The sequence below is a fragment of the Tiliqua scincoides genome, chromosome 2 (genome assembly GCF_035046505.1).
Source record: "Tiliqua scincoides isolate rTilSci1 chromosome 2, rTilSci1.hap2, whole genome shotgun sequence".
NCBI lineage: Eukaryota > Metazoa > Chordata > Lepidosauria > Squamata > Scincidae > Tiliqua > Tiliqua scincoides.
The window spans coordinates 249376574-249448440 of NC_089822.1; the positions used below are offsets into that span (position 1 = coordinate 249376574).

At 45.2% G+C, this 71867-nt stretch overlaps 2 protein-coding genes and 1 non-coding gene across 3 annotated transcripts; 1 reads left to right on the forward strand and 2 right to left on the reverse strand.

Moving 5' to 3' along the window:
- Positions 1 to 2393: 2393 nt before the first annotated feature.
- TRNAE-CUC (transfer RNA glutamic acid (anticodon CUC)) lies at positions 2394 to 2465 on the forward strand. Its single transcript has one exon. It is a non-coding gene; the product is annotated as a tRNA-Glu (tRNA).
- Positions 2466 to 8554: 6089 nt separating this feature from the next.
- LOC136638998 (L-amino-acid oxidase-like) lies at positions 8555 to 28177 on the reverse strand. The gene is given in 7 exon segments (XM_066613023.1): positions 8555 to 9365; positions 10453 to 10589; positions 15309 to 15377; positions 21440 to 21641; positions 24198 to 24310; positions 27519 to 27678; positions 28056 to 28177. Coding segments are annotated over 7 exon segments (1614 nt in total).
- Positions 28178 to 48416: 20239 nt separating this feature from the next.
- Positions 48417 to 66845, reverse strand: LOC136638999 (L-amino-acid oxidase-like). Its single transcript, XM_066613024.1, has 7 exons — positions 66745 to 66845; positions 66207 to 66366; positions 65890 to 66002; positions 63202 to 63403; positions 58110 to 58178; positions 54082 to 54218; positions 48417 to 49227 (listed from the first exon to the last, which is right to left on the reverse strand). The coding sequence occupies exons 1-7, from the start codon at positions 66843 to 66845 to the stop codon at positions 48417 to 48419; spliced, it is 1593 nt and encodes a 530-aa protein (XP_066469121.1).
- Positions 66846 to 71867: the final 5022 nt, after the last annotated feature.

The following is a 71867-nucleotide window of genomic DNA, read 5'->3' on the forward strand; positions in this document are numbered from 1 at the left end:
AACCTGATCCACTGACATGGTTCAACGTGGACTGAGAGTTCAAGAAATAGGATTTATTGATGCCATCTACCCGGTGAGACCTACATGATTCTAGAAATGTGAGCAGAAGCCAGACTGCTGTGAAAACTCTAAAGTAAAACATGTTTTAAGTCTGTGTTTCAATTGTTGCCCAGTTTTACAGTGTAAGGTGCTTTCATTGCAAAGTGGTGTATAAATATTCTAGATAAATGAACTGGATGATGGCCAAGAGTAGGTCATAGTCACATTCAGTGTCACAATGGCTCCTTGGCGCTCTGCAGACTGGTGCTGCCCAATCAGCAGCCTCCAAGCTGCCTCTTCATTTGCATGCCATTGCCTATAACTGACCACCCCTGGCAGGAGTCTGGTGACATTTGAAGGCAAGAGCACAGAAGGATGGCTGCCAAACAGCAAGGCAAGAAGAAAGGCAAGGCTGGGAAGAGAAAGCAAGCCCAGAAGAACCATCGGCAGGCCAGACAAAAGCAGAGAAAGCTTCAGTCTCCCAAACAGAAGAAGCCTTTGTCCCGCCAAGAGCACAAAGCCAAGGCAGTGAGCGCTGGTCGGCTGAAGACTTGCTCATCTAAGCAATTTGCGTCCAAGATGTTGCGGCAGATGCCCAAGGTGCGCATGGAGGCCAAGGCCAGGCATCTGGTGAAGACCATGTTGATACGCTTGTACAAGCAGGTGGTGGCTGAGGTCAAGAGCTTGGAACAGAAGAGCGGGTCCTCTGACGTCAGCTGCACTGATATAAAAACTGCCCTGAATGATGCAATTGCAAAGTTGCTGGGCAAGCACACAGCCAAATCCACCGAAGCCACCGCTGGTACCACCACTGCTGCCACTGCCACTGCCACTGCTGCCAGCAGCCAGTGTGCTTAGAGAAACACCGCTCCCCTCCTCCCGGGGTGCACTCCGACAGGGAGAGTAACACGCCTTGCCCCAAAACAAATCCGGAAACCTGAGAGCCTAAAATAGTTTGCTGCCTTAATGTGTCAAGACAATCCTGTAGATCTACCACTTTCGAAGACATCAGTTTCTCCTCTACTGCTTTTCATTCCCAAACGATCATGGCATTTATGGGACGCCTGGAAGGACCATTGCTCTTCTTCTGAGCTGATGAAAGATCCTCTGGCGGCAGACGAGAAGAGACTCTGGACTGTATATGTGAGAGATTTCCCATCATCATTCACCTGGAGCAGCAGAAGCTGCATGAAGAGATCGGCCGTGATATTTGGGGGAAGAACAAATATGCAAGCATGCTTATGAGGTGCTTTCTGGAAAGAAAACATGTGCCATATTTTATCTTTGTCCAATAAAACAGGATTTTAGCAGCTTTATTCAAATTCATGTGTTTTGTTTTGTTTTTGAACTAAACTGTGATTGGACTGTTAAGTGACTATGAATTTAATTATAAAACATGGTGATTATCTGTAGATAATTTTAAGTAGAAATCAGATAATTGAATGTTTAGCTGTGCCTCATGGGTGATTCCAAGGGGTAGCAAGAGGTAGCAGATGCCCCCCCCCAACACTTCCTGCTCCATTAAAAAAATAGCAAAAATAAAATACCATAACAAACAAACAAATATTTTCTGTGACTTAGGCTGTATACGCACTTTCCTGGGAGTAAGCCCCATTGTATATGGTGGGATTTACTTCTGAGTAGACATACACAGGCTTGCACTCTTAGCATAGATCAGTGTTTCTCAACTAGTGGTATGGGTACCACCAGTGGTACTTGAGATGGTGTCTGGTGATACTTGTGGGGCATCTCTTGTCCGGCAGCGAGACCAGGAACACAACACAACAAACAGTGGTAGGAGGCCCCAAAGCATGCATCTCCTCACTTGAGAAAGCCCTCCTGTCCGACACGAGTCTCTTATTGGTGTTTGTCATGTCGTATCTGATCTCCCAAATCAGAAGTAACTGGAAATGATGTCATTCCCAGTTACTTCTGGTGAGATTCTGAATAGGTGGACCATGTGAAGTGGACAAACATTGAGAGGACAAACATTGAGAAACACTGGGAGGTTTCATATTCTTGGAAGGAACTTTCAAAGTTTTTTGATATGTTTGTGCTTGTGATTCCTTTGAAGCCTCCCTATTTCACCTCTACTTTCCTGATAGTAGTTCATGTTTGAACCTGCCATTGTGTCAAGATTTCTTGCACAGTTTTGCCCAGCTAAGAAAGGGAACATCAAATATAAAATTTAAAATATAAAATGTAACCGTTGATCTGCATAATCTTGTTGGGACCTGTGGGAAGGTTTTATAAATATATTTTTAGCTGTTGTTCAGACTACGTGATGAACAACAAAAATTTGTTTTGGATCTGACACTGATAACTCCTAAGAAAGAGACACTGTTTTTATATCTTCCCTGGTGGTCTAGTGGTTAGGATTCGGCGCTCTCACCGCCGCGGCCCGGGTTCGATTCCCGGTCAGGGAATTACTTTTGAAAGAACTTGACTAACAGAGGGCAGCAAAGAGCAACTTTGGTTACGCTTTAAGATTGAAAATATTTAATAGCTAACTGTTTGCTTTTAGGAAACCTGCATCTTGACTTATTTAATTTTTTTTAGATGTCTAAACATCTAAACAAACAAAATAAAATAAAACATCCAAACAAAATTTCTAATGTTTTGATCTTCAATCTCCCCCCCCCCCAAAAAAAAAAATTAATGAAACAAAAGCCTAATCTTTAAATGGTAAATATGGTAAATATGAAGTTACCATAAAAATATTCTCAACATTCCAGAATCATTGCAATTTGACATCTGGTTTTCGAGTATGTGGATTTTCAGTTGCATACATGAGAAAGATAAGTTTTGAGAATTTTAAATTAAAAGTCACATTTTGAGAGTCTCTTGCTGTCAATCTCTGCGAGTTTTTCAGACTAATGGTATCATTTTCTCTAGAAAGGAGAATAGCAGCGGACACTGTCATGATTAAGCTGGAATATTTTCAACTGAACCCTCTGGGAACCCCCTACCACTAACATAGGGTTAACCCCTGCTAACTAAGAGGCCCTTTTTCAAGTGGGTGCTCCTCTTTAATTTAGCAGGGGGAGAGTAACTGGCCCTCCTCACCCCAGCAGTGTCTTTTCTAGTGGCTGCTTGCTGGTGTTCTTTGGCATCTTTTTAGATTGTGAACCCTTTGGGGACAGGGAGCCATTAGTTATTTGATTTTTTCTCTGTAAACCGCTTTGTGAACTTTTTGTTGAAAAGCAGTATATAAACACTGTTGTTAATAATAATAATAATAATAATAATAATAATAGTAGTAGTAGTAGTAGTAGTAGTAGTAGTCTTTAACAGTCTTTGCCAACAGTCTGAGGCTAAGAGGCAAAGAAGGAAGGCCCACAGCCAGGGAGACAGACCAGGGTCAGACTGCACTTGCTCCTGGTGTGGAAGGGATTGTCACTCCCGGATTGGCCTTTTCAGCCACACTAGACGCTGTGCCAGAACCACCTTTCAGAGCGCGATACCATAGTCTTTCGAGACTGAAGGTTGCCAATACAAAGTAGTAGTAGTAGTAGTAGTAGTAGTAGTAGTAAATAATGTATGCCTGACCTCCTCCCCCCGGTTGTACTAAAGATGTGACTGTTTCAGCAGGGCGTTCATGGTTGCTCTTAATGTAGTTGTTGCCTCCTCTGGTTAGTTTAAAGTGCTTTGCTGCTGTTCTTTATTTTTATTTTATTGTATGGTTGGCAACCTTCAGTCTCGAAAGACTATGGTATAAGCCTACAGCACCCGGTATTCCCAGGCGGTCTCCCATCCAAGTACTAACCAGGCTTGACCCTGCTTAGCTTCCGAGATGAGACAAGATCGGGAGATAGTGTTCATTTGAACTTTGTTGTAAGATGCTTTGAATTCCCTAGTAGGAATTTTAAAAATATTATTACTATTATTTTGCATTTTTAAAATTATTCCTTTGCTGCTTTTGAAAATGTGGGTGCTTAAAACAGACATGTTATACATTTTGAGTTCTTCTAACACTCCAATATGTCTATTCTTGATCATGCATGTTATTATAAATGGAATGTATTCTTGTTGCCCTTGAAGACCGTTTTCAAAATGCATCAGACATATCATGATAGCGGAAGCTATTGTTTCTGAACAGTGACAGGAGTGTTCTTCAGGGATTTTATTTCTATATTTTCAAATTTTTATACCACTCTTCCTCCAAGGAGTTCAGGGTGGTGTACATGGCTCCTTTGTCCTCAGAACAACCCTGTGAAGTAGGCAGGCTGAGAGATAGTGACTGGTCCAAGATCACCCAGGAAGCATCGTGGCTGAGGATGGAGTTGAATCTGGACTTTTATGCTGCTCTTCTCTTTCCCCCGCTTTACATTATTAAGACCCAAACCCTAACCAACTTTCCAATGCTGGCATAGCAGTGCCAATAGGATGTGTGCTGCATCCTGCAGTTGGGTGGCACACACGGAGGTCTCCTTAAAGTAAGGGAATGCTTGTTCCCTTACTTTGGAGCGGCATTAACCTTATGTTGGTGCTGGAAAGTGGGTTCGGATTGTGCCCTAAGGCCCTAAGGCTGTGATTTTCAAACTCCCGGAGAGTTTGAAAACCACAGTAAGTCCTTGCAGGGGAGAAGAGGGAGACGGTGGGGGCGGGGGAAGGCAGCTAAGGGGGGCTGCAGGGAGCAATTGCGCTCCACTTCCGGTTTTGTGGAGGTGGAACGCGATCCCTGCAGGGGAAGGCTGCTGCAGGGACTGGTGAGTACATCCCAGTCCCTGCAGCCCCCTGAGCGATTACGCAGTCCTGGAGATTGTGCAGCTGCCTTCCCCCCGCCCCTGTCCCTTAAGGGGGCAGAGGCCAATACCACTGCCCTAGGCATAGCTAGGGATGTTTGAAAATTGTGTTATTTACCTTACTCAGAATTAAGCCTATTGTGTTCAGTAAGACTTAAGATGTAAAGCTATCTTACTCACCAGAAACAAACATAGCTAGGCATAGCTCTTCGGAGGGAGATCTTGCCCAGGACCCCATACAAACATAGTTTAACTACTTGAGAAAAGGATTAGCCAAATTAAAGAAGCTGAGAAAGATAAAAGAAAAAATGCTCTTTGTCAAGCCCCATGTATATTTGAAGAAACCTCCCCACTGACAATACTTTATTATGTATTATTAGTTATTTATTATGTATTATTAGACCCTTCTGTTTAAACAAGCCTTCTGAGTTCATGGCCTTCTTAACATCTTTTCTACATCTTTTAGTATTTTTTGCAGGCCTGATTCCTTTATGATCTGCTGCTCTATGCTCTTTTTACCTGACTTGTTATCTGACTACTGTTTTTATGATATCTGTCAATGTGTTAATATGCTTTTATCTGTTTTTTAAATGATGTTTTAATCTGTTTTTAACCTGTTGTAAGCCGCCTTGGGTCCCTTTGGGGAGAAGGGCAGGGTATAAATAAAATTATTATTATTATTATTATTATTATTATTATTATTATTATTATTATTAGTTTCCGATAAGTAAGATCGACTTAGGCTGTAAACCTTACTGAACACAATGAGTTTCCCTGTGAATAACACCATTTTCAAACACTTCTACATATTATTTACTGCTTTTCAATAAAAGTATACAAAAAGTACACATTTCCTGATTTCTTTATTAATTAGGAGGAAAGGCAAAGAGTAGGGTCATTATGCTGGAAGCTTGAGTGGGATTCACCAGAGGAACTCCAGGAGACAAGGTGAATGGTACAAAGAATTTTTATTAACCAGTGTAATGGAACGGGATAGCCTTTATCAGACTCTTATTATCTGTCCTAATACCCTCTGTTCCTTTGCTCTAGGGCTCTGCAGATGGAATGAGGTCTCGGATGAAGAGCAGCAAGAATCAAGGAGCCAAAAATCTTTTAACAGCAAGGCAGCTAGGCAGGCACCTTCAGGTACATGAGCCTTCAGTGAGCTTTCAGCAAGGAACCATAGACCCTCAACCAACCTCCCAGCAGAATCCGCCTCCTTGTACAGGCTTCAGTTTGCACATGGCCCTCTATAGGTTTCTTGCTGGTCCTCATTCCACTAAGTTTTCCCTCAGGTCCAACAACACTTTAACCGAAACCGTGCTTCTAACAGGGTTGTCAACAGACCAGAAAAATAATTCAAAAATTAAACGTTTATCAAAACAGTCAGCTGACAGGAGAGATTGAAAGGCTCTGAAGACCCAAGCCTTGCTTAAGATGAATAGTCTATGCATGACAGACAAGACAGTAAGGTTGGGTGAGGAATTCTACTACTAGGGTACAGCCATGGAAGGCCTCCTCTGACATCGCTACCAAATGCAAATCAAATGCTGGTGAGTGGCAAAGAATGGCCTCTACTGATGATATTGATTTAGAAAAGAAATGACCTCTGGCAAACTGACAAGGTTATTGTGATTTTATGATGTAATTGGTAGCAGATAATGGCCAATTGGCTTCATGTAAAAGTGGTGGCAAGGACTGATAGTACAGTACAAAGTTATGTACTGTATAGTCTGTTTGGGGGGGGGGGTTTCTGTTAGAACGTCACTGTTGCTTGTTCTGCTGTGCGCGGCTGAAGGTGTTGTCTGAGTGACTCTGTGGTTGGATGACAAACCTGGGACCCCTTTGAGGCCTACCTCTAGGGAACGGGGTTTGCCATATGCATGTCAATATCAGTAGATGGGTCAGTTCATATGAGATCAGTAGGTCTTTCAAATCATGTAGACCAGTGTTTCTCAAACTGTGGGTCGGGACAGTTGGGGACCATTTCAGGTGTGTCCTAATTCTTTTCAATATTTTTTAATTTTTAATATATTAGAATTGATGCTACCAGGGTATGTGACTGCATCTGGGGAAATATTATTATTATTATTATTATTATTATTATTATTATTTTATTTATATCCCACCTTTATGCCCAAAGGGCACACAAGGCGGCTTACAGCATTTAAAAATACAACATTAAAAACAATAATTAAAACAATTTACAAATAATTAAAAAATCTAAAAAAGAAACCCCGTGGATTCTCATATAAAAAAGCAAGAAAGCCAGCCAGCCTGTCAACAATTAAAAGCTTTTTGAAATAAAAAGGTCTTCAGTCCACGCCGAAATGTTAGCAAAGAGGGAGCAGTTCTCAATTCTAAGGGGAGGGTATTCCAAAGTTCGGGGGCCACCACCGAGAAGGCCCTCTTCCTGGTTGCCGCCTCTCTCACATCTCTTAGTGGCGGCACAGTCAAAAGGGCCCCCCCAGATGATCTAAGAGCCTGGGCAGGATTGTAAGGAAGGAGGTGGTCCCTCAAATAGCCCGGACCCAAACCGTAAAGGGCTTTAAAAGTCAAAACTAGCACCTTGAATTGGGCCCAGAACAGAACCGGCAGCCAGTGTAGCCGCTGAAGCAATGGCTCGACAGAGTCAAACTGACGTGCTCCAGCCACCACATGAGCAGCCGCGTTCTGTACTAATTGTAATTTCCGGACCGTCTTCAAAGGCAGCCCCACGTAGAGCACATTGCAATAATCTAATCTAGATGTCACTAGGGCATGGGTTACTGTGGCCAGGTCCACGCAGCTCAGGTACGGTCGCAGCTGGCGAATCAGCCGAAGCTGAGCAAAGGCTCCCCTGGCTACTGCCGCCACCTGGGACTCCAGGTGCAGCTGTAGATCCAGGAGAACCCCCAAGCTGCGGACCTGCTCCTTCAGAGGGAGTGCAACCCCATTCAGAGCAGGACGATAGTCCAGTACCCGAGCTGTGGATTTCTGAACCAAGAGCACCTCTGTCTTATCCGGATTTAATTTCAGCTTGTTTGCCCACATCCAGCCCCTAACCGCCTCCAGACAGCGATCCAGGACCCCAACCGCCTCCTCAGAATCAGGGGGAAAGGAGAGATAAAGCTGGGTGTCATCAGCATACTGATGGCAACCCACTCCAAACCCCCGGATGACCTCTCCCCGCGGCTTCATGTAGATGTTAAAAAGCATGGGGGATAAGATGGAACCTTGCAGCACCCCAAACCTAAGAGGTCGGGGTGCCGAACAGGCGTCTCCCAGCACCACCTTCTGGGAACTGTCAGCCAGGAAGGAGCGGAACCACTTCAAAACAGTGCCTCCAAGCCCCAACCCGGCCAGCCAACACAGAAGGACACCATGGTTGATGGTGTCGAAGGCTGCCGAGAGGTCCAGCAGGACTAACAGGGACGCACTCCCCCTGTCCATTCCCTTGCGAAGGTCATCCACCAATCTGTACTTTTAACAGGCCACTCTGTATATGCTTTTAACAATGATAGTCAATGGGGCTTACTCCTGGGTATGTGTGGGTAGGATTGCAGCCTAGGATTGTTAAAAATTTTCCTGCTTGATGTTGTCACTTCTGGTCATGACAACACTTTTGTCAGGTGGGTCCTGACAGATTCTCATTCTAAAAAGTGGTCCCGGTGCGAAAAGTTTGAGAATCACTGATGGTTAGATTTGGTTAGATTTTCTGACTTGTCCTAGGGATGAAGCTCCTGTGTGTAGATGTGCCTTTACTTGAAAATTCTTTTGCAGAACTCCACTTAAAGTTCATTTTTAGCACTCAGTTTGATATCTTGCTGCTGCCCCTTCTCAGAATTATGGTTTATAGCCCGGGCTGCCCTCAGACCTGTCATTATTGCAAAGTCAATCCAACCATGCTGAGTGGCAGTGTGTTCCCCTGCAAAATGGATTCTGCCTTCTGGCACTCTGAGGGGTATGCTGAAATCTACAAACTGATATGGGGTGAAGGAAGCCCAGCCAGACATAGAGTAAGGATCCAGACTCCATTGCTTTATCACAGACGTCCTGCATATAGACTGTATCTCTTCTTTGGGCAGTTGGTGGATGGCTGATAGGTCATCCATGGTGATGCTAATGATCTCATCTGGGCTGAGGGACAAAAAGAAACTGGAATCATCGCTGATAACATAGGAAGCCAAGATAACCCCTACGCTACTGGAGAAGTTATGGGAAGGATAGTAAATGAATCGGGATGGCAGATCAGTGATGGATTTCCCACCACGAATACCATCAAGTTGCCAGAAGTTCTTGGTGCAAGCAAGGAAGACTTTGGTGGCACTCCTGTAGTGGATGGCTCTCAAGGCACGTGCTTTGATACGTGAGAGGGATGGTTCAAAATAGATACGCCGCGTGGCCTTTGCTGTAGGGGTGACAATGGCATAATCGGCTTTCACTCTGCCCCATGATTTGTCTGGTGTTTGGTAAATGGCAGTGACGGTGTCACCCTTCTGCTCCATCCTGACCACTCTGGCACTGAGATGCACTGAGTCTTGAATGGTTCTGGAAAAGGCTCTTGGCAACAGATCAGAGCCTCCGATGATTTCATCAAAGCTGCAGATAGGAAGCAAATTCAGATAAAAAGTAGAAAATAGTGAGATGGGGCATCTGGAAGGGGGGGAATTACTGTAAAAAATGTGCACATCTGTAGTATAAATGGCATAAAATAAGAAAAAAAAGACACAAATCAGTGGGGCTGTATGAATGAATAAACATTACCAATTGCTAGGTATATAATACATATATACAGTTATTGCAATACAAAATTAGCAGCACAATCCTATCTTGCGCTGGAACAGGCAGGCCAGGAGGCCTGTGCTGTATCCAGCGCAATATAGGGGCCAGACATAGCTCAACCAGAGGAAAGGGGAAACTCTTCCCCTTACTCCCGGTAAGCTACCACGCCCCAATGGGTCTCCTCGAACTTGCGCCACCTCAGGAGGTGGCATAAGTCAGAGGAGAATGGACCAGCTGCAAGTAGCCCACCAAATGCCCCAGGGAGCACACCAGATACGGGGTTGGGATCCGGCATAACTTCCAGGTCCCAGCCCTGCCTCCCATTCCCCGCCCACCCCGGGACCGCCCTCCCCCTGCCCGGAACTTCTCCCTCCCGCCTCCTCCCCGCCCTGAACCAGACCCCTTCATCAGCTGAGCTCAGCCAATACAACCTACCTGGTACAAGCCGCCACAGAGGCTGGATGCAGCCTCCATGCTCCAGCACACCTCCATGCGCTGGCACGGCTTGCTTCCAAGGGGGCGCAGACGTGCTTTACGGCCTAACGCACTAATCCTAATTTAGGATTGTGCCATAAAATACATACTAATGTGATCGTGCATGTTTTATGGCATTATGCATGTTTTTATATGCAACAATTGGTATTGGTCCTGTTATTTATTCATATAATCACTATTCAGTGTAGCTCCATGCAGATAATAAACTGACATGGGACTCTGGTTTTCTTCCCACATGTTTGAACATTGTGGTTTGTTTTGTTTGTGGTTCCGTCGGACACCTTCTCCTTTTTGGTTGATGTCCAGCAATCATAGACTCAGAAAGGGACACCATGCCCAAAGGATAAGAGATGTTGTTGCAGCAAGGACCAATCCTCTCCACTTTCCACGGCTGTGCAATTTCTCTTACCCTCTTGTATTAGAGAAGATGGTTTCCCCTCCCATGCTCTCAACGAAGGACAGGTAATAGCCCGCCTCTTCATTGAGCAAGTCCCCAATCATCTCGACAGCTCCACGACTCAGGTTGGCTACCTTGACTAAATATTCCTGTTAGGAGGAAAAGAGTCAGAGACCTCATGATCAAAACTGTGATGAAATATGAAACGTGAAGTAAATATGATGCCACGTCAAGCAGCATTGATTATGCTTAAGATATTTCAGAACTTCAGAATACCAGGAATTTGTCTATATTTTGCACCCATTTTATCATACATTCTTTTATTGTTTCTTCATGCATCTCAAAATTCAATAGGAACATATACATTCTTCTGATATATTTTTCTTTTGTTTCTAAGAGTATTCTATCAAATGGCTGCTGTTCTGAATAGAATCCTTCTTGTTTATCTTTCCCAAATTTTGAATCAGGTTGCAAGCGACTCCACCAATCCATCTCCATACCCTGTCTTAACAGTTCTTCTTTTGTCTTTAATTGCCCATCTTTCTTCAATAAACATTCATATCTAAGCATTTTTGTTGTCTCTAATAAATTTGGCCATGCTTCTAGTGGCGCCACCCATCGGGGGATTTTGGTCTTTGTATTTTAGCCCAGATCCATAATAAAGGTTTCCTTAATATATGATTATTGAATCGCTTATATTAGTTTGCTTTTCCATACCAAACAAATGCATGTCATCCCCATTCAAGATCATGTCCCTCCAGTTTAAGTATTCTTTGATCTTTTAATATAATCCACTATTTAATCCATTGTAGCGCTGTGGCCTTATAATATAAAAACCAATCAGGAAGCCCCATGCCTATTCTTAGTTTCACATCTTGCAAGGCCTTCATTTTAATTCTTGGTTTCTTTCCCTGCCAGATGAATTTCGAGATAATTTGATTAGTTTCTTTAAATATATCTTGCTTCAAAATTACAGGGATTGTTTGGAAAATAAAGTTTATTTTAGGCAAAACATTTTCACTGCAGCAACTCTTCACATCAATAAAAGTTGTAATTCTTTCCATTTTGTTAAATCTCTTTTTAATTCTTCAATCAATTTCAAATAATTATCTTTCACTAATGTGCTTGTTTTCTTCGTTAATTGAATCCCTAAATATTTAATTTTTCTTCTTCTTTGAAATGTGTTAATTCCACCAATTCCTGTACTTTCTTTATTTGCATATTCTTTGTTAAGATTTTTATTTTCTTGACATTTATTTTTAGTCCTGTCACTTCAGTATATTTTCGCAACTCATCTAATAAATTTTTGGCAGATTCTAATGGTTCTTCTATAATCGCCATAAGGTCATCTGCGGATGCCTGGATTTTAAATTCTTCACCTCTTATTTTTAATCCTTTAATCTCTTCTGTCTTTCTCACTTGATTCAAAAGTATTTCCATAATCACTATAAATGATAATGGAGAAAGTGGACATCCCTGTCTCGTTCCTTTTTCAATTTTTATCTCCTCTGAAAGCTCTCCATTTATTCTAATTCTAGCAGTTTGATTCGTATATATAGCTTTAATCATAGCAAGAAATGGAGTTCCTACATCCATCATTTCAGATGGTAAAAACATCAAATTCCAGTTCACATTATCAAATGCTTTTTGAAAATCTATAAAAAACATCGCCATTTGCTTATATTTCATAATATTCTAAAAAGTTCAATATCATAATAACTAAATACACATCATTTTCTCTATCTATGATATCTAAGATATTATAATATAATATCTAAGATAAGCAAAAATAACTCTGATTTCAGCGGTTTTGTAAATCCAACAATCTCTTGTATTAGATTCCTTACCATTTTCCAGTATACTTGCATTTTTTATATGTCCACCACATATGATAAAACGTCCCTTCTTCACATTTACACTTCCAACAATTTTTTGATATGTTCTGATTCATTTTTACCAGTTTTACTGGTGTCATGTACCATCTATAAGACATTTTATATACATTTTCTTTAAAATTTGTTGCTCTAGTAAATTTTTTTATTATATTTCCTAATCTGTTCCCAGGTACTTGCAGAGAGGCTCCAGGTACTTGCAGAGAGCGTTTATCCAGAATCACATGCGGATTCCGAGCCAACAGGTCCACCACTGATATGGTATTCTCCCTTAGACAACTGCAGGAGAAATGCAGGGAACAACGACAGCCACTCTTTATAGCCTTCATAGATCTCACGAAGGCTTTCGACCTGGTCAGCAGGGATGGCCTCTTCAAGATTCTTCCCAAGATTGGATGTCCACCCAGGCTCCTCAGCATCATCAGATCCTTCCACAAGGACATGAAGGGCACTGTTGTCTTTGATGGCTCCACATCACACCCCTTTGACATCCGAAGTGGCGTGAAGCAGGGCTGTGTTCTTGCACCAACCTTGTTTGGGATCTTCTTCGCTGTCCTGCTGAAGCAGGCCTTTGGAACTACAACAGAAGGCATCTATCTCCGGACCAGATCAGATGGAAAGCTCTTCAACCTCTCCAGACTGAGAGCAAAGTCCAAAGTCCAGCTGAAATGTCTGCGTGACTTCCTCTTTGCCGACGATGCAGCTATCACTACCCACTCTGCCAAAGATCTCCAGCAGCTCATGGATCGTTTTAGCAAGGCCTGCCAAGATTTTGAACTGACAATCAGCCTGAAGAAAACACAGGTCATGGTTCAGGATGTGGACTCACCTCCCTGCATTACAATCTCTGCACTTGAACTGGAGGTTGTCCATGACTTTGTGTACCTTGGCTCAACGATCTCCGACACTCTTTCTCTCGATACCGAGCTAAACAAACGCATCGGTAAAGCAGCTACCACGTTTTCCAGACTCACAAAGAGAGTCTGGTCCAACAAGAAGCTGACGGAACATACCAAGATCCAGGTCTACAGAGCTTGCGTCCTGAGTACACTTCTGTACTGCAGCGAGTCATGGACTCTTCACTCACAACAGGAGAGGAAACTGAATGCTTTCCACATGCGCTGCCTCCGACATATTCTCGGCATCACCTGGCAGGACAAAGTTTCAAACAACACAGTCCTGGAACGTGCTGGAATCCCTAGCATGTATGCACTACTGAAACAGAGACGCCTGCGTTGGCTCGGTCATGTCGTGAGAATGGATGATGGCCGGATCCCAAAGGATCTCCTCTATGGAGAACTCGTGCAAGGAAAGCGCCCTACAGGTAGACCACAGTTGCGATACAAGGACATCTGCAAGAGGGATCTGAAGGCCTTAGGAGTGGACCTCAACAAGTGGGAAACCCTGGCCTCTGAGCGGCCCGCTTGGAGGCAGGCTGTGCAACATGGCCTTTCCCAGTTTGAAGAGACACTTGGCCAACAGTCTGAGGCTAAGAGGCAAAGAAGGAAGGCCCATAGCCAGGGAGACAGGCCAGGGACAGACTGCACTTGCTCCCAGTGTGGAAGGGATTGTCACTCCCGAATCGGCCTTTTCAGCCACACTAGACGCTGTTCCAGAACCACCTTTCAGAGCGCGATACCATAGTCTTTCGAAACTGAAGGTTGCCAACTAACTGTAAATGTGAAGAAGGGACATTTTATCATATGTGGTGGACATGTAAAAAAATGCAAGTATACTGGGAAATGGTAAGAAATCTAATACAAGAGATTGCTGGATTTACAATACCGCTGAAACCAGAGTTATTTTTGCTTAATATCACCTTACACATTGTAGATAAAGAAAATGATGTGTATTTAGTTATGATATTAACTGCTGCAAGGATTTTATATGCTAGATACTGGAAAGATATTAAAATTCCAACGAAAGATGAATTAATAGAGAAAATAATGAATGTGGTGGAAATGGATAGGCTTACAGAGATTTTGGATCAACAGCATAAACCGACAGATCGAGCAATGGAGACCATTTTATGCTTGGTTGAAAATGAAGTTGTAGATGTATAAGATAGGACATTTAGATGAATATATTGTATACATGATATATTATACAGGATATGATAGATAAATGATATTAAGAGGTTAAACTGGAAGAGGAACAATATTAGAAGATACGTATTGATTGATTAGATATATTGATATATGATTGCCCACACCCTTCAACGGTTTGTTTTTGTGTGTTTTTTGTGTTGTATATTGAGTTTGTGTTTGTTATGTGTTTGTTTATATTTGTTGTTTGTTTTTATTTTGGAAAATAATTTAAAAATTAATTTAAAAAAAAGAATACCAGGAATTTGTCAAGTGAATTTGATATCTAGGAGACAGTATGGTCTCCCAACATCTAGGAGACCTGAGATGTTTCAGCTTTTAGGATTCTGATTTGAAAAGCAAGTTGCTGGTCTTTATGGTTTTTGAGAACCATAGACAGTGCCTGTGTAGACAGTGTAGACAGTGCCTGGTGAAATCTCAGCCAAAAAAGGGCTAAGCAGATTTTTGGGTGAGTTCTCATAGCCAGGGTTCTTTTACCCCCATAGTGTGAAGCACGGGGCGTTGAGACCTGCTGTAGTGGAGCAGTTTTGATCTTATCTCTGCTTATGGATTCATCAGGTAGCCTTGGGTAAGCTGCTCCCTCTCAGAGGCAATATGGAGCTATTAATAACTTCATGGGGTTCTTACATAAAAACAAGCTCTTTGCCCATTCAGAAAGTGCTATACACATCCCACGTATCATTATTAACCAGACTTTGCAACTTGCTTTACCCATCTTGATATTTGTACCAGTCTGTCTTTGCCCTTAATAAACCAGACAGTTTGAATCAGATAAGGAGCTCTGGCATTAGATCATCTTGCTGGTCCCCCAACAGAATTCTTCGTTGCAACCCCAAATAGGAATCACTGCTTTAGGGAACATTCCTCTTACCTTGGTTGAGAAGCTGTCATATTTATCTAGTACGTGACTACAGTTTGTCCTCCTCACTTCTTCTACAACCTGGCACGGATCAAGAAAAGGTCAGAATTTAAATTTTTTTTAAAAAGTTAATATTCAAGAAAAATGGAGAAGGCAGCATCTAGTTAAAACACATACCATCAAAAAAGAAAAGGAGAAGATTAAAAAAACCCAAAAAGTAAAATTGGGGAAAGATGAACACTGAACCATTATTTTGTTGCTGTTCATTTTGTCCCTAGGAGACAATTCTGGACTGTGGTTTTTTTTTTTTAATAACTCTAAAACAAGGGAGGTACAACAGCCAAACCACACACATTACATGAATCATGACATTGGCTTCAAATCCAGATAGTGTATGTAGCTCCTCACCTGGATCTGGTTGGAGTAGTGGACAGGATGTGGCCAAGACAACCTTTGCTGTATTAACAAGGCTAAAACAGCCAAGCTTGAGCTGTTCCTTAATGTATATGTGAGCCCTCTTTTGCTATGTAAACCACTTTGAACTCTTGGTTGATCAAAAGCATTATATAAATCTATTAAATAAATAAGGGCACTGGTAGCGAAGTGGTTATTGAAAGTTGCGGGTTTCTTAATTTCTGTTTATCTGTTTTGGGACCCATTTATCACCAATATTTCTCAGGTCATTTTAAAAGGTGTTGCAGTGTAGCAAAGAAGTTTAAATGAATCTGATCTTTTCTGCAACCTTCAGTCTCGAAAGACTATGGTATCGCGCTCTGAAAGGTGGTTCTGGAACAGCGTCTAGTGTGGCTGAAAAGGCCGATTCGGGAGTGACAATCCCTTCCACACTGGGAGCAAGTGCAGTCTGTCCCTGGTCTGTCTCCCTGGCTGTGGGCCTTCCTTCTTTGCCTCTTAGCCTCAGACTGTTGGCCAAGTGTCTCTTCCAATTGGGAGAGGCCATGCTGCACAGCCTGCCTCCAAGCGGGCTGCTCAGAGGCCAGGGTTTCCCACCTGTTGAGGTCCACTCCTAAGGCCTTCAGATCCCTCTTGCAGATCTATGGTTTAAATAAATCTTGCTTCTGCTTAGATAACTTAGGGCAAGTTCATCTTTCATACATGCCTTTCATCTGCAAAAGGGACATGTGTAATAAAACTGGCCTAAATTAGGGGTTTTTTAAACTTATTATGAAACAAAAATATTCCTGAATTAAAACTGTATATGAAAAAAAAATGTTGCTACTTAAGGGCCAAATCCTATCAAACTTTTTAGCCCTGATGTAGTTGTGCCAAAGGGGTATGCACTGCATCTTATGGTGGGAGGGTAGTTATGGAGGTCTCCACAAGGTAAGGGAACATTGGTTCCCTTTTCTCGGGGCTGCATTGCAGCTGCACCGGTGCTGGAAAGTTGGATAGGATTGGACCCTAATTTGAGTTCTTTATGAAATACGATATAACTTTATAATAAAAATAATAATTAAAATAATTTATTTTATTACATTTTTACTTACTATTATTAAAAAGTTATCATATGGTTTTTCATACAGAACATCAAGAACCCAAATGAAATAACACTTTCTTATGGGTTCCCCCCCCCCCCATGTTTCAACACTTTCAAAGCCAGAAAAAGCCAAAAAATTCAGGATCACAGAAATTCATACTACAATACTGCCAATATCTGGTCATTCAAATATTCCTGAGCATAATTAACTTTCTTGTAGGCAATACATTTAATTCAACTCCTTAAAAATATTAATATTTGCACTCAGTTTTCCATTTCTAACTTGTTTTACCCTAGTTCATCATCTGTTTGGACACTGTTTTTCTGTAGCTGAGACTGAATTTGTTTTTTAGTAAATTACAGGGTTGTTGTAAAGATTGCATCAGAGTGCTGTAGTAACTGGAAAAGTCTTGAATTTGAGTTGGGAACTTAGGATCCAAATCCTCTTTCAGCCTCAAAGCTTATTGGGTAGTAGTAGTTTTGTGCCTGCCAATCACAATCTCTAAGCCAATGTTACCTCTCACACTTTTTTTAAGGACAATAATCAGTGAGACAAAACTCTGATAATATGTGAAACTTTGACCACTTGAAAACACTGCATACGTGGTAAATACTGATATTGGTAAGGGCTACTAGTGGTTAACACATGGAAGTGTTTGAGTTAGGAGCCAACAAATCTGGGTTCACACAAAATGCCATATATGCTGCCATGAAGTTCTCGAAGAAAGGGTGGACACAAATGTGTTTCTTTTTTAATAAAAATGAAGATAAACATAACAGTTGATCCTCATTATACACACTCATTATGCTTATTGTACGTCATCTAGGAACAAGAACTGGGCTTCCTGTGGAGGCCTTTATTGTTGCCTTTTGTGTGCACCTGATTTTTGGACATGAGATGATGTAGTTTCCTAAATGACACCTGGACTACGAAGAAAGAATTAGCAAATTATACCCACTTCCTAAATGTACTGCTGCACAGCCGTAGGTTACATCCTTCATTTCTTAGAAAGGATTGTTTTGCAACTTGCTTGGTTTTTAGAAACACAGTCAACATGCTTCCAGAGAAGGTCTGTGTGTCACCTTAACATCAAACAAACTTAGTTTTGTTTGATGCATGCATGCCATCCGTCACACAAAACAGTCCACAAAAGCTTGTGCTACAATAAATCTTTGTTTGGCAAAACAGCCTGGTACTGTACTGTGAGGCAGGGGGTAAGGAAAGAGGAGGAGGCCAGTGAGAGGTAGATGCTGAGCAGCCAGACTCTGTCCTAGAGCAGGGGTGCTCAAACCCTGGCCCAGGGGCCATTTGTGGCCCTCAGGGATTTCCAATCCAGCCCTCCGGGAGCCCCCAGTCTCCAATGAGCCCCTGGCCCTTTGGAGACTTGCTGGAGTGCATGCTGGCCCGATGCAACTGCTCTCAGTGTGAGGGTAACTATTCGACCTCTCGTGTGAGCTGTGGGATGAGGGCTCCCTCCACTACTCGCTGTTTCACGTCTGTGATGCAGCAGCAGCAGCAAAGGAAAGACCAGCCTTGCTTTGTGCAAGGCTTTTTATAGGCCTTGAGCTATTGCATGACCTTCATTCGTTCATATAGGTTCCATCTTTAATATATTCATTTATGTAAATTTATTCAAATTTGAAATGTAAATTAATTCTTTTTTTCCCCGTCCCCCAACACAGTGTCAGAGAAATGATGTGGCCCTCCTGCCAAAATGTTTGGACACCCCTTTCCTAGAGGAAAGCAAGCTTGATGCCCTATGCATAGCTTTCCATTTCTTCAGGAGGTTCTGGAGCAGATGCTACAGAGTCTGTTTCCTTGTAAGGAGCCTTCAAGTCATGCTGTTCTTGCAATATCTGTTTGCTAACAATGTATAGGTCGTGTCTCGTTATCCGCTAGGGGTCCGTTCCAGAAACCCTAGTGGATAAAAAAAATCAGTGGATAAACAATCAGTGGAAAAATAGATTTAAAGACCCACTTCCGTGTTTCTTACCCCTCCATTGCTCCTAATAAGGTTGTGTCTTGACATTCACAGGGGTTTGATTCTGGGACTCCCTGCTGATACCATAAAATGTGTTAAATAAAAGCAATTTTAAAAAAATTAAAAAGTGTGTCCCTTTTTACAAAACAACTTTTCTTACTGTTGCAGCGAGGCAGTCAGCAATTAGAAATGCAAAGCACCCCTTGCCTTTGCCTGGCTCAGCTGAAGAATGGAATGATCACTTGCATGACCTGCTCTCTACAACAGTAAGAAAAGCACTTTTTTAAAAAAAAACAGTGATTTTAAAGAGATGCATTTTTCCCATCTCCAGGGATCAGCACATTCCTTCTCATTTGCAGTGGCCATTCGTGTTGAGTCAAATCTGTGTATAAAAAATCCGTGTGTAACAAGGTTGGACCTGTTTGTGCTGAGCATGGGAGACAGCAGGTGATGAATCAGAGAGACAATGCTAATTGTTCAAGTATCATCCGTTTCATCCAAACCAAACAGTGCTGTGGCAGAAATACATAGTGGTTAGGCACTTTGCCCTGCAGCTGCCCTGCCACTACCTTGCCCCTGTGTCTTCCTTGAAGTGGGCTTAAACTGGGCTGTTAGTTAATGCTACCATAACCCAAGACTAGGCAAGGTTCAGAGATAACCTCTGCTACCATTGTGTCTGCTGACAGCCATCCAGCAGAGCTGTTCCGTGTGGTACGGGGCCTCCTTCATCAGGCCCCTCCAGTAGACCAGGACGAATACACGGTCAGCCACTGTGACGTGTTTGCACAACATTTTGCAGATAAAATCGATCGAATTCGTCACAACTTGGATGCCACATTGACAATGCCTGACGATGTCCCCTTGGCAACTGCTTGTCCAGTGTTGTGGGATTCTTTTCAGCTTGTACAGCCTGAGGATGTGGACAGACTCCTTTGGAGTGTGAGGCCATCTGCCTGCCTGTTTGACCCTTGCCCGGCTTGGCTGATAAGAGCTGCCCAGGGTGGACTGGCTGAGTGGACAGGGAGGGTGGTCAACTCTTCCTTGATGGTGGGGATGTTGCCACTCGCTTTGAAACGGGCAGTGGTTCGCCCCCTCCTGAAAAAGCCCTCCCTGGATTCCACTGTGTTGAACAACTACAGGCCAGTCTCTAACATCCCGTTTCTGGGCAAGGTAATTGAGCGGGTGGTGGCGTCCCAACTCCAGAGGGTCTTGGATGAAGCGGATTATCTGGATCCTTTTCAATCTGGTTTCAGGCCAGGCTTTGGGACGGAAACTGCCTTGGTCACCTTGGTGGATGACCTACGCCGGGGACTGGACGGGGAGTGCGTCACTGTTGGTCCTGCTGGACCTCTTAGTGGCTTTCAATACCATTGACCATGGTATCCTTCTGGGTCGATTGGACGAGTTGGGAGTTGGAGGCACGGTTTTGCGGTGGTTCCGCTCCTACTTGGAGGGTGGGTCCCAGATGGTGGTGCTGGGGGATGCCTGCCCAACACCCTGGCCTTTAAGGTGCGGGGTGCCGCAGGGTTCAATTCTGTCCCCCATTCTATTTATCATCTACTTTGAAAATCACTGATCTACATGAAACCGCTGGGAGAGGTCATCCAGGGGTTTGGAGTGGGGTGTCATCAATATGCTGATGACACCCAGCTCTATCTCTCCTTTCCTCCAGACTCCAGGGTGGCGGTTGAGGGCCTGGAGCGCTGTCTGGAAGCAGTGAGGATCTGGATGAAGGCGAACAAGCTGAAATTAAATCCGGATAAGACAGAGGCTCTCCTGGTTCGGAAATCCTCGATGCAGGTGCTGGACTATCGGCTTGCCCTGAATGGGGTTGCACTCCCCCTGAAGGAGCAGGTCCGCAGCTTGGGGGTCCGCCTGAACTCGCAGCTGCTCCTGGATTCCCAGGTGGCGGCTGTGGCTAGGAGGGCCTTCGCTCAGCTTCGGCTGGTGTGCCAGCTGCGGCCGTACTTGGATCGTGCAGACCTGGCCACGGTGATCCATGCCATGGTGACATCGAGGTTAGATTATTGTAATGCGCTTTATGTGGGGCTGCCCCTGAAGACGGTTCAGAAACTGCAATTAGTGCAGAATGCGACAGCCCGTGTGGTTACTGGAGGTAGGCGGTTTGACTCTGTCAGTTCGCTTCTCCAGGGGCTACATTGGCTGTCCATTCATTTCTGGGCCCAATTCAAGGTGCTGGTTTTGACCTTTAAAGCCCTATACTGCTCTGGGCCAGGGTATCTTAGAGATCGCCTACTTCCGTACAATCCGGCTTGTCCTCTTAGGTCATCAGAGAAGGCATTTTTACAAGTGCTGCTACCTAGGGAGGTACGTGGGGCGGCGGCAAGAAATAGGGCCTTCTCAGTAGTGGCACCAACATTATGGAACTCCCTTCCCCTTGACTTAAGAATGGCTCCCTCTCTTGAGACTTTTCGGCGGGGCCTGAAGACCCTTCTGCTTAAACAAGCCTTCTGAGTTCATGGCCTTTTAAACATCTTTTTAACATCTTTTCTACATCTCTTAGTATTTTTTACAGGCCTGATGCCTATGATCTGCTGCTCTATGCTCCTTTTACCTGATTTTTTATCTGATTACTGTTTTTATGATATTTGTTAATATGTTAATGTTTTTATCTGTTTTTTAATATTATGTTAATAAATCTGAACCTGAAGGAGAGCCTCTTGATAGAGTTGTTCAGCTGTTTTGCCTTGCTCTGAGGGCTTCACAGGGTACTTCAAGAGGCCAGGGTCCTTCTCAACGTCTTTGACTTGCTCTCTGATGTTGTGAATCAAATACCAGGCATTCCCGTCGTTCTGAATGAATTTTCCCAGCCTCAGACCAAACTTTTTCACATATTCACGAACAATCCTGGGGAAAGAGGGGAAGAAGCCACATAACTAATAAAAAGAGGAGGGTGGTGCAAATCCCTACACAACTGTTACCACATGGAAAAGGCTGCATTGGTGTGAAAGGTCTGTGGTGCGGATTGGGGGAAGTGACACTCTGGTGCAGATGAAAATTGCCTAGTAGTGGCCATTCAAGGGCCAAATGGGTTTAATCCAGTGGTTTTCAAACTCTCAGGGAGTTTGAAAACTGCTGTAAGTCCTTGTAGGGGCAGGGAGGGAGGCAGCGGCGCGATCCCCAGGATCACGTCACTCAGGGGGCTGCAGGGGCTTGGCTGCACTTACCAGAGCCTCCTGTAGCTTCCCGGGTGTGTGGGGAGCCCTGCGCAAGCGTCTGCAGGGCTCCCTGATACTTCAAAAGTGAAAGTGGAGTGATCGCACTCCACTTTCGGTTTAGCAGAGGTACTTGGGGAAGAAAATTTAAAGCTGCAGTCCTACGGAAACTTATCTGGGAATGAACCCCACCCAACAGAGTGGGACTTACTGCCAAGTAAGTATGCATGAACTTGGACTGCATAAATCAGCCCTGTGCTGCAGGCTGGGGCTGAAGCTGGTCCCATCTAGTTTGAACAGGTTGAAGGCTACTACCTTGGAGAAACATGGGGCTGCAAATGAGATGGATGATTCATGGAAATTTATTGAAAATACTATTATAAAATACAGTGATGTCAGCATCATTTGCTGCGAAAGCTGCTTCTGAGCCGGATCATTTTTCGAAATTCAAAGCTAGCAACTGGTTCTGGTTTACACAATTAGCAACTCCACTTAGTGGATTAGCAACTCCACTTTGAGTCAAACTAGGTGTTACTCGAATGGCCCAATCCTATTCCACCAACAACAACAACACCCCCCCCCCCGCGGCTGGAACTAGTGGTCCAGCAGCAGGGTATGCCTTACGAGTGCAGAACAGGGCAGGGGAGGGTGAAATGGGGCAGAAGTGGGGAGGACTGGCGTTGGGATGGAGGTGGAAGTGGGTTGCACCCAGCACAGTTAGCTTGCGCAGGATGCTGTCCGCTCCAATAGCAGCCAGCATGTCCCCTTTCCCTCCTTGGAAATAATAATAATAATAATAACAACAGGCATTTATATACCGCATTTCTTGGTCTTTATTCAAGACTTTATTCAAGGCGGTTTACATAGGCAGGCTTTATTAAATCCCTATTAAATAGGAATTTTTACAATTTCTTTCAAGAACGACTACATTCAAGGTGTTTCATTCCGATCTGGCTTCACATTCTGGCCTCCATCCTCCCACGCTCCGAGCAGATGGAATAGCTCGGCTTCAGCTTGTCAGCTGCTTCAAGGTCGCATGGTGCCAGTGGCCTCGAACTGGTGACCTTGTGGATGTTATCTTCAGGCAGACGGAGGCTCTACCCTCTAGACCAGACCTCCTGCCCAGACCAGACCTCCTGCCCTGGTTAAATGAGCCTGTTAAAGAGCTGGCCCAGGTCTGAAGAGACCCACTGGTGACTGGGAGGCTCAGGTAAGGGAAAACTCTATTTTCTTTTCTCCCAAGCCCCTTGATTGCCCTCCTTCCCCATATAGCATGCAGCGCAGCCTGTTTTGGTATGCCTGCATGCTACGGCAGGGAAAAGGAGAGGATTGGGCTGTGAGTGCCTGACTGAAGCTACACTGCTTGTTCTTACAGTGCACTATGAGCTTATTCAGAGGTCAATCCCAGTTTGTTCAATGGAACTTACTCCCAGGTAAGTGTGCACAGGATTGCAACCTCATTCAGTAAATAGCAACTGGATTGGGTCTCCTGTGGATTTGACCATGTGATGTGTGTGGGGTGCTGGCGACAGCCAGCGTGAAGCAGTTTTGTGTGTTTTGGCCCCAGGAAATTCTGATTAAGATGCCTGCTCAGGTACAAAGCCTTCTGGATAACCTTGTACCTGGCACCATCACGCAGTCTAACCAATCTTGGAGATTACTGTCAGAGCTAAAGGAGAAACTGTGCTGCCAACCCATCCTCCAAACTTCTTTGAGGAAAGGTGATATCTAAGGGCCTGATCCTATCCAACTTTCCAATGCCGGTGCAGCCCCGAGGAAAGGGAACAAACATTCTCTTACCCTGGGAATGCCTCCATGGCTGCTGCCCTACTGCAGGATGCAGTGCATGCCCAATTGGCATGGCTGCGCCAGAACTGGAAAATTGGATAGGATTTGGCCCAAAGTATATTAGAATACTCCATGAGCAGGCCCTGCCTTGTCTTCCCAACATTGTCCTGTTCCTTGCATAAACTGGCATCGCAAGTTTTTAATTGGCCAATGGATCACGCATGTCCCAAATCTCACAGGCAACCTATCTTGGCCTGTACATTTGTACTATTGAGGACGTGCTCCAGGTGACCAGAAAGATATCAAAATCTCTTGTTTTCATGCAATACTCAGGCATGCCAACTCTGACGGTTGCATGGCATGCAATGAAGCAATAAGGAACAGTAAAAGCCAAGCAGAAATGAAACATGCAAAGCCGGAGATCAGATAAGCAAAGCAATGACTGTACACTGTGTCTTACCTGTGCTCCTGAGGCAAGCGCATTGCTCCCAGATCTGCATACCAACCTTCTTCTTCATTCCGATAAGTCTCTACTCGCCCTCCCAAACGTTCACTGGCTTCGAGAACGGTCACCTGGAAACAAATAAGACCACTGCTGCCTCACTAGCCAAACCAATTTCTGTGCTGATCAACTTCAGATGGAGGCAGGTGGACAGACTGTCTGCTTCTTAAAGTGATTCACGTGGCTTCTGGCCGATCGTGTTATATGACTATGTATTTCTCAGGACATCCTTACAACAGACTGCTGTGCTTGTATCTGCTGTTCTCATCCCCCACCCTTCCTGTCTTCTTAAGCCTAGTTCTCCCAAGCAGCAGCTGAGTCCATCAATCTGTGCCTCAACCGTACTATCTCAGACTGTGGGATGTACCTGATGGAATGTTTCTCCATGCAAAAATGTTCCCTTCATACAGAAAAATAAATACAGGAAAATACAGAAAAATACAGAAAAATAGATTTTGGGGAGAAAGGTTCTATCCTAGAATTATACTGAGTTCCTATGTTTAGGAAACGTTTTTGTATGGAGGAATCAGAGTCAGCTGTACGTTTGGGGGGCGGGCTCCTCCTTAGGGTGGCCCCCTGAGAGAGTTACTCACCACTCCCACACACAAGCACAGAGTTGGTTGCAGGGATCACTCCTGAAGGCCCTAGGTCCTCAGCAGTTGCCTAATGGTGTTGATTCCTGATACAAGCCCTGCGTGGAATGTTGTACTCTCCCTCTTGCAGCCTGGAATGGTGCAGCCCAGATGCGGGCTTACCATCTTGTTTGTTGCTTGAGAAAATTAAGCTGTATTCCTCCAAGCCTTCTTTCATTTATTCATTGGGTGGTGATCTCTGACAGGGCCTTTCTTGCTTTGGTGCCTAGCCTATGGAACTCATTTTGCAATAATTCATTCCTAGATGATTCCCTGTGTTGCTTGCTTATGTGTATGGAGTCCTTGGGAGTTTCATTCTGGCTCAGTTCCCCTGCTCATCCTCCTGGCCGTGATCAGCATTTTATCCCCACCATGGCCAAAGGTCTCTTTATCAAACCACTTCCAAGCCTTTGAAAAATATGTTGACTGCCTGCAGCCAGGTATTCAGGGCCAGCCCATCCATGAAGTCCACTGAAGCAGCCAGTTTGGGTGGCAAGCTGCGGAAGGTGGTGAATTGCCTGCCTGTGGGTTCCTCCGGCCTACTGCCCATCCACCTTCTTCATGTTGCGCTGAGAGCAAGTGAAGGAATTGGAACATGACCCACCTTCTCATCCATGTAGCTGCTGCAAGAAAGTGGCTGTGGGGTTTGAAGAAAAAGCAGGGGGCTGCTGAGATCCTGTTTTGATCACTCCCCTTTTAGGACAACTACTGAAGGACTGCTGCACTGTACCACCTCCTCCTGGCTAATGTGGTAAGGTAAGGAAATTGGTGGTAAGAGGAATTCCTCCTTTGTTCCCAGCATGTTCTTCCCAGCCTACAGTCAAGGACAGGGGTCGGCAACCTTAAACATTCAAAGAGCCATTTGGACCCATTTTCCAGAGAAAAGAAAACCTTGGGAGCCACAAAACCCTTTTGACATCTAAAATGAAGATAACACTACATATATAGTTTTGTTTTTTTTTTACCTTTATGCTATGTATAAAAAAAACACTATAGTGTGTTGCATTTTTTTAATCCCACCAGACACCCCTCAAGCACCACTGGTGGTACCACTGGGTATACTGGTGGAGAAACCCAGGAAGGCTGCATGTGCTGATCACAACTTGGTGCCTCAGAAAGCACAGCCTTTGGGCCACCCAGGCACACAGACACCCCTGCCAAGGGCACTCACATGCAGTGGCGTAGCTGGAGGAGGGCGCAGCACTCAGCCTGGAGGGGAGGTGGGCAAGCTGTTGCAGGCAGACCTCCAACGTCCCTTCGAGGATCCCACCCGAAGGGGCTTGAGCGCTCAGCGGGTGCCGGGCTGGAAGGAGAGGAGAGGAGAGGCTCTTCTCGCCCTCGTCCCCGCCTCTCTCCTGCTGCCTCTGGCTGCAACCCGGGTGGGGCAGCATCCCTTGGCCAGTGAAGGGGGCAGCTCTGCTGGACGCGCATCTCTGGTCTGCAGCCCGGTGGAGCGGAGGATGGGGGTCCCAGAGGGAGTCCTACCGCTGCCCCTCTGCCTCCTGGCGCTCCTCGCACTGCCCGGCGCCGCCCCCGTCACAGGTGATGTAAGTTCCATTGATTACAATGGGACTTACTTCTGAGTAGACAGGCACGGGACTGGGCTCTCACAGCCCAATCCTATACGCACTTTCCTGGGAGTAAGCCCCATTGACTCCAATGGAACTTACTTCTGTGTAGACAGTCATGGGGCTGGGCGCTCGGTTGCTAGCAAACCCACCAGCAGGGGACAGCGATGTCGCAGCCCCCCCCGCAGAAGAGGCTCCCCTGCCCCCGCACCCTTGCGTGTGCAGGGGGAGATGATCTGAGCAAGGACCCACAGTGCCTGCCCAAGCCCCCCCCTTTAGGCTGCCCCACACAGCTCCAACCTGCTGCCCCCCCAACCCTCCGCCACAGCGATCCGCCTGAGGAGGAGAGGCTGGCCGCGATCCGGGCTGCTGGGGTTGGAATCCTATCTGCATTTTCCTGGGAGTAAGTTCAATTGATTACAATGGGACTTACTTCTGAGTAGACAGGCACGGGACTGGGAGTCAGAAGTAGGTCCCATTGTAATCAATGGAACTTACTCCCAGGAAAATGCAGATAGGATTGCAACCTCAGCAGCCCGGATCTCGGCCAGCCTCTCCGCCTCAGGCTGCGATCCTGCACTTTCCTGGGAGTAGGCCCTTTGGAACACAGTGGGACTTCCTTCTGAGTAGACCCGCACAGGCTTGTACCCTCCTTCTCCTGAGAGAGGAGTTCTGCTGGGCTGGGCAAGTCCTGGAGGCTCCGTGGCAATCAGTGGAGGGAGGGGGGCTGCCATGGCTGGGGCGGGGAGTGATGAGCCACCCTCCAGCTGGGCTCTCCGCCCGTCCCTCCCCACCTGCAGTCTCTCTTCCGTTGCTCTCCTTCGCTGCACGGGCTCTCCGCCTCCACCAAACGGCTGAGCTCCAGGAACAGCGAGTGCCGCCACTTTCACCCAGACTCTAGAGCCGCAGCAGATGGCTGAAAGAGCCGCTTGCGGCTCTAGAGCCGCAGGTTGCCGACCCCAGGTCAAGGAGGAGGCACCTGTGACTGGGGCAGGAAGTAGTCCAGGTGCACATGCACTCACATGAAGAGTGAAAAGGGGGTGGGAAAGTTGAATGCAGCTGCTAAACCACAGGCTTACCGTGTGCCCAGCGCTTTGGAGGGCATAGGCTGCGCTCAGCCCTGCCACGCCTGCGCCCACAATCACCACATGTTGTGGGTTCGTTGTCCTCTCCAATCCGTTCCTGGCAATCTCTAGGTAGGTGTCATACTAGGGATCCTTGAAGCATTTTTCCAGTGGGCTAGAGCTGCCCCTGCAGCTGTGCAGTGTGACACTCAGCAGCAGTGACGAGAGCACTGGGAAGGAAACAAAGTACAAACCCAGGTCTGCATGTTTGATTCTTCAGATTGTGTGGATCCTACTACCCATGACACACACACACACACAGAGGTAATTCCCAACTTATGGCTATCCCAACTGACGGACAGCTGTGTTGGCCCTTTTGTGCAGGTGCAGTTAGTCCAGACTTGTCCTTTCACGCAGGAGATTAATGCTGCTGTGGCTTATATTGGTTCCAATTTTGGGACAAACTTACATAACAAAACTAGGATGGAAATCAGGGATTACCTGTATATCCATTGACTAAAAACACAAACAAACTCACACAAAATAACCAACGACTGTTGTTCATCTTGCTTTGCCCCCAGACAGAAGAGAAAAACTATGGCTAGCCATAGTACAGTCGTTTCCAACTTTTCAGTGCCGTGACCCACCTCATCCTCTGTGGTGAGTGACAACATGGTGCTCTTTCTGGTGCCTCAAGGCCTTCTTTGGAGGCCCCAGAGGCCACTTCCAGGTCTCAAAGGGCCAGTGACCACGGTCTTGGCCTCCAGAGGCCTTAGAATGGTCTGCAGAAGCGACCAGAAGTGACTTCTGATCTTCCCTACCATTTGTGGCCTGATAACCTTTGTAATTATTTTAATTCGATGCATGATGAGCAATATGTTTCTATACAGGTGAACATGGCACTGACTGCCTGCCAAGGAAGACATGACCCAGGCCTGTAACATGATTTACGGCTCAGTCCTATGCTGGCTGGGCACTGGCATACCATGTGTTGTGGAGGCTGCTTTATGGCAGTTGCAAAGCATCCTTCACTGATACAGGTGGTGGGAAGACCAGACACCCCCTGAGAGTTGGCTGATAACCAAAGCCCCAGTGGAGCAGATAAGGCCATGCAGGGGGCAAAATAGGGTGGGAGGGAGGGCAGAGTGGGGGGAGGTGGTGTAATGGAAGATCAGAAGATCATCAGGTGGATGATGTGGTGTTGACAGCGATTCCCCATTTTGACAGCTGGTTGACAGCTCTGGGAAGGGCAGGGCTGGCTTCACAGCTGTAATCAATCAAGGCCAATGGAGACCTGGTTGGACACCTGAGCTTCATTTGACCTTGATGGGACCCAAGCTAATGAGGTAGCTCACAGCTGAGCTGCATTTGGACTTAACAATGGGCTACAGGATAAAAGGCAGCTTCAGAAGGAGCAAAGGGCTGACCAGAGCAGGACCCTGACCCGGAGGGACACCTGGACGGACTCACACTGGGAGAAGGGGACTGCCAGAACTCTGCTGGAGGAGACACAGAGAGGACTGCCAGGACCCTGCTGGAGGAGACACTCCTCTGGAGAAGATAGAGGAAGGGACTGCTGAGACTCTGCTGGACACACACTCTGCTGCATTGGTCTGCTACTGGGAAGAATGGACTGGGAATACTGGACTGGGAAGATTGGACTGCTTTGGAGATTGAACTGTGGGCTTGGACTGGAGGCGTCAAACCTTCACCCACTGAGTTAAGTGGAGTTTTGGGGGAGGGAAAGCCTCTGGACAAGAGGACTTGCAGGGAGTGTCTGTGTTTGTAGCAATAAATTCTTGTTAATTGCTATAGATAAGGAGTTCTGTGTTCATTCCTTTGCACACCACAGCTGTTGTTTCTTGGAAAAGGAGGGTGTTAATTAGCCAAAAAGCGGGCATTAGAAGGGAGTTGGGATATTTGGACAGGACAAATTGGCATAGTCGGCAAGATAGGACAAATTGGGACAAGACAGGTGGCCTGATTGCTAATCAGTCTCTTTGGGAATAAAGAACAGGGTGGTTCCTGGGCTGGAGAAAGGTGGATCAGGTCTGAAAGGGGCTGTGTTTGGTGGTGCACGCCAAATCCTGACCCCCCTCCATGGACCTGATTTGCCTTCTTGGGTCAACATGGACATGCACAAGTATTCATGCTGGCACAGGTCAGGATTGACCCACAGCAGCTGCTGGGAGTTACCCCACGGCAAGGGAATTAATGTTCCCTTACCCCAAGCCGCACTGCCGTGGCTGCACTGATGCACAGAGTTAGAGTTCTGCTATTAGAAGCTGGTTGGATGGCAAGAAGCCTCAGATTCCACAGACTAGGAGGAAATCCACACTTTTAATTTGTCAGAGCAATCAGATCCACATTACAGCAAACTGGTTTGGAAAAAGCTTTGCTTGGCTGCTTCTTGGAAAGATTCATAAACAGGCACACCCTGCCTGCACAGCACATTTGAACTGGTGAACCAAAGCTACATCCTGGGAGCTTCCTGACTTGGAGTAAACAAAGTCATTAGTGACTCAAGAGAGGAGTCCCCAAACCCTTGCTGCCCACACCAGCTTCATGGCAAAACTCAACCAAGTGTTGGAGGAACTAATCAAAGAAAACCAGGCTGGAGACAGAAAATTGTTCAGGGTTTATTAAAACAGTGCTGTGGTGAGTACCTAGTGCATCCTACCATGAGCGTAATATTCAAACCATTCTTGTAGCACTAAGGAAACAAAGAGATAGCTACCCAAAAGCATCCTTGTCCGTCAGTCATCCTAAAACAATCTAGCACAGTGCTTCCCAAGTTTTTTAGCGCCAAATTCTTTGGCAATTTTTAACCCAACAATCTGTTGCAACTCATACATCGCAGCCGGCATGGGTCCCAGCTGCCGCTCTCATCACCGGAACTGGTGTTGAAATAAGGCACGTCAGTGATGTTCTACAGAGCTGAGGTAAAATTAGACACATACTGTCTGTTCTAGTGGCTGCCTGCTGGTATTCATTTGCATCTTTTTAGATTGTGAGCCCTTTTGGGACAGGGAGCCATTTAGTTATTTGATTTTTTCTGTAAACCGCTTTGTGAAGTTTTAGTTGAAAAGTGGTATATAAATACTGTTATTATTATTATTATTATTATACCCTTAGAAGGAGGTCGCTTAAAGGATTTATGGCAACAGTAGTTCCTGCTGAGATGAGTGTCTGTAGAGATTGGAAGCTCTCGTCAGCAAGAGTGGCAGCCAGTGGTGAGTTATGGGCCTCACGCTGGCCGGAAGGATGAAAACATGATCCGACAAGGCCCAGAGTGGGCCAAAGACAGCTGAGCAGAAACTAGGGTAGTGGCAAGAGTGGCAGCTGACAGTGATTCCTTGGTGTTCACGACCCACCAAAAATTGCTTCATGACCCACTGGTGGATCACAACCCAGTTTGGGAACCATGAGCTAGAGGGACATGACTCCAAAACAGTCTGTTACTTGCCACCATAAAAGTGAAAACTCTTACGGCAAGGGTAAGATCTCAGGAAGAAAAAGTTGGCACCAAGGTTTTGCTGAGAGTTGGGAGAGGTAAGAGTGGTGAGATAATATTTTCTGGTTCTCAGAGTAATTTCCAAGGCCATCTTACATGCCTTCCTTAGACAAGATGGATTTTTACACACTGGGTCTTCGTTATCCTCGGGGGATCCATTCCAGGATCCCTGTGGATACCAAAATCTGCAGATGCTAAAATTCACGAGAAGGCCGGTGTGGGCCCATAATTTCTCACTTCAGGGCTCACCCCGTGGACTACCCCCCTCATCAAAAGCACCTCTCCAACATGACCAGAAGCCATTTCTTGTTCACGGACACAACTTCTGGTTGTGTTCCAGGGGGGTCCTGAGGTGTGGGAGAGGCTGCAGCCCACTCCACAGGCCTTCGCTGGCCTCAGAACACCTCCCAGAAGCAATCAGGAGTTGTATCTGTGAACTGGAAGTGGCTTCCGGTTGTGTTGGAAAGATGTTTTGAGGAGACCAGGGAAGGCCCATGGAGTGGGCTGCAGACCTCTCCACACCTTACAACACCATGACCTCCAGTCATGTCCTGGAGGCCTCTCATGTACAGGCTTGGCATCTGTGGATGCTGAGCCTGTGGATTCCAAGTCTACACTGTACGTTCTAACTCTGGAAAAGGGCCTAAATATAGGGCAAATATAACTTATAGCGCAATCCTCTTTCTGTTTGTTCAGAAGTAAGCCCTATTATGTTAAAAACAACTTAACTCCCCGGTGTTTATAGGACTGCAACCTTAATTAAAGCAAAAATCCATTTTTCTCCATCACAAGTAGTCCATGCTAACTGAGCCGCTGGTCCCTAGCCAACTGCTGTGCCTTGATAGGGTACAAAACAATAGAAGCACTCATTTAGGGTCAGGGGTGAGCCACCAAGGGCCAACAAGTCATAAAAGAAGGCTCCTTGGTGAGCTGACCCCTCGAAGGACCCCATAGGGTTCCATGGGAAGAATGGGTATAAACCTCTGGGTCACATGTGTAATCATGCATCTGACTAGCTGGTGCTGTTGCTCTTCCCAGCAATTGCATTATTAACCCCATAATAATGTGTGAAGGCCTGGCTTCTTTCTCATTCCACTTCTCAACTTGTGGAACTTGATGGGTTGCTGTCAAAATCAGCTATGATGATCAAACAGCAAAATTTAATCTTGCATGTTTTGCGATGTATGCTTCTGTTGTGTCCCATGTTATTTTATAATTTCTTTCCTTTTTCCTTGTCATATCCTCTTTGAGTGCACTGCCAAAATCAGCACTGCCAATCCTAAGCATGTCTACTCACAAGTAATACTATTATAATCAAGGGGGCTCACTCCCAGGTAAGTGTGGATAGGATTGCAGCCTCAGAAGTATTAGTACATAATTCAAGAAGTAGGGGTTCAGCCTTGGTAACATGGATATTGGTTGTTATCTGTTCCATATGGCAAGCATAAAGTTTCAATACAGTATCAAAAAACACACAAATTGCCCTGGCTGCCAGCTGCAAAAATACTAATGTGATAATGTGGTTTGTTACAATGTAGCTGGGTTTGTGGTTGTGGGTTCAAATCCTGCCTACGCTGGGACAAGCAGGATCCTACAGGGAAGTCTCCATAGCTTATGACAGAGTAATACTTTGCATGAAGTCCCTGGATCAGTCTTAGCATCTCACGTAGCTAAATGGTTAAGAGCAAGTGCCGGTCAAAGCCAGTTAAATGAAATGGTCTGCTCCTGTAGCTTTATCTGAGATTTTTAAAGGTGCTTTTTAACTGCAAAATAGGCAAAATTGTGATGTGCAATGAAAGTAATAAAAACAGTTAAAAATAAACAATAGCAGGATGAGCCACAGCAGGTTAAAACGGCACAGAACCGATGACCAAAACAGCACTCAAATCCATTATTTTAGCAACTTTGTATCTAAAGACTTGGGAAAATAAAGTGTTTCACCAGGAATCTGAAGGGCAGTAAGTTTGGTGCTAGGCAAGTCTCCCTGGGGATGGAATTTCACAAGTGAGAATTCACAAGTGGAATTCTTCTCTCTGGTTGCCAATAACCTCACCTCTGAAGGCCAGGAGGGGGGGAAGGGGTGTCCAGAGGACAGTCTATTGAGATGGGGGAGGAAATTATGCAAAAGCTCAAGTGATCTATTCAAGTTCCTAATTTCAAGTTTCTAGTCAAGTCTCTACCAAGTCCAGGGGTGTCAAACTCGCTTCACACAGAGGGCTAAACTTAGCATTCACAGTGCCCTCTAAGGGCCAAAAGTGACATCATTAAGCAGAATGTGACATCATTAAGTACATGATGGCCAGAAAGAAGCACTTCGTTCTCACATTAAACTCATTAGCTGCAAATGACAAAAGAGAAAATGTGCAAATCTTGTTCATATTGTATGAGACAGCCCAATTATCATGATGGGAGAGCTCAATTATAATGGGGATGGTGGATAAATTGCTTGAGGGGGAGGAGCACATTTGGCCCACAGTCCTTATTTTTAAACATCCCTGCTCAATTCTTTGCTCTAATTCTTGAGTCAAGTCTTGAGTCTCAACTCAGGACTCAAGTCTCTGAGTCAAATTTAACCCAAAAAAAAAGGGAGGGGTGGAAGAGTGTGTGGGGGGGGGCAGCACTTGATGGCAGGCACTTCCAGGTGCCTGCTGCCCGCCACCTAGCTCATCAGAGGTGATCAAAGTGCCACAGGCAGCCTGAAGCCACTGGCTGCAGCATCATCCAAGCAAAACGGACAGATACTTCCCACCTGGCCCAGGTGATAGTGCTTGCTTCCATATCACCCAGGAGGTCTTGCAGCACTAAGCACAAGCGCTGGTAAGATAAGTTAGCAAAAACACACACAGATCGACTTGGACATGAAAATGGCTTTGAGTCCTGAGCTGAGTCCCAAGTCACTGCCTCTTGGTCCCAAGTCAAGTCTGAGTCAGTGATTGATGGGACTGAAGTCCAACTTGGGAACCAGACTTGAGTCTAAATTACTGCAAAAGCTCTTGTCATAAACTGTCTTCTGAAGAAGTAGGCTACAGCTTTTTTTACAGTTTGGTTCTTGGTTCAACAGGTTCATGATCTGGCTTCTTTATTGTTGTTGTTGGCAACCTTCAGTCTCAAAAGACTATGGTATCGCGCTCTGAATGGTGGTTCTGGCACAGATCCTGGGTCTTGCTGGTATCAATGCAAGGTCTTCCTTCCTTTTTCATGTGATACAGTCACTTTGTTCGCAGTTTCACTCTGCTGCACACCAGGGAGTGGTCAGTGTCGCAGGCAGCACCCTGATAACTGCATGTGATCTTGATGCTGGGAAGGCTGGAGCGTCTGGTGAGAATCAGGTTGAGCTGGTGCTTTGATCTTGGGTGTCTCCAAGAGACTCTATGTTGGGCCTTCGTGTTGAAGAATATGTTGCTGATGCAGAGACTGTGATGACAGCAAAGTTCTAGCAGGCGGCCATTTTTGTTCATCCTCCCAGTGCTGACCTGGCCTAAGCAAGTGGGCCACGAACTGTGATCAGCACCAACTCTAGCATTGAAATCGTCGAGGATGAACAATGGCTCTTTTGGGGGGATTTTCTTGATAGTGGTGGCCAGGTCATCATAGAATTTGTCTTTAGCTTCTGCTGAAGATGACAGAGTCGGTGCATATGCATTGATGAGAGTGACAAGTCCTGCTGATGAGTGGAGCTGTAGGGACAAAATTCTTTCACTTCCTGCAGAAGGTGGGATGATGGATTTCAGCAGGGTATTTCTGACCGCAAAGCCAACGCCATGTTCCCTGGTCTCGTTTGGTGGTTTTCCCTGCCAGAAAAATGAGAAATTTCTCTCCTTGACAGATCCGGAATCTGGCAGCCTCATCTCTTGAAGGGCAACATTGTCCATCTGCAGTCTGATCCACTGCTGAACTGCCCTTACCATCAGGAATTTTTTCCTGATATCCAAACAGAGTCTCTTCTCTTGCAGTTCGTACCCGTTGGATCTAGGTCTACTTTCAGAGGCAGTTGAGAACAAATTTGTCCCTTTGGCCATATGACAGCCCTTCAGGTATTTGAAGAGAGTTATCATATCCCCTCTGAGCCTTCTCTTCTCCAGGCCGAACATACCAAGCTCCCTCGTAGGGCTTGTTCTCCAGTCCTCTGATCATCCTTGTCGCCCTCCTCCGAACCTGCTCCACTTTGGCTACATCTTTCTTAAAGTGAGGTGCCCAGAAATGGAACCCAGTACTCCAGGTGAGGTCTAACCTTTTGTATTGTATTGGCAACCTTCAGTCTCGAAAGACTATGGTATTGCGCTCTGAAAGGTGGTTCTGGCACAACGTCTAGTGTGGCTGAAAAGCCCAATCCAGGAATGACAATCCCTTCCACACTGGGAGCAAGTGCAGTCTGTCCCTGGTGTGTCTCCCTGGCTATGGGCCTTCCTTCTTTGCCTCAGGCTGTTGGCAAAGTGTCTCTTCAAACTGGGAAAGGCCATGCTGCACAGCCTGTCTCCAAGCAGGCCGCTCAGAGGCCAGGGTTTCCCACTTGTTGAGGTCCACTCCTAAGGCCTTCAGATCCCTCTTGCAGATATCCTTGTATCGCAGCTGTGGTCTACCTGTAGGGTGCTTTCCTTGCACGAGTTCTCCATAGAGGAGATCCTTTGGGTCTAACCAATGCAGAGTAAAGCAGAACCATGACTTTTTGCGACTTGGAACTAATGCAGGCTAAACTTGCATTCGCCTTCTTTGCAGCCACGTCACACTGCTGACTCACATTGATCCACTGCAACTCCAAGATCCCTCTCACATGTTGTGCTACCAAGTCAGCTATCTCCCATTTTATACCAAACCAAGCAAGTGAAGCAAGCATTTGCTCTTAGATGAGAATTTCCATGTTTAATCTTTGTTGCTTTATTACTACTTACAGTAAACATGCTGGGATCAAACTCACCTCAAAAACAAACCCAGTGACCCTCAGTCCCACTAATCAAAATTTTCTGTCATTGTTAAAATCGACTTTCAGCAATTAATTATCTCAAACTTTATGCCTATTGGAGTTCAGATTCCCCACTTTCGTTAAAAAATGCTATAACTGCTCGATAGTCATTCAAGAACCAGAAATGGATCAGCAGTTCAAAGAGGCGCCTTTTCACACCTGAGAGGCATTGCCATCTTTAAATGTTTCACATGCATGTGTTTGAAAAGAAATAAGCACCCAAGTAGCAGTGATTTTGAAGAGCACGTACAGTGAAATCTAATGTTGGAGACATATATGGGCAGCCCAATCTTAAGCTACCCCAGCATCCAGAGAAGCAGCAGTGCCAGAAGGGCTGCCGTGGCATCCTATGAATAGAGGTGACTAAAATAGGATTACGGCCTAAGTTTTACTGAACACAATTTACTTCTGAATAATGTAAGTAAAACAATTTGCAAACACCTCTACCTATGAGGCTGGGATAGGTGCTGGACTCTCCTCAGAATAAGGGAACACATTTATTCTGGGTAAAAGCACTGCAGCCCCAGTGGATCTCCGAGGAGCTGTACCAGCTATTTTGCTGGTGCAGAACCAAGAAGGCTCATGTCAGACTTTCCACCCCAGGAGCAGAGTCTGCTGCCATCCCTGCCCCGCTCCTGGGCCCGATTCTCCTTCCTGCCCAGCCTCTCACACCCAGTTCTTCCCTCTCCCCACTTCTCCCTACCCGAAAAAGCCTCACTGTCGGCCAGTGGGAAGATTTACCACCAGAGCCGCTCCAGCGCCACCTTCTTGGCACTGAGGCCCAGAGCTGACTGGTGCTGGTGTCAGCACCAGCCCACTGCAGAAGTGCTTTATGGCTCTTTTGCAAAGGCAGTTGCTGGGGCCACCACCACCCAGCATAGGATTGGGCCCCTCGTAAGGTCAAAACACAAGTGACACTCTATCCGGGCGATACTGACTTTGACCAAATGGTACTTACGGAAGATGCTCATATCTTCATCCTGTGGAAGCTGGACAGGAGAGTCTGGAGGAACACAATGTGCCCCAAGAGCTTTTTGAAAATTACTTATATACATAGAGGCCAGGAAAAAAAGAGGGGTGAGTTATGCCTTACGCTTCCTTCTTCTCCTCCCATCCTAATTATAAATTAAGTAATGAGCAAAGAAGACATAAAACAACACTCTTGTGACATGCTCAAAGGCTAACAGTACAATCCTAGGTATGTCAACTTGGAAGTAAACCCCACTGATTTTAATGGGTCTTAACCCCAGGTTAGTATACATAGGATTGCAGCCTAGCAAGTTTTTTTTTTTAGGGTTAGCAGAGGCTTGTATGATTTACAGTCCTTTCCATCATATGCATGATAAGTCATCCTCAGTAGGCAGGGTGTGTGTGTGAGACAGAAACAAACAGGCACAAAGACCAGGAAAAGCAAGAGCCTCCTTTTGTGACAAGATAGAGGTATCCAAGGTAAGCATGGCGATTATTCATATGAACAAAAGTGATAACACTGTCACATTCCTAAGTTAATGAACTCTGTCATGCAATAGAAAGGACTGGTCCTTATTCAGGCCAGAATAATAGAATTATGTTTTTTATTTAAAAAGAAAAAATTCTATGCTGCCCTTCTACCTGTGAAGTGGCCACCAGGGTGGCTTACAATAAATACTCAAATATGACTAACCTCATCATATAAAATAATATTTAGACATAATATTTAGAGAGGTGGATAATGCTGTAGGAACAAATTTAGACTCTAGTATTTTTATTATTATTAACAGTATTTATATACTGTTTTTCAACAAAAAGTTCACAAAGCGGTTTACAGATTGGTAAACTAGTAGATTAGTAGATTTAGTAGATTCCACAATTGCAAATATTGCCACTTGGTTGACAACGGCAGTTCATATCTAGCCATCAGCCAAGAGAATGAAATGAGCTCCTGATCGTGTCTGATTCGTTGGTCTAAAGCAGGGGTCTCCAAACTTTTTGGCCAGAGGTCTGCATCAAATATCTGGCATGGTGTGGAGGGCCGGAAAAAAAATTTAAATATAAAATTTAAATAAATAAATTAGAGATGGAACTTAGATAAGTGAATAAATGAATTATGAATAAATGAATAAATGAATAATGAAATGAAAATAATGAAAATGAATAAATGGGCTCATTCATTCAACCTCTCTGGCCCTGAGAACACCCTCCAGATGCAATCATAGCACAGTTCTGGTCGTGTTCAGCTGAGTGGGCCAGAGGCTTTCAGGAGACAAGAGGTTGGCCATGGGTCAGAAAGAGGCGGGCTTTGGGCTGCATCTGGCTCCTGGGCCGGGGTTTGGAGACCACTGGTCTGAAGGAAAAATTACCCTATTGGTCCAGGGCAGGGGTGTCCAATGATTTTGGCAGGAGGGCCACATCATCTCTCTGACACTGTGTCGGGGGCCGGGGGAAAAAAGAATTAATTTACATTTAAAATTTGAATACATTTACATAAGTATACATAAATGAATGTATTAAAGATGAACTTATATGAATGAATGAAGGTCTTACAATAGCTCAAGGCCTATAAAAGGCCTTGCACAAAGCAAGGCTGGCCTTTCCTTTGCTGCTGTTACTGCATCATGGATGTGAAAAAGCAAGCAGTGGAGAAAGCCCTCATCCCACAGTTCACGCGAGAGGTCAAACAGTCGCCCTCACGCTGAGAGCGGTTGCATCGGGCCAATGTGGGCTCCAACAAATCTCCAGAGGGCCAGAGACTCATTGGAAACTGGGGGCTCCCTGAGGGCCGCATTGAGAGGCCTTGAGGGCTGCATGTGGCCCCAGGGCCGGGGTTTGGGCACCCCTGGTCCAGGGCAATCAGTCCAGCTCTTCCACAGAAAGGATTCTCTTCCAATCTTCAATTTTGAATTGGCTCACAGTGTTAGTGAGCATGCAAATAAGGATCAAATTCATATTTCTGTGCCATCATGTTCCACACACACCTAACAGTGGATAATGTTACATGGGATCTCCTTAGCTTTGACGTACATGCACCACAATGGTATCCATTTTTGAAGAGGTGCCACTGCGGAAGTGTCTAGAACAGTCGACGATGGAGCTCCCATTTGTAAAGAGTCATCCCATTAGTTACTGCTATTGCGCAAGCTTGTCACAATTTCATAAATTTCATAAAGGCTGTACTCAAGTAAGTACAAAATCTCATGCACTGGACCATCTTATTGAAGATAAGAGATTCTTATTGAAACTCTTTCCAGCACCAGTGCTTTGATTTCCACAGTAGTCACTGGTAAGCAGAAACCTCCCTGGCTACCTTGGTGGACAAGGCCAGGAAACTGAATGCTCTCGCAATTCATTCACTGACAGCTGTCCTGAAGAAGGAAGCACATATGGAAAAGTGAATCAAGAACCAAAAATAGAGCCAGGGTAACATTTCACCCCAATCTCTCTGCTGCAGTGAGATGTGCAAAGATCTGCAGCCTATCAAGAAAGGGCAGATCTCTCAATCTCATTACAGAAGGAATAAGCTGTAGTTTGCCAAAGACAGTGCAAAGCAGAATGCTTTCTTAGAACAAGGTACAACAGACAGATGACAGCCTACAAGGGACAGAAATAATAGGAAAAGAAGAATTCTGTATATGGCATACAACCAGGGATGACAACTGGTTGGTACTTCATTGCCACCTTTTCTTCTGCTTCAGGATGACTATACTGTACAGTAGAGGAGAAGCAAGTGAGAATGCTGTACTTCTGTATCTGAACAGTTGTACAATGTGAAAATATGTCTTTGTGTGTGGCATGCATCTTAAATGTGTTGGGGTGTATGTGCGTGCATTAAGAAGGGATGGCTTTAAACCATTTTCTGCCAAAGATTGCATATACGCAACAGGGAACAAATGTGTACACCTGTGGGCCGGGCAGAATTGGGTTAACTCTTCCCTTCTGTCCATCTTGTTGCAGTTCCACCCTCTCTCACTTGTACCCCAGTTCTCCCCCTTTTCAGTCTTCTATTGCCCACTAGGTCAATCTTTTGTGATATTTTTGTCATTTTGGGGTGACTTTAAAACAGGCTTCAAGGGCTCTGAATTGGAAGTTGTGGCACTGATGGAGTACGTGTTTGATCCTCCCTGTCCTCTCATTTTCCTAATGTAAATTGCCTGTACTCCCTCCAAAGCTTCTGTTAACCCGTGTGTGAGAAATACAAGGGACTACGTGGGAGAGTTTTCCTTCCTTGGTGGTGCTGCCCCAGTTAAATCCAAACCACCATTCTGCTCCCACCACAAAAACAGACAGGAGATTCTGCATCATGTGTGATTTGGCTCTGAAAAGGAGGGCTGAGGAAGTATTAGGTACATTCTCTAAAAACATTCTTGTGTGCAGTAGGCAATGCATGCTTCCTTTGCAAGAATAGTGTTGGTAGCTTTGCCACATCAGATACGCAACACACATTGACCAAGAAACAGATATTACTCAAGGCATACCAAAGCATTTCATCATCATCATCATCATCATCATCATGACTGACAGATAACTCATAAAAATTAGTTTTCCAAGAAGAATAAAACTACTAACCTCAGCTGTCTGCCCTATTTCTACCAGACCATCTAGCTCAGCTATTTTCAACTACTGTGCCGTGGCACTCTGGTGTGTGCCATAAGTGGTCCATGGGTGTGCCACTGGAATTTGGGGGAAGGTCATTTATTACTCGTAGTAGGGTCAATGGGGATGTGAGCCCCCCACTGGCAGCATGGTGTAACAAACCTAATGGTGTGCCTTGACAATTTTAGTGGCTTGTCCGTGTGCCATGAGATGAAAAAGGTTGAAAATCACTGATCTAGCTGATCCTCTCTGCCGGTGTACAACAGAATAGCCTGAAGAGTTTGCAGTGCTGCTCACCTAGAAAGAACTGCTGCTCATGCCAGGCAAATTACTAACTCATACATTATCCCTGAAACTGTTGGGCAACTTATGATGACTTAAAATACTTATTTGCTTTTAATTCATCATTTGCTTCAGCATACAATGGCCAGATATCACCTGGCAACACTTTTGACAATCCTGTGTTTTGTCTGTGCAGAATAAACTGATGTTTTCAAGTTAAAAAAAGAAAAGAAAAAATGTATAACTATGTTTGAGCCAGATGCAAGGGAGGGCACCAGAATGAGGTCTCTTGTTATCTGGTGTGCTCCCTGAGGCATGTGGTGGGCCGCTGAGATACAGGAAGCTGGACTAGATGGGCCTATTATACATTTTTTCTTTTCTTTTTTTAACTTGAAAACATCAGTTTATTCTGCACAGACAAAACACAGGATTGTCAAAAGTGTTGCCAGGTGATATCTGGCCATTGTATGCTGAAGCAAATGATGAATTAAAAGCAAATAAGTATTTTAAGTCATCATAAGTTGCCCAGCAGTTTCAGGGATAATGTATGAGTTAGTAATTTGCCTGGCATGAGCAGCATGAGCTTTCTAGGTGAGCAGCACTAGATCCAGTGGGGCTGTTTATAGATTATAGATCCAGTGGGGCTGTTCTTATGAGCCTGTCCCTTGGCTCATACAAAGTTTACCTCTTTTTGCTTCAGGTTCCCTCCCCTTTTATCTTGATTTTGCTATGTTCTATTTATTTTTTTAATACTGTATGGAACTTGTTCATTTTATTTAGCATCCAGTATATATTAAGTGCCTGTATTTAATAATAAATAATACACATTTGTGTAAAAGGCAAGTAACTGCAAGTGATTGCTATAAGGTTATAATCCCAAGTAAAAAAAGAACAACTTAACTCAATGAGACTTACTTCTGAGTAATGAGGGGATCGGACTACCGGTCTAGCAGTGACTGAGGCTACAATACTATTCACACTTTCCTGGGAGCAAGCCCCATTGACCACAATTTGATTTACTTCTGAGTAGACAAGGATAGGATTGGGTTGTGAATCTCCATTACAAACCAATCACTAGAATGCAGGAAACGTAAAGGTGGTGGATGTGGGGGGAGGGGAATCTTGTTCACCAGTCCAGGCTTGCCTTTGTTCACCACTTGTGGGCTTTTCCCACCAGCAAAGGAACATTTCACTGTTTTGTCCCTCTTCTTTCCTTCCTTCCAAAAATCTAACAATCACCTGTGGACCTGACTGAAAACCAAAGTCTTGCTTGGAGTAGGAAAAAGAGGGTCTGGGGAAAAAAGAGTGAGGTTGATTTCTAACTCCATCTACAAAATCCCAGGTGGTTCTCAAGTGCCATTATACAGCAGAGCAGAGAGCAAGAAGGGGTATAACTAGAAACCCCAGTGCACCAGGGGGCATGACATGACATTGTGATGTCACTTCCAGGTTCTCCCTAGAGGAAGAGATGCTGGTGGTTTCATGCCCCCTTCCTTCCCCTGTGGAGGGGCTCCCAAAGGGGAGCCTCTACAGGAAAAGGAACAGGGAGGGGGTGTGAAGCCACCAGCACCTCCTCCTCCAGGGAGAACCTGGCTTATATGTTGCACCCCCCCCAGCAAAGTGCCTGGGGCAGACACCCCCCAGTTTTCACCCTAGTTACACCTCTGGAAAGAAGTTTCTAGGAACAGGCTGGCAAGTTATTTTTAAGAGCCTCAGGCGAGCCCTGCTGGATCAGACCAGGAGTGCACCAAGTCCAGAAGCCCCCTTCCCACAGTGGCCAGCAAGATGCCTCTGAGAAGCCCACAGGGAGCAGCCCACCCTGGTTGTTGGCCCCCCACTCTCCACAGGTAACTAACCATACAGACAGTGCTATGTTTAGGGTTCATGAAGGGAGCAAAACCAGGCTGGCAAGCTTCAGGGAGAGTGCGCTCACACACACAGCCAGCCTCCTCACCTTCCTTTATTAACCTCCCCCTCAGCCCAGTACAAAGTCCTGTAGGTAAACACTGTAAGTTCCTCAGCTACATTCTAGCCTAGTACAAAGGTCAGTTGGGGAACAATGCAAGTTCCTCAAGGGATTTGGCACTTTGTGGATTCAGCCTGTTCACCCAGTCTGCTTCCTGACTCAGACCTCACCCAGTCTGCCTTGTGACCCGGGCGTCACCCCGGAGTGTGCCCCGAGGGGGTGAGTGTGCTCACTGGCCTTTGTCATGTAAGCACAAAGGGTAAGGTCCAGTATTCCCCTGATTATTCCCTTCACCATTTTTATACTATAGCCCCCTCTTGTAGCTTTTAGTTAGTTTTGTTATACATTCTTGTCCTGTGTTTTCAGACGCCTGGTCCTCTATGGTGTTTTGCCTGATTCCAAGGCCATTCTCTGCCTGGAGAATTATGCCCACTTTAAGCAAATTAGCTCCCCTTTTTTCCCCCAACAAATGACCCTGGTTCTGCCCTGCAGCCCTGCTGGACCCCACCTCCAGGGTAGCTCCCCTGTTCAACCTGCAGAGGTCTTCTCTCCTGCCAGCAGCCTCCCACCACTACAGCAGACCCTTGGTCCTCAGCAGGTCTTGGGCACAGCAGCCACACACCAAATGCCAGTGTCTCCAGCAGTCCATTAGTCACAAAGTCAGTCAGAGCATCCAGGGCAGAGTCCAAAGTCAATAAGCCAAGTCACAGTCCAAGGTCAGATTCCAAATTAAGTCAGTCAAATCAGTCAGAGTATCCAAGTCAGAGTCAATAAGGCAAGTCAGTCTAGTCTCCAACCCACACCCCCCTTCCTGCCTCAGGTGCTTGTTATACCCCTGAGGGCCCTATTGCCTTCAAGTGGCTGCAGCTGTGCAGCACACTCTGCTGGATGCCCAGGCCTTACCCTTAAAGGGGCCACTGCTTACACCACATCTACCTCCTCACCAGATCTTCCAGGATTCCAATACATATGGTGGTTATGACATCTGCTTATCTTACATGGATACTAAAGAACTCCCCCCACCTTCCAGAGGCACCCTGCTGGAAGGAAAAAAGGACACAGACTCCAGAGGTGGGGAAGAGAAGAAGGGGGGGCAGCCACAGGCCAGCTTCTGCCCTGCCTGCCTGCCTGCCCTCTCTCACACAGGCTGCAACCCTCTCCACACTATCCTGGGAGTAAGCCCCACTGACTACACTGGGACTTCTGAGCAGACAAGTTGGTTGGAGCTCTCAGGTTGCAGTCCTCTCCACACTTTCCTGAGAGGAAGCCTCACTGACTACTTGTGAGTAGACCTGCATAAGAGGGGGCTGAGGCTGCAGCCCTCCACACCTTCCTGGGAGGAAGCCCCACTGACTATAGTGGGACTTACTTGTGAGTAGACCTGCACAGGAGGGGGCTGAGGCTACAGCCCTCCACACCTTCCTAGGAGTAGCCCAGGGACTACATCTGGGCTTACTCTGGAACAGACCTGCTGGGCGACAGCTCCCACTCACCCGTCCTTGTGCTTGGCCTTGAGCAGGCTCCAAGGCTGCAAACCCAGGCACCCTTTCCTGGGAGTAAGCTTCATCTGCTGTAATGGCACTTACAACTGAGTAGACACACAGGATGTCTCCTCTGCTGTGGAGGAAAAGCCTCTCCTTGCACTGAGTGGGGACCTGCTCAGGGAAAGGCAGGCTGCAAGGGCTCGCAATGGCTGAGGAGGAGGGCGTCCTGCTGGAGAGTTGGGGAAGGGAAAAACAGGGAGCTTAAGCCTGCAGAGCGGGCAAAATTGAAAAGGGAAACCAATGCGGGGCAGGTGGGGGTGAAGGGAGAGGAGGGCAGTGAGCTCAGGGGGCGGAGGGAAGCAGTCTGCACTCCCAGCACAGATGCCTCCTGTCACACTCTTTGCCACTTTCACCTGGAGGAGCTGCAGCAGATGGCTGAAAGAGCCGCATGCGGCTCTAGAGCTGCAGCTTGCTGACCCCTGCTCTAGGCATAGCTAAGGATGTTTGAAAATTGTGTTACTTACCTTACTCAGAAGCAGGGCTTTTTTTCTAATAGAACGCAGGGGATGGAGTTCTGGCACCTTTTTGCAGGGGCCCCTCCCCTTCGGAGGCATTCCAGGGGGGAGCAAAACAGAGGCATTTGCTGGGTGGGTGCTGGGGGTGCAGGGTGGGCGCGAGCCAGGCCCCTGCCTGACCGCACAACAACCCCCTCCTGCCCCATCCCCAAACTCTTACCTGAGCCCAGCCCGCCTCCCCTCCCCCCAAGCTCTGCTTCCCTGCGCAGCTTCCAAGCCGGTGGAGGGTGCGGGGGATGAGGACGGACGGATGGCCAGCCAGCCAGGGAGATGGGCTGCGGCACCCACGGAACGCCCAGGTGCTGGCTTGGCGAAGGAGGAGGGAAAGGAAGCTGGCTGGTGCAGCCCCCGTGCCAATCTGCAGCAGGAGCCTAGGCGTGTCTACTCAGAAGTAAGTCTCATTGTGCTCAATGGGTTTGCTCCTGGGAAAGGGTGCATAGCCTTGCTGCCTGATAGCTCAAGCCTATGCATGTCTACTCAGAAGTAAGTTCCATTGTGTTCAATGGGGCTTACTCCCAGGAAAGTGTCATAGCCTTGCAACCTGAGTAGACAGGCAGAAGAAGGGCTCTGAGGCTGCAGTCCTCTCTACACTTTCCTGGGAGGAAGCCCCACTGCCTCTAGTGGGACTGACTTCTGAGTAGACAGCCATAGGCTTTGGCTCTGAGGCTGCAGTCCTCTCCACACCTTCCTGGGAGGATGCCCCATTGACTCTAATGGGACTGACTTCTGAGTAGACAGGCACAGGATTGGGCCCTGAGGCTGCCATCCTATCCACAGTAAGCCCCATTCACTAAAGTGGACTTCTGAGTAGACATGCATAGGATTGGGCTCTTAGGCTGCAATCCTAGGCACTTTCCTGGGAGTAAGCTCCATTGACTAGAACAAGACTTACTTCAGAGTAGACATACCTAGGATTGGGCTCTTAATCCTGGCAGAGATATATATCTGCACCCGTTTTCACATGCTAAGGGCAGGTGAAAAGGGATTCTAAGTGTGTACAACATGCTGTCCAGCCTTGCCAGAGATCCTCCTCATCCTTCCCCCACAAGCATGCCCTCCGCCAGCCAGCATTTGCAGCTCCTCTCCAGCAATGCACAGCAGCTGCTCAAGGCAGCAGAGAACATACAATTGCATGCCAAGCGTCTTCCCAAAGACACAGAGTATTCTGATACCTGAATTAAACCATATTTAATCGCTTGTTTGCAATCGTAGCTGTTTCTATGTGCACCTAAGGACCCCTCTCGTGTAAGAATTCCTTTTTTGTTCTTACTCCCACAGTTGCTCAGAGTAATTTTACTACATGGAACTCATGTAAGCCATTTTTGGAATCCATTCACTGCTTCCTCTCCTCGAAGTAGTGCAACACTACATACTACACGCTACACGCCTGTACAGTATTTTTCCCCATGTGTAGAAAAAGTAGCTAGGGGGAAGGGGATGTGGAGATTGACAGCCCAATCCTATGCATGTCTGCTCAGAAGTACGTTCATCTTTAGGGGGGAAGCACATAAAAAATATTTTATTTCTCCAATAAAAATGGTTTATAAATAAATAAATAAAAGATTAACAAGTTGTGAGTCCCTGCACCTTTTTTCTTACAAAAAAAGCACTGCTCAGAAGTAAGCCTATTGTGTTCAGTAAGACTTAAGATGTAAAGCTATCTTACTCACCAGAAACAAACATAGCTAGGCATAGCTCTTTGGAGGGAGATCTTGCCCAGGACTCCATACAAACATAGTTTAACTACTTGAGAAAAGGATTAGTCAAATTAAAGAAGCTGAGAAAGATAAAAGAAAAAATGCTCTTTGTCAAGCCCCCTGTATATTTGAAGAAACCTCCCCACTGACAATACTTTATTATGTAGTATTAGTTTCCGATAAGTAAGATCGACTTAGGCTGTAAACCTTACTGAACACAATGAGTTTCCCTGTGAGTAAGGTAAATAACACCATTTTCAAACACTTCTACATATTATTTACTGCTTTTCAATAAAAGTATACAAAAAGTAAACATTTCCTGATTTCTTTATTAATTAGGAGGAAAGGCAAAGAGTAGGGTCATTATGCTGGAAGCTTGAGTGGGATTCACCAGAGGAACTCCAGGAGACAAGCTGAATGGTACAAAGAATTTTTATTAACCAGTGTAACGGAACGGGATAGCCTTTATCAGACTCTTATTATCTGTCCTAATACCCTCTGTTCCTTTGCTCTAGGGCTCTGCAGATGGAATGAGGTCTCGGATGAAGAGCAGCAAGAATCAAGGAGCCAAAAACCTTTTAACAGCAAGGCAGCTAGGCAGGCACCTTCAGGTACGTGAGCCTTCAGTGAGCTTTCAGCAAGGAACCATAGACCCTCAACCAACCTCCCAGCAGAATCCGCCTCCTTGTACAGGCTTCAGTTTGCACATGGCCCTCTATAGGTTTCTTGCTGGTCCTCATTCCACTAAGTTTTCCCTCAGGTCCAACAACACTTTAACCGAAACCATGCTTCTAACAGGGTTGTCAACAGACCAGAAAAATAATTCAAAAATTAAACGTTTATCAAAACAGTCAGCTGACAGGAGAGATTGAAAGGCTCTGAAGACCCAAGCCTTGCTTAAGATGAATAGTCTATGCATGACAGACAAGACAGTAAGGTTGGGTGAGGAATTCTACTACTAGGGTACAGCCTCCTCTGACATCGCTACCAAATGCAAATCAAATGCTGTTGAGTGGCAAAAGAATGGCCTCTACTGATGATATTGATTTAGAAAAGAAATGACCACTGGCAAACTGACAAGGTTACTAGCCAGACCTCTGTGATTTTGTGATGTAATTGGTAGCAGATAATGGCCAATTGGCTTCATGTAAAAGTGGTGGCAAGGATTGATAGTACAGTACAAAGTTCTGTACTGTATAGTCTGTTTGGGGGGGATTTTCTGTTAGAAAGTCACTGTTGCTTGTTCTGCTGTGCACAGCTGAAGGTGTTGTCTGCGTGACTCTATGGTTGGATGATAAACCTGGGACCCCTTTGAGGCCTACCTCTAGGGAAGGGGTTTGCCATATGCATGTCAATATCAGTAGATGGGTCAGTTCATATGAGATCAGTAGGTCTTTCAAATCACGTAGACCAGTGTTTCTCAAACTGTGGGTCGGGATAGTTGGGGACCATTTCAGGTGATTCCTCATTCTTTTCAATATTTTTTCATTTTTAATATATTAGACTTGATGCTACCAGGGTATGTGACTGCATTTGGGGAAATGTTACAGATCTGTACTTTTAACAGGCCACTCTGTATATGCTTTTAACAATGATAATCAATGGGGCTTACTCCTGGGTATGTGTGGGTAGGACTGCAGCCTAAGATTGTTAAAAATTTTCCTGCTTGATGTTGTCACTTCTGGTCATGACAACACTTTTGTCAGGTGGGTCCTGACAGATTCTCATTCTAAAAAGTGGGTCCCGGTGTGAAAAGTTTGAGAATCACTGATGGTTAGATTTGGTTAGATTTTTTGACTTGTCCTAGGGATGAAGCTCCTGTGTGTAGATGTGCCTTTACTTGAAAATTCTTTTGCAGAACTCCACTTAAAGTTCATTTTTAGCACTCAGTTTGATATCTTGCTGCTGCCCCTTCTCAGAATTATGGTTTATAGCCCGGGCTGCCCTCAGACCTGTCATTATTGCAAAGTCAATCCAACTATGCTGAGTGGCAGTGTGTTCCCCTGCAAAATGGATTCTGCCTTCTGGCACTCTGAGGGGTATGCTGAAATCTACAAACTGATATGGGGTGAAGGAAGCCCAGCCAGACATAGAGTAAGGATCCAGACTCCATTGCTTTATCACAGAGGTCCTGCATATAGACTGTATCTCTTCTTTGGGCAGTTGGTGGATGGCTGATAGGTCATCCATGGTGATGCTAATGATCTCATCTGGGCTGAGGGACAAAAAGAAACTGGAATCATCGCTGATAACATAGGAAGCCAAGATCACCCCTACACTACTGGAGAAGTTATGGGAAGGATAGTAAATGAATCTGGATGGCAGATCAGTGATGGATTTCCCACCACGAATACCATCAAGTTGCCAGAAGTTCTTGGTGCAAGCAAGGAAGACTTTGGTGGCACTCCTGTAGTGGACGGCTCTCAAGGCACGTGCTTTGATACGTGAGAGGGATGGTTCAAAATAGATACGCCGCGTGGCCTTTGCTGTAGGGGTGACAATGGCATAATCGGCTGTCACTCTGCCCCATGATTTGTCTGGTGTTTGGTAAATGGCAGTGACGGTGTCACCCTTCTGCTCCATCCTGACCACTCTGGCATTGAGATGCACTGAGTCTTGAATGGTTCTGGAAAAGGCTCTTGGCAACAGATCAGAGCCTCCGATGATTTCATCAAAGCTGCAGATAGGAAGCAAATTCAGATAAAAAGTAGAAAATAGTGAGATGGGGCATCTGGAGGGGGGGAATTACTGTAAAAAATGTGCACATCTGTAGTATAAATGGCATAAAATAAGAAAAAAAAGACACAAATCAGTGGGGCTGTATGAATGAATAAACATTACCAATTGCTAGGTATATAATACATATATACAGTTATTGCAATACAAAATTAACAGCACAATCCTATCTTGCGCTGGAACAGGCAGGCCAGGAGGCCTGTGCTGTATCCAGCGCAATATAGAGGCCAAACATAGCTCAACCAGAGGAAAGGGGAAACTCTTCCCCTTACCCCCAGTAAGCTACCACGCCCCAATGGGTCTCCTCGAACTTGCGCCACCTCAGGAGGTGGCATAAGTCAGAGGAGAATGGACCAGCTGCAAGTAGCCCACCAAATGCCGCAGGGAGCACAGCAGATAATGGCTTGGAGAATGGGGTTGGGATCTGGCATAACTTCCAGGTCCCAGCCCTGCCTCCCACTTCCTGCCCACCCCGGGACCGCCCTCCCTCTGCCCAGAACTCCTCCCTCCCGCCTCCTCCCTGCCGTGAACCAGACCCCTTCATCAGCTGAGCTTAGCCAATACAACCTACCTGGTACAAGCCGCCACAGAGGCTGGATGCAGCCTCCATGCTCCAGCACACCTCCATGCGCTGGCACGGCTTGCTTCCAAGGTGGTGCAGACGTGCTTTACGGCCTAACACAGAGTTAGGATTGTGCCATAAAATACATACTAATGTGATCGTACATGTTTTATGGCATCATGCATGTTTTTATATGTAACATATATCTCATATCCCAAGAAGCCCATATCCGAACGCACTCAGGAAACTCCTTGGTGGGAGGGGGGTCGGGGGCTTCTTGTAGTGGGGGATTCGATTATTAGAAACATAGAGAGGGGGGTTTGCGACGGATGTGAGGACCGCATGGTGACTTGCCTGCCTGGTGCAAAGGTTACAGACATCACTTCTCTTCTAGACAGGCTGATAGACAGTGCTGGGGAAGAGGTAGCGGTTGTGGTGCATGTCGGCACCAACGACGTGGGCAAGTGTAGCCAGGAGGTCCTGGAGCCAAATTTAGGCTTTTAGGCAGGAAGCTGAAAGCCAGGACCTCAAAGGTAGCGTTCTCTGAAGTGCTACCTGTTCCATGCGCAGGGCCAGCTAGGCAGGCGGAGATCAGGGGTCTCAATGCGTGGATGAGACGGTGGTGTAGGGAGGAGGGGTTTAGATTCGTTAGGCACTGGGGAACGTTTTGGGACAAGCGGGGCCTGTACAAGAGGGACGGGCTCCACTTGAACCAGAATGGAACCAGACTGCTGGCGCATAACATTAAAAAGGTGGCAGAGCAGCTTTTAAACTGATCCCTGGGGGAAGGCCGACAGGAGCCGAGGGGCATCCGGTTCGGGACTCCTCATCCCTATGGGATGAGGATGGGGAGGTTAGAGAACAACAAGACAAAGGCAGAGTAGGAGAAGAAATTGGGAAGGGTAGCGTGATGGGATGTGATAGACAGTTTGGCACAGTGAGAGGATGCGGGGACAAAGGAGCGAATAAGCAGCCCATCCTGGGGCATTCCATGTACAAATGCTTTTATGCGAATGCCCGAAGTCTACGAGCAAAGGTGGGAGAACTGGAATGTCTGGTGACAAGGGAAAATATTGACATAGTGGACATAACGGAAACCTGGTGGAATGCAGAGAATCAGTGGGATACCGCAATCCCGGGCTATAAACTCTACAGGAGGGACAGGCAGGGGCATGTTGGAGGTGGGGTGGCTGTTTATGTTAAGGAAGGGATAGAATCCAGCAAAGTAGAGATTGAAGGTGGGTCCGACTCCACTGTAGAAGCTCTGTGGGTTAAATTGCCAGGCTTGTGCAGCGATGTAATACTGGGGGCGTGCTATCGTCCTCCAGAGCAGAAATCGGAAGGGGAACTTGAAATGAGGAAACAGATCAGGGAGGTGACAAGGAGGGACAGGGTTGTAATCATGGGGGACTTCAATTATCCTCATATAGACTGCGTCAATTTGTGTTCTGGTCACGATAAGGAGACTGGATTTCTTGACGTGCTAAATGACTGTGCCTTAGAGCAGCTAGTCACGGAGCCCACCAGAGGACAGGTGACTCTGGATTTAATATTGTGCGGTACACAGGACCTGGTTAGAGATGTAAATGTTACTGAGCCATTGGGGAACAGTGATCATGCTGCGATCCGTTTTGACATGCACGTTGGGGGAAGAATACCAGGCAAATCTCTAACAAAAACCCTTGACTTCCGACAGGCGGACTTCCCTCAAATGAGGAGGCTGGTTAGAAGGAGGTTGAAAGGGAAGGTAAAAAGAGTCCAATCTCTCCAGAGTGCATGAAGGCTGCTTAAAACAACAGTAATAGGGGCCCAGCAGAGGAGTATACCGCAAAGAAAGAAGGGTTCCACTAAATCCAAGAGGGTGCCGGCATGGCTAATGAGCCAAGTTAGAGAGGCTGTGAAGGGCAAGGAAGCTTCCTTCCATAAATGGAAGTCTTGCCCTAATGAGGAGAATAAAAAGGAACATAAACTGTGGCAAAAGAAATGTAAGAAGGTGATACGGGAGGCCAAGCGAGACTATGAGGAACGCATGGCCAGCAACATTAAGGGGAATAATAAAAGCTTCTTCAAATATGTTAGAAGCAGGAAACCCGCCAGAGAAGCGGTTGGCCCTCTGGATGGTGAGGGAGGGAAAGGGGAGATAAAAGAAGACTTAGAGATGGCAGAGAAATTAAATGAGTTCTTTGCATCTGTCTTCACGGCAGAAGACCTCGGGCAGATACTGCTGCCCGAACGGCCCCTCCTGACCGAGGAGTTAAGTCAGATAGAGGTTAAAAGAGAAGATGTTTCAGACCTCATTGATAAATTAAAGATCAATAAGTCACCGGGCCCTGATGGCATCCACCCAAGAGTTATTAAGGAATTGAAGAATGAAGTTGCAGATCTCTTGACTAAGGTCCCTCAAAAATGGCCACGGTGCCAGAAGATTGAAGGATAGCAAATGTCACACCTATCTTTAAAAAGGGAAAGAGGGGGGACCCGGGAAACTAAGGCCGGTCAGCCTAACATCCATACCGGGTAAGATGGTGGAATGCCTCATCAAAGATAGGATCTCAAAACACATAGATGAACAGACCTTCCTGAGGGAGAATCAGCATGGCTTCTGTAAGGGTAAGTCTTGCCTCACGAACCTTATAGAATTCTTTGAAAAGGTCAATAGGCATGTGGATGCGGGAGAACCCGTGGACATTATATATCTGGACTTTCAGAAGGCGTTTGACACGGTCCCTCACCAAAGGCTACTGAAAAAACTCCACAGTCAGGGAATTAGAGGGCGGGTCCTCTCATGGATTGAGAACTGGTTGAAGGCCAGGAAAAAGAGAGTGTGTGTCAATGGGCAGTTTTCACAAAGGAGAGAAGTGAATAGCGGTGTGCTCCAAGGATCTGTCCTGGGACCGGTGCTTTTCAACCTCTTCATAAATGACCTGGAGACAGGGTTGAGCAGTGAGGTTGCTAAGTTTGCGGATGACACCAAACTTTTCCGAGTGGTGAAGACCAGAAGTGATTGTGAGGAGCTCCAGAAGGATCTCTCCAGACTGGCAGAATGGGCAACAAAATGGCAGATGCGCTTCAATGTCAGTAAGTGTAAAGTCATGCACATTGGGGCAAAAAATCAAAACTTTAGATATAGGCTGATGGGTTCTGAGCTGTCTGCGACAGATCAGGAGAGAGATCTTGGGGTGGTGGTGGACAGGTCGATGAAAGTGTCAACCCAATGTGCGGCGGCAGTGAAGAAGGCCAATTCTATGCTTGGGATCATTAGGAAAGGTATTGAGAACAAAACTGCTAATATTATAATGCCGTTGTACAAATCGATGGTAAGGCCACACCTGGAGTTTTATGTCCAGTTCTGGTCGCCACATCTCAAAAAAGACATAGTGGAAATGGAAAAGGTGCAAAAGAGACCGACTAAGATGATTACTGGGCTGGGGCACCTTCCTTATGAGGAAAGGCTACGGCGTTTGGGGCTCTTCAGCCTAGAAAAGAGGCGCCTGAGGGGGGACATGATTGAGACATACAAAATTATGCAGGGGATGGACAGAGTGGATAGGGAGATGCTCTTTACTCTCTCACATAACACCAGAACTAGGGGACATCCAGTAAAATTGAGTGTTGGGAGAGTTAGAACAGACAAAAGAAAATATTTCTTTACTCAGCGTGTGGTTGGTCTGTGGAACTCCTTGCCACAGGATGTGGTGATGGCGTCTGGCCTGGGTGCCTTTAAAAGGGGATTGGACAAGTTTCTGGAGGAAAAATCCATTATGAGTTTCAAGCCATGATGTGTATGCGCAACCTCCATTTTAGAAATGGGTTATGTCAGAATGCCAGATGCAAGGGAGGGCACTAGGATGCAGGTCTCTTGTTATCTGGTGTGCTCCCTGGGGCATTTGGTGTGCCGCTGTGAGATACAGGAAGCTGGACTAGATGGGCCTATGGCCTGATCCAGTGGGGCTGTTCTTATGTTCTAACAATTGGTCCTGTTATTTATTCATATAATCATTATTCAGTGTAGCTCCATGCAGATAATAAACTGACATGGGACTCTGGTTTTCTTCCCACATGTTTGAACATTGTGGTTTGTTTTGTTTGTGGTTCCGTCGGACACCTTCTCCTTTTTGGTTGATGTCCAGCAATCGTAGACTCAGAAAGGGACACCATGCCCAAAGGAGAAGGGATTTTGTTGAAGCAAGGACCAATCCTCTCCATTTTCCACAGCTGTGCAATTTCTCTTACCCGCTTGTATTAGAGAAGATGGCTTGCCCTCCCATGCTCTCAACGAAGGACAGGTAATAGCCCGCCTCCTCATTGAGCAAGTCCCCAATCATCTCGACAGCTCCACGACTCAGGTTGGCTACCTTGACTAAATATTCCTGTTAGGAGGAAAAGAGTCAGAGACCTCATGATCAAAACTGTGATGAAATATGAAACGTGAAGTGAATATGATGCCGTATCAAGCAGCATTGATTATGCTTAAAATATTTTAGATACTTCAGAATACCAGGAATTTGTCTATATTTTGCACCCATTTTATCATACATTCTTTTATTGTTTCTTCATGCATCTCAAAATACAATAGGAACATATACATTCTTTTGATATATTTTTCTTTTGTTTCTAAGAGTATTCTATCAAATGGCCACTGTTCTGAATAGAATCCTTCTTGTTTATCTTTCCCAAATTTTGAATCAAGTTGCAAGCAAGTCCACCCGTCCATCTCCACACCCTGTTCTTCTTTTCTTTAATTGCCCATCTTCCTTCAATAAACTTTCATATCTAAGCATTTTTGTTGTCTCTAGTAAATTCGGCCGGGTACATGTTTCTAGCGGCGTCACCCATTGGGGGATTTTGGTATACATCTGTCTTTGTATTTGAGCCCAGATCCGTAATAAAGATTTCCTTAATATATGATTATTGAATCGCTTATATTCGTTTGCTTTTCCATACCAAACAAATGCATGTCATCCCCATTCAGGGTCATGTCCCTCCAGTTTAAGTATTCTTTGATCTTCTAATATAATCCACTCTTTAATCCATTGTAGCGCTGTGGCCTTATAATATAAAAACCAATCAGGAAACCCCATGCCTCCTCTTAGTTTCATATCTCGCAAGGCCTTCATTTTAATTCTTGGTTTCTTTCCCTGCCAGATGAATTTCGAGATAATTTGATTAGTTTCTTTAAATATATCTTGCTTCAAAATTACAGGGATTGTTTGGAAAAGAAAGTTTATTTTAGGCAAAACATTCATTTTCACTGCAGCAACTTTTCCCATCAATGAAAGTTGCAATTCTTTCCATTTTGTTAAAGCTCTTTTTATTTCTTCAATCAATTTCAAATAATTATCTTTCACTAATGTGCTTGTTTTCTTCATTAATTGAATCCCTAAATATTTAATTTTTTTCTTCTTTGAAATTTGTTAATTCCACCAATTCCTGTATTTTCTTTATTTGCATATTCTTTGTTAAGATTTTCATTTTATTGACATTTATTTTTAGTCCTGTCACTTCAGTATATTCTCGCAACCAATCTAACAAATTTTTGGCAAATTCTAATGGTTCTTCTATAATCGCCATAAGGTCATCCGCAAATGCCTGGATGTTAAATTTCAAGTTGTGCGCAGCATGCTCGCCGGCACCAGGCGCTCAGCCGTGGGCAATCAGGCGCTGCGCTCGCAGCTGGTGCTCATTGCAAACGGTTCTGCGAACCAACACGAACAATAGCAAACGGTTCTACAGAACCGGTGAGAACCGGCTGAATCCCACCACTGGCCATAAGGTCATCCACAAATGCCTGGATTTTAAATTCTTCACTTCTTATTTTTAATCCTTTAATCTCTTCTGTCTTTCTCATTTGATTCAAAAGTATTTCCATAATCACTATAAATAATAATGGAGAAAGTGGACATCCCTGTCTCGTTCCTTTTTCAATTTTTATCTCCTCTGAAAGCTCTCCATTTATTCTAATTCTAGCAGTTTGATTCTTATATATAGCTTTAATCATAGCAAGAAACGGAGTTCCTACATCCATCATTTCAGATGGTAAAAACATCAAATTCCAGTTCACATTATCAAATGCTTTTTGAAAATCTATAAAAAACATCGCCATTTGCTTATGTTTCATAATATTCTAAAAAGTTCAATATCTTTCTCATATTATTGGTCTTGATGAATAATGTTTATCAAAACTCTTTTTAATCTTGAAGCTAATGTTGTTGCAAAAATTTTATAATCCACATTAAGTAGTGAAATTGGTCTATAATTTAGAATCTCTTCTTGGTCAAGCCCTTCTTTATGTATAACTGTAATAATTGCTTCCTTCCAAGTATCAGGAATTTTATCTTTTTGCTGTATTTCTTCTATCAATTTTTTAAATGGTAACATCAACTCTTCTTCAAAACATTTATAAAATTCAGCTGGTAATCCATCGCTACCCAGCGATTGCTGAATTTTTTGTTTAGCTATTGCTTCTGAAATCTCACTAACTGATATTGGTTGATTTAAACTTTCTTTTTATTGCTGCGACATCTTTAATTCATTATTTTTTTGTAAATAATTCCTTTGAATAATGCTTGAGATCCCTTCTTCCATATATAATTTTTCATAAAAGTTTTTAGCAATATCAATCATATCTTTTACATTCATAGTCTTTTTTCCATCTTTCCATTTGCGTTCTTTAATGTGTCTATATAGGATTTCATTTTCTCTTTCTTTAATTTATAAGCCAACCATTTTCCAGTTTTATTGGCATTTTCAAAAAAGTTTTGTCTAGCAAAAGTAAGATTCTTTGCTAATTCTTCTGTCAATAAAATATAGGCCATAATATTACATTAGAACAATGGGAAAAGATTTGGAAATATAATAAAAAATTTACTAGAGCAACAAATTTTCAAGAAAATGTATATAAAATGTCTTATAGATGGTACATGACACCAGTAAAACTGGTAAAAATAAATCAGAACATATCAAAAAATTGTTGGAAGTGTAAATGTGAAGAAGGGACGTTTTATCATATGTGGTGGACACGTAAAAAAATGCAAGTATACTGGAAAATGGTAAGGAATCTAATACAAGAGATTGTTGGATTTACAAAACCGCTGAAATCAGAGTTATTTTTGCTTATCTTAGATATTATATTATAATATCTTAGATATTATAGATAAAGAAAATGATGTGTATTTAGTTATTATGATATTAACTGCTGCAAGGTTTTTATATGCTAGATACTAGAAAGATATTAAAATTCCAACGAAAGATGAATTAATAGAGAAAATAATGAATGTGGTAAAAATGGATAGGCTTACAGAGATTTTGGATCAACAGCGTAAACCGACAAAGATAGAGCAATGGAGTCCATTTTATGCTTGATTGAAAATGAAGTTGTAGATGTAGAAGATAGGACATTTAGATGAATATACTGTGTACATGATATACAAGATATGATATGATAGATAAATGATATTAAGAGGTTAAACTGGAAGAGGAACAAGATTAGAAGATATGTATTGATTGATTAGATATATTGATATATGATTGCCTGCACTCTTCAACAGTTTGTTCTTGTGTTTTTTGTGTGTTGTGTATTGAGTTTGTGCTTGTTATGTGTTTGTTTATATTTGTTATTTGTTTTTATTTTGGAAAATAATTTAAAAATTAATTAAAAAAAAACAAACAATACCAGGAATTTATCAAGTGAATTTGATATCTAGGAGACAGTATGGTCACCTGAGATGTTTCAGCTTTTAGGATTCTGATTTGAAAAGCAAGTTGCTGGTCTTTATGGTTTTTGAGAACATGTAGACAGTGCCTGGGGAAATCTCAGCCAAAAAAGGGCTAAGCAGATTTTTGGGTGGGTTCTCATAGCCAGGGTTCTTTTACCCCCATAGTGTGAAGCACAGGGCGTTGAGACCTGCTGTAGTGGAGCAGTTTTGATCTTATCTCTGCTTATGGATTCATCAGGTGGCCTTGGGTAAGCTGCTCCCTCTCAGAGGCAATATGGAGCTATTAATAACTTCTTGGGGTTCTTACATAAATACAAGCTCTTTGCCCATTCAGAAAGTGCTATACACATCCCACGTATCATTATTAACCAGACTTTGCAACTTGCTTTACCCATCTTGATATTTGTACCAGTCTGTCTTTGCCCTTTCCAGACAGTTTGAATTGGATAAAGAGCTCTGGCATTAGATCATCTTGCTGGTCCCCCAACAGAATACTTTGTTTCAACCCCAAATGGGAATCACTGCTTTAGGGAACATTCTTCTTACCTTGGTTGAAAAGCTGTCATATTTATCTAGTACGTGACTACAGTTTGTCCTCCTCACTTCTTCTACAACCTGGCACGGATCAAGAAAAGGTCAGAATTTAAAATTTTTAAAAAAAATATTCGAGAAAAATGGAGAAGAAGGCAGCATCTAGTTAAAACACATACCATCAAAAAAGAAAAGGAGAAGATTAAAAAAAACCCAAAAGGTAAAATTGGGGAAAGATGAACACTGAACCATTATTTTGTTGCTGTTCATTTTGTCCCTAGGAGACAATTCTGGACTGTGGTTTTTTTTTAATAACTCTAAAACAAGGGAGGTACAACAGCCAAACCACACATTACACGAATCATGACATTGGCTTCAAATCCAGATAGTGTATGTAGCTCCTCACCTGGATCTGGTTGGAGTAGTGGACAGGATGTGGCCAAGACAAACTTTGACCCTTTGCTGTATTAACAAGGCTAAAATAGCCAAGCTTGAGCTGTTCCTTAATGTATATGTGAGCCCTCTTTTGCTATGTAAACCACTTTGAACTCTTGGTTGATGTTGTTCAAAAGCATTATATAAATCTATTAAATAAATAAGGGCACTGGTAGCGAAGTGGTTATTGAAAGTTGCGGGTTTCTTAATTTCTGTTTATCTGTTTTGGGACCCATTTATCACCAATATTTCTCAGGTCAGGGTTAGGGTTTGTCATTTTGAAAGGTGTTGTAGTGTAGCGATGAAGTTTAAATGAATCTGATCTATGGTTTAAATGAATCTTGCTTCTGCTCAGATAACTTAAGGCAAGTTCATCTTTCATACATGCCTTTCATCTGCAAAAGGGGCATGTGTAATAATACTGGCCTAAATTAGGGGGTTTTAAAACATATTATGAACAAAAATATTCCTGAATTAAAACTGTATATGAAAAAAAACGTTGCTACTTAAGGGCCAAATCCTATCCAACTTTTTAGCCCTGATGTAGTTGTGCCAAAGGGGTATGCACTGCATCTTATGGTGGGAGGGTAGTTATGGAGGTCTCCACAAGGTAAGGGAACATTGGTTCCCTTTTCTCGGGGCTGCATTGCAGCTGCACCGGTGCTGGAAAGTTGGATAGGATTGGGCCCTAATTTGGGTTCTTTATGAAATATGATATAACTTTATAGTAAAAATAATAATTAAAATAAATGTAAATTATTTTGTTATTACAACATTTTTACTTACTGTTATTAAAAAGTTATCATATGGTTTTTCATACAGAACATCAAGAACCCAAATGAAATAACAACACTTTCTTATGGGTCCCCCCCCCCCCATGTTTCAACACTTTCAAAACCAGAAAAAGCCAAAAAATTCAGGATCACAGAAATTCATACTACAATACTGCCAATATCTGGTCATTCAAATATTCCTGAGCATAATTAATTTTCTTGTAGGCAATACATTTAATTCAACTCCTTAAAAATATTAATATTTGCACTCAGTTTTCCATTTCTAACTTGTTTTACCCTAGTTCATCATCTGTTTGGACACTGTTTTTCTGTAGCTGAGACTGAATTTGTTTTTTAGTAAATTACAGGGTTGTTGTAAAGATTGCATCAGAGTGCTGTAGTAACTGGAAAAGTCTTGAATTTGAGTTGGGAACTTAGGATCCAAATCCTCTTTCAGCCTCAAAGCTTATTGGGTAGTAGTTGTTTTGTGCCTGCCAATCACAATCTCTAAGCCAATTTTACCTCTCACACTTTTTTTAAGGACAAAAATCAGTGAGACAAAACTCTGATAATATGTGAAACTTTGACCACTTGAAAACACTGCATACGTGGTAAATACTGATATTGGTAAGGGCTACTAATGGTTAACACATGGAAGTATTTGAGTTAGGAGCCAACAAATCTGGGTTCACACAAAATGCCATATATGCTGCCATGAAGTTCTCGAAGAAAGGGTGGACACAAATGTGTTTCTTTGTTAATAAAAATGAAGATAAACATAACAGTTGATCCTCATTATACACACTCATTATGCTTATTGTACATGTCATCTAGGAACAAGAACTGGGCTTCCTGTGGAGGCCTTAATTGTTGCCATTTGTGTGTACCTGATTTTTGGACATGAGATGATGTAGTTTCCTAAATGACACCTGGACTACGAAGAAAGAATTAGCAAATTATACCCACTTCCTAAATGTACTGCTGCACAGCCGTAGGTTCCTTCATTTCCTAGAAAGGATTGTTTTGCAACTTGCTTGGTTTTTAGAAACACAGTCAACATGCTTCCAGAGAAGGTCTGTGTGCCACCTTAACATCAAACAAACTTAGTTTTGTTTGATGCATGCATGCCATTCGTCACACAAAACAGTCCACAAAAGCTTGTGCTACAATAAATCTTTGTTTGGCAAAACACCCTGGTACTGTACTGTGAGGCAGGGGGCAAGGAAAGAGGAGGAGGCCAGTGAGAGGTAGATGCTGAGCAGCCAGACTCTGTCCTAGAGCAGGGGTGCTCAAACCCTGGCCCAGGGGCCATTTGTGGCCCTCAGGATTTCCAATCCAGCCCTCCGGGAGCCCCCAGTCTCCAATGAGCCCCTGGCCCTTTGGAGACTTGCTGGAGCACATGCTGGCCCGACGCAACTGCTCTCAGTGTGAGGGTAACTATTCAACCTCTCGTGTGTGCTGTGGGATGAGGGCTCCCTCCACTGTTTGCTGTTTCACGTCTGTGATGCAGCAGCGGCAGCAAAGGAAAGATCAGCCTTGCTTTGTGCAAGGCTTTTTATAGGCCTTGAGCTATTGCATGACCTTCATTCGTTCATATAGGTTCCATCTTTAATATATTCATTTATGTAAATTTATTCAAATTTGAAAAGTGAATTAATTCTTTTTCCCCCGTTCCCCAACACAGTGTCAGAGAAATGATGTAGCCCTCCTGCCAAAATGTTTGGACACCCCTGTCCTAGAGGAAAGCAAGCTTGATGCCCTATGCATAGCTTTTCATTTCCTCAGGAGGTTCCGGAGCAGATGCTACAGAGTCTGTTTCCTTGTAAGGAGCCTTCAAGTCATGCTGTTCTTGCAATATCTGTTTGCTAACAATGTATAGGTCGTGTCTCATTATCCGCTAGGGGTCCGTTCCAGAAACCCTAGTGGATAAAAAATTAGTGGATAAAAAATCAGTGGAAAAATAGATTTAAAGACCCACTTCCGGGTTTTTTACCCCTTTCATGCTCCTAATAAGGTTGTGTCTTGACATTCACAGGGATTTGATTCTGGGACTCCCTGCTGATACCATAAAATGTGTTAAATAAAAGCAATTTTAAAAAAATTAAAAAGTGTGTCTCTTTTTACAAAACAGCTTTTCTTACTGTTGTAGCGAGGCAGTCAGCAATTAGAAATACAAAGCACCCCTTGCCTTTGCCTGGCTCAGCTGAAGAATGGAATGATCACTTGCATGACTGTCTCTCTACAACAGTAAGAAAAGCATTTTTTTAAAAAACAGTGATTTTAAAGAGATGCATTTTCCCCATCTCCAGGGATCAGCACATTCCTTCTCATTTGCAGTGGCCATTCGTGTTGAGTCAAATCTGTGTATAAAAAATCTGTGCATAACAAGGTTGGACGGTGATGAATCAAAGAGAATCAGTGATGAATCAGAGAGACAATACTAATTGTTCAAGTATCATCCCTTTCCTCCAAACCAAACAGTGCTGTAGCAGAAATACATAATGGTTAGGCACTCTAACCATGGGTTTGAGGTTGTGGGTTCAAATCCTGCCTACGCTGGGACAAGCAGGATCTTCTTATGATCCTACAGGGAAGTCTCCATAGCTTATGACAGAGTAATACTGATTTTTAAGGACAAAAATCAGTGAGACAAAACTCAAAACTCCGTGCATAACAAGGTTGGACCTGTATGTGCTGAGCATGGGAGACAGCACATGATGAATCAGAGAGACAATGCTAATTGTTCAAGTATCATCCGTTTCCTCCAAACCAAACAGTACTGTGGCAGAAATACATAGTGGTTAGGCACTCTGCCCTGCACCTGCCCTGCCACTACCTTGCCCTGTGTCTTCCTTGAAGTGGGCTTAAACTGGGCTGTAGTTAATGCTACCACCACCCAAGACTAGGGAAGGTTCAGAGATAGGGAGGCCACCTGGGGGAAACCTCCCTGCAAGGATGGTAGACAGTCCTCATATCCAAGGACATCCTTTTAAAAACCAGATGGAAGTGGAGGTGGGCGGTTTGAGGATGGAGAAACCAACTCTCTTCTGCGCCAACAGAGAGATAAGAAAAGCGCAAGTAGATCAGGCTAAAGGCACATCTAGTTCATCGTTCCTTTTGCCACTGTGACCCACCAGCTGTCTCTGGAGAGCCCACAAGCAGGAAAGAAGGCATACTTCGCTCTCCTCTCTGAACTGGTGTTCAGAGGTGTACTGCTGCTAAATTTGGAACTAATACATAACCATCATGACTGGTAGCCACTGATAGATTTTGTCTCCATGAATATGTCCAATCCCTTTTTATAGCCATCCAAGCTAGTGGCCACCACCACTTGTTCTTATAAGCTCCTATTTTAGAACTAGACTACCTAAGACACAGCTTGTGTCTTGCTGTCTTTTGTGCTCCCTGAAGCATTTGGTGGGCAACTGTGAGATATAGGAGGCTGGACTAGATGGGCCTTTGGCCTGATCCAGTGGGGCTCTTCTTATGTTCTTATGTATATCTTGTGGCAATGAATTCCACAGACTAATTGCTCGCTCTGTGAAGAAGCACTCTTGCATGCCTTGGATCTTTCACCAGTCAGTTCCTTTGGATGACCCTTTGTTTTAGTATTGTGAGAGAGGTAGAAAAACTTTTCTCTCCGCATAGCACGCATAATTTTCTCAGACTGACCACTGCAGCCTCTCCTCCAACCTGGCTGCTTCGTGACTAAAGCAAAGGCCAGCTGAGGCATGAATCCACTTTTGGGGAGTCACACCCACTGCTACCTCCCCCTTGCCTCAGGATTGTGCATGGGACAGCCTAGTCTATAGGATCCAGCTGGACTAGATCGCTTCTTTCCTGCTTTTTGATTCTCTGCGGAGCAAAAAGGTTTGCTGATGCAGTAGACAAATCTGAACCTGAAGGAGAGCCTCTTGATACAGTTGTTCAGCTGTTTTGCCTTGCTCTGAGGGCTTCACAGGGTACTTCAAAAGGCCAGGGTCCTTCTCAACGTCTTTGACTTGCTCTCTGATGTTGTGAATCAAATACCAGGCATTCCCGTCGTTCTGAATGAATTTTCCCAGCCTCAGACCAAACTTTTTCACATATTCACGAACAATCCTGGGGAAACAGGGGAAGAAGCTACGTAACTGATAAAAAGAGGAGGGTGGTGCAAATCCCTACACAACTGTTACCACATGGAAAAGGCTGCATTGGTGTGAAAGGTCTGTGGTGCGGATTGGGGGAAGTGACACTCTGGTGCAGATGAAAATTGCCTGGTATTGGCCATTTAAGGGCCAAATGGGTTTAATCCAGTGGTTTTCAAACTCTCAGGGAGTTTGAAAACCGCTGTAAGTCCTTGTAGGGGCAGGGAGGGAGGCAGCGGTGCAATCCCCAGGATCGCGTTACTCGGGGGGCTGCAGGGGCTTGGCTGCACTTACCAGAGCCTCCTGTAGCTTCCCGGGGGTGCGGGAGCCCTGCGCAAGCGTCTGCAGGGCTCCCTGATACTTCAAAAGTGAAAGTGGAGCAATCGCGCTCCACTTAAGGTTTAGCAGAGGCAGGCCGCGATCACTCCACTTTCACTTCTAAAGCATTGGAGAGCCTTGCAGACAGTCATGTAAGTCTGTAAGACAGTCTGGTAAGTGCACCCAAGCCCCTGCAGCCCCCAGCATGGTAACTGGGCTCTCTCATATCTTGAAATTATGAACAAGACCTGCACATTTTCTCTTCTGTCATTTGCAGCTATTGAGATTCTATGTGAGAACGAAGTGCTTATTTCTGGCCATCTTCTGCTTAATGATGTCACTTTCAGCCGTCAGTGGGCACCATGGATGCCATTTGCCCCACTATGTGAAATTTTGATACCCCTGTTGTAGGGGATGTACCTCATTGTTCTTTAGGGAGACCTTATTGTGAAGGCTGGATTTTATTGGGAGTGGGAATAAAGGCTAACTGAGATATGCCACTTGAGCTCTTTAGAACATTCGTTGTCAACTGGTGGTTCTGACCCTCCAGATGTTAGTCCAGTACGTGTATGATGAGTCCAGTGGTGAGTGAGCAGGAGAATGAGAAGGAAGAAGCACATGCAGAAGAGAAAGTCAGGTACTTGGGGAAGAAAATTTAAAGCTGCAGTCCTACACAAACTTATCTGGGAATGAACCCCACCCAACAGAGTGGGACTTACTGCCAAGTAAGTATGCGTGAACTTGGACTGCATAAATCAGCCCTGTGCTGCAGGCTGGGGCTGAAGCTGGTCCCATCTAGTTTGAACAGGTTGAAGGCTACTACCTTGGAGAAACATGGGGCTGCAAATGAGATGGATGATTCATGGAAATTTATTGAAAATACTATTATAAAATACAGTGATGTCAGCATCATTTGCTGCGAAAGCTGCTTCTGAGCCGGATCATTTTTCGAAATTCAAAGCTAGCAACTGGTTCTGGTTTACACAATTAGCAACTCCACTTAGTGGATTAGCAACTCCACTTTGAGTCAAACTAGGTGTTACTCTAATGGCATGTGCAGGGTAACAGTTAGAGCTGGCCCAGGTCTGAAGAGACCCACTGGTGACTGGGAGGCTCAGGTAAGGGAAAACTCTATTTTCTTTTCTCCCAAGCCCCTTGATTGCCCTCCCTCCCCACATAGCATGCAGCACAGCCTGTTTTGGTATGCCTGCATGCTACAGCAGGGAAAAGGAGAGGATTTGGCTGTGAGTGCCTGACTGAAGCTACACTGCTTGTTCTTACAGCGCACTATGCGCTTATTCAGAAGTCAATCCCAGTTTGTTCAATGGAACTTACTCCATTGTGTGCACAGGATTGCAACCTCATTCAGTAAATAGCAACTGGATTGGGTCTCCTGTGGATTTGAACATGTGATGTGTGTGGGGTGCCACCGACAGCCAGCGTGAAGCAGTTTTGTGTGTTTTGGCCCCAGGAAATTCTGATTAAGATGCCCGCTCAGGTACAAAGCCTTCTGGATAACCTTGTACCTGGCACCATCATGCAGTCTAACCAACCTTGGAGATTACTGTCAGAGCTAAAGGAGAAACTGTGCTGGCCAACCCATCTTCCAAACTTCTTTGAGGAAAGGTGGGATCTAAGGGCCTGATCCTATCCAACTTTCCAATGCCGGTGCAGCCCCGAGGAAAGGGAACAAACATTCTCTTACCTTGGGGATGCCTCCATGACTGCTGCCCTACTGCAGGATGCAGTGCATGCCCAGTTGGCATGGCTGCGTCAGAACTGGAAAATTGGATAGGATTTGGCCCAAAGTATATTAGAATACTCCGTGAACAGGCCCTGCCTTGTCTTCCCAACATTCTCCTGTTCCTTGCATAAAATGGCATCGCAAGTTTTTATTTGGCCAATGGATCACGCATGTCCAAAATTTCACAGGCAACCTATCTTGGCCTGTACATTTGTACTATTGAGGACGTGCTCCAGGTGACCAGAAAGATATCAAAATCTCTTGTTTTCATGCAATACTCAGGCATGCCAACACTGACTGTTGCATGGCATGCAATGAAGCAATAAGGAACAGTAAAAGCCAAGCAGAAATGAAGCATGCAGAGTCGGAGATCAGATAAGCAAAGCAATGACTCTTACCTGTGCTCCTGAGGCAAGCGCATTGCTCCCAGATCTGCATACCAACCTTCTTCTTCATTCCGATAAGTCTCTACTCGCCCTCCCAAACGCTCACTGGCTTCGAGAACGGTCACCTGGAAACAAATGTGGTAAGGTAAGGAAATTGGTTGTAAGAGGAATTCCTCCTTTGTTCCCCGCATGTTCTTCCCAGCCTGCACTCAAGGAGGAGGCACCTGTGACTGGGGCAGGAAGGGATCCAGGTGCACATGCACTCACATGAGGAATGAAAAGAAAAGGGGGTGGGAAAGTTGAATGCAGCTGCTAAACCATAGGCTTACTGTGTGCCCAGCGCTTTGGAGGGCATAGGCTGCGCTCAGCCCTGCCACGCCTGCGCCCACAATCACCACATGTTGTGGGTTCGTTGTCCTCTCCAATCCGTTCCTGGCAATCTCTAGGTAGGTGTCATACTGGGGATCCTTGAAGCATTTTTCCAGTGGGCTAGAGCCGCCCCTGCAGCTGTGCAGTGTGACACTCAGCAGCAATGACGAGAGCACTGGGAAGGAAACAAAGTACAAACCCAGGTCTGCATGTTTGATTCTTCATATTGTGTGGATTCCTACTACCCATGACACACACATACACATACAGAGTTAATTCCCAACGTATGGCTATCCCAACTGACGGACAGCTGTGTTGGCTCTTTTGTGCAGGTGCAGTTAGTCCAGACTTGTCCTTTCACGCAGGAGATTAATGCTGCTCTGGCTTACATTGGTTCCAATTTTGGGACAAACTTACAGAACAAAACTAGGATGGAAATCAGGGATTACCTGTATTCATTGACTAAAAACACAGAGAAACTCACACAAAATAACCAACGACTGTTGTTCATCTTGCTTTGCCCCCAGACAGAAGAGAAAAACTATGGCTAGCCATAGTACAGTCGTTTCCAAACTTTTCAGTGCCGTGACCCACCTCATCCTCTGTGGTGAGTGACAACATGGTGCTCTTTCTGGTGCCTCAAGGCCTTCTTTGGAGGCCCCAGAGGCCACTTCCAGGTCTCAAAGGGCTAGTGACCACGGTCTTGGCCTCCAGAGGCCTTAGAATGGTCTGCAGAAGTAACCAGAAGTGACTTCTGATCTTCCCTACCTTTTGTGACCTGATAACCTTTGTAATTATTTTAATTCGATGCATGATGAGTGATTCGTTTCTATACAAGTGAACATGGCACGCAGTGCCTGCCAAGGAAGACGTGACGCAGGCCTGTAACATGATTTACAGCTTAGTCCTATGCTGGCTGGGCACTGGCATACCATGTGTTGTGGAGGCTGCTTTATGGCAGTTGCAAAGCAGCCTCCGCTGATACAGGTGGTGGGAAGACCAGACACCCCCTGAGAGTTGGCTGATAACCAAAGCCCCACTGGAGCAGATAAGGCCATGCAGGGGGCAGAATAGGGTGGGAGGGAGGGCAGAGTGGGGAGAGGTGGTGTAATGGAAGATCAGAAGATCATCAGGTGGATGATGTGGTGTTGACAGCAATTCCCTGTTTTGACAGCTGGTTGACAGCTCTGGGAAGGGCAGGGCTGGCTCCACAGCTGCAATCAATCAAGGCCAATGGAGACCTGGTTGGACACCTGAGCTTCATTTGACCTTAATGGGACCCGAGCTAACGAGGTAGCTCACAGCTGGGCTGCATTTGGCCTTAACAAGGGGCTGCAGGATAAAAGGCAGCTTCAGAAGGAGCAAAGGGCTGACCAGAGCGGGACGCTGACCAGAGGGAGGACCCTGACCCGGAGGGAGACGTGACCCTGACCCAGAGGGACACCTGGACGGACTCACACTGGGAGAAGGGGACTGCCAGAACTCTGCTGGAGGAGACACAGAGAGGACTGCCAGGACCCTGCTGGAGGAGACACTCTTCTGGAGAAGATAGAGGAAGGGACTGCTGAGACTCTGCTGGACACACACTCTGCTGCATTGGTCTGCTACTGGGAAGAATGGACTGGGAATACTGGACTGGGAAGATTGGACTGCTTTGGAGATTGAACTGTGGGCTTGGACTGGAGGCGTCAAACCTTCACCCACTGAGTTAAGTGGAGTTTTGGGGAGGGAAAGCCTCTGGACAAGAGGACTTGCAGGGAGTGTCTGTGTTTGTAGCAATAAATTCTTGTTAATTGCTAGAGATAAGGAGTTCTGTGTTCATTCCTTTGCACACCACAGCTGTTGTTTCTTGGAAAAGGAGGGTGTTAATTAGCCAAAAAGCGGGCATTAGAAGGGAGTTGGGATATTTGGATGGGACAAATTGGGACAAGACAGGTGGCCTGATTGCTAATCAGTCTCTTTGGGAATAAAGAACGGGGTGGTTCCTGGGCTGGAGAAAGGTGGCTCAGGTCTGAAAGGGGCTGTGTTTGGTGGTGCACGCCAAATCCTGACCCCTCTCCATGGACCTGATTTGCCTTCTTGGGTCAACATGGACATGCACAAGTATTCATGCTGGCACAGGTCGGAATTGACCCACAGCAGCTGCTGGGAGTTACCCCACGGCAAGGGAATTAATGTTCCCTTACCCCAAGCCGCACTGCTGTGGCTGCACTGATGCGCAGAGTTAGAGTTCTGCTATTAGAAGCTGGTTGGATGGCAAGAAGCCTCAGATTCCACAGACTAGGAGGAAATCCACACTTTTAATTTGTCGGAGCAATCAGATCCACATTACAGCAAACTGGTTTGGAAAAAGCTTTGCTTGGCTGCTTCTTGGAAAGATTCATGAACAGGCACACCCTGCCTGCACAGCACATTTGAACTGCTGAACCAAAGCTACATCCTGGGAGCTTCCTGACTTGGAGTAAACAAAGTCATTAGTGACTCAAGAGAGGAGTCCCCAAACCCTTGCTGCCCACACCAGCTTCATGGCGAAACTCAACCAAGTGTTGGAGAAACTAATCAAAGAAAACCAGGCTGGAGACAGAAAATTGTTCAGGGTTTATTAAAACAGTGCTGTGGTGAGTACCTAGTGCATCCTACCATGAGCATAATATTCAAACCATTCTTGTAGCACTAAGGAAACAAAGAGATAGCTACCCAAAAGCATCCTTGTCCGTCAGTCATCCTAAAACAATCTAGCACAGTGCTTCCCAAGTTTTTTAGCGCCAAATTCTTTGGCAATTTTTAACCCAACAATCTGTTGCGACTCATACATCGCAGCCGGCATGGGTCCCAGCTGCCGCTCTCATCACCGGAACTGGTGTTGAAATAAGGCACGTCAGTGATGTTCTACAGAGCTGAGGTCAAATTAGACACATTCCCTTAGAAAAGAGGAGATCGCTTAAAGGATTTATGGCAACAGCAGTTCCTGCTGAGATGAGTGTCTGTAGAGAGTGGAAGCTCTTGTCAGCAAGAGTGGCCACCAGTGGTGAGTTACAGGCCTTGCGCTGGCTGGAAGGATGAAAAAATGATCCAGCAAGGCCCAGAGTGGGCCGAAGACAGCTGAGCAGAAACTAGGGTAGTGGCAAGAGTGGCAGCTGACAGTGAGTCCTTGGTGTTCACGACCCACTGGTGGATTACAACCCACAGTTTGGGAACCACTGAGCTAGAGGGACATGACTCCAAAACAGTCTGTTACTTGCCGCCATAAAAGTGAAAACTCTTACGGCAAAGGTAAGATCTCAGGAAGAAACATTTGGCACCAAGGTTTTGCTGAGAGTTGGGAGAGGTAAGAGTGGTGAGATATTTTCTGAGACCGCCTGGGAATACTGGGTGCTATAGGCTTATACTATAGTCTTTCGAGACTGAAGGTTGCCAACCAAAGTAATTTCTAGGGCCATCTTACATGCCTTCCTTAGACAAGATGGATTTTTACACACTGGGTCTTCGTTATCCTCGGGGGACCTGTTCCAGGATCCCTATGGATACCAAAATCTGCAGATGCTAAAATCCGCGAGAAGGCCGGTGTGGGACCATAATTTCTCACTTCAGGGCTCACCCCATGGACTACCCCCCTCATCAAAAACACCTCTCCAACATGACCAGAAGCCATTTCTTGTTCACGGACACAACTTCTGGTGAACATGTAAAAAAATGTCTCTGATGCAGAGACTGTGATGACAGCAAAGCTCTAGCAGGTGAACATTTTTGTTCATCCTCCCAGTGCCGAACTGGACTAAGCAAGTGGGCCACGAACTGTAATCAGCACCAACTCTAGCACTGAAATAGCCGAGGATGAACAATGGCTCTTTTGGGGGGATTTTCTTGATAGTGGTGGCCAGGTCATAGAATTTGTCTTTAGCTTCTGCTGAAGATGACAGAGTCGGTGCATATGCACTGATGAGAGTGACAAGTCCTGCTGATGATTGGAGCTGTAGGGACAAAATTCTTTCACTTCCTGCAGAAGGTGGGATGATGGATTTCAGCAGGGTATTTCTGACCGCAAAGCCAACACCATGTTCCCTGGTCTCGTTTGGTGGTTTTCCCTGCCAGAAAAATGAGAAATTTCTCTCCTTGACAGATCCTGAATCTGGCAGCCTTGTCTCTTGAAGGGCGACAATGTCCATCTGCAGTCTGTTCCACTGCCGAACTGCCTTTACCATCAGGAATTTTTTCCTGATATCCAATCAGAGTCTCTTCTCTTGCAGTTCGTACCCGTTGGATCTAGGTCTACTTTCAGAGGCAGTTGAAAACAAATTTGTCCCTTTGGCCATATGACAGCCCTTCAGGTATTTGAAGAGAGTTATCATATCCCCTCTCAGCCTTCTCTTCTCCAGGCCGAACATACCAAGCTCACTCATAGGGCTTGTTCTCCAGTCCTCTGATCATCCTTGTCGCCCTCCTCCGAACCTGCTCCACTTTGGCTGCATCTTTCTTAAAGCAAGGTGCCCAGAATTGGAACCCAGTACTCCAGGTGAGGTCTAACCAATGCAGAGTAAAGCGGAACCATGACTTTTTGCGACTTGGAACTAATGCAGGCTAAACTTGCATTCGCCTTCTTTGCAGCCACGTCACACTGCTGACTCACGTTGATCCACTGCAACTCCAAGATCCCTCTCACATGTTGTGCTACCAAGTCAGCTATCTCCCATTTTATACCAAACCAAGCAAGTGAAGCAAGCATTTGCTCTTAGATGAGAATTTCCATGTTTAATCTTTGTTGCTTTATTACTACTTACGGTAAACATGCTGGGATCAAACTCACCTCAAAAACAAACCCAGTGACCCACTAATCAAAATTCTTTGTCATTGTTAAAATCGGCTTTCAGCAATTAATTATCTCAAACTTTATGCCTATTGGAGTAGTTCAGATTCCCCACTTTCGTTAAAAAAAATGCTATAACTGCTCTATAGTCATTCAAGAACCAGAAATGGATCAGCAGTTCAAAGAGGCACCTTTTCACACCTGAGAGGCATTGCCATATTTAAATGTTTCACATGCATGTGTTTGAAAAGAAATAAGCACCCAAGTAGCAATGATTTTGAAGAGCACGTACAGTGAAATCTAATGTTGGAGACATATACGGGCAGCCCAATCTTAAGCTACCCCAGCACCCAGAGGAGCAGCAGTGCCAGAAGGGCTGTCGTGGCATCCTATGAGTAGAGGTGACTAAAATAGGATTACGGCCTAAGTTTTACTGAACACAATGGGTTTACTTCTGAATAATGTAAATAAAACAATTTGCAAACACCTCTACCTATGAGGCTGGGACAGGTGCTGAACTCTCCTCAGGATCAGGGAACACATTTATTCTGGGTAAAAGCACTGCAGCCCCAATGGATCTCCGAGGAGCTGCACCAGCTATTTTGCTGGTGCAGAACCAAGAAGGCTCATGCAGGACTTTCTGCCCCAGGAGGGGGCACAGGATACAGCAGCAGAGTCTGCTGCCATCCCTGCCCCGCTCCTGGGCCCGATTCTCCTTCCTGCCCAGCCTCTCACACCCAGTTCTTCCCTCTCCCCACTTCTCCCTACCCGAAAAAGCCTCACTGTCGGCCAGTGGGAAGATTTACCACCAGAGCCG

Excerpts from the sequence above, each read along its gene's own strand:
- LOC136638999 (XM_066613024.1), bottom strand. The coding sequence starts at position 66,845 with ATGAGGTGGGTCACGGCACTGAAAAGTTTGGAAACGACTGTACTATGG. Across the intron at positions 66,003-66,206 it reads TCCAAAGCGCTGGGCACACA|GTGACCGTTCTCGAAGCCAG; the intron begins GTAAGCCTATGG and ends ATTTGTTTCCAG. Across the intron at positions 54,219-58,109 it reads ATGACAGCTTTTCAACCAAG|GAATATTTAGTCAAGGTAGC; the intron begins GTAAGAAGAATG and ends TCCTCCTAACAG.